This window comes from Perca flavescens, chromosome 20 (assembly GCF_004354835.1).
Source record: "Perca flavescens isolate YP-PL-M2 chromosome 20, PFLA_1.0, whole genome shotgun sequence".
Classification (NCBI taxonomy): domain Eukaryota; kingdom Metazoa; phylum Chordata; class Actinopteri; order Perciformes; family Percidae; genus Perca; species Perca flavescens.
This window is the reverse complement of record NC_041350.1, coordinates 5,861,654-5,912,132: the sequence shown is the minus strand read 5'-3', so window position 1 is coordinate 5,912,132 and position 50,479 is coordinate 5,861,654. Positions and strand designations below refer to the sequence as shown.

The 50,479-nt window shown below is 41.2% G+C and overlaps 1 protein-coding gene across 1 annotated transcript; it reads left to right on the top strand.

The window, feature by feature from the left end:
* The first annotated feature begins 3,266 nt into the window (after positions 1–3,266).
* ism2a (isthmin 2a) lies at positions 3,267–26,886 on the top strand. The gene is made up of 6 exons (XM_028566508.1): positions 3,267–3,776; positions 9,087–9,335; positions 14,929–15,229; positions 22,287–22,421; positions 24,859–24,927; positions 26,161–26,886. The coding sequence occupies exons 1-6, from the start codon at positions 3,645–3,647 to the stop codon at positions 26,676–26,678; spliced, it is 1,404 nt and encodes a 467-aa protein (XP_028422309.1). The 5' UTR covers positions 3,267–3,644; the 3' UTR covers positions 26,679–26,886.
* Positions 26,887–50,479: the final 23,593 nt, after the last annotated feature.

Sequence of the window (50,479 nt, the reverse complement as noted above, 5' to 3'; positions counted from 1 at the left end):
TTTCAAATGCAAAACATCCAAGATAGAGCTTGACTGGGTAACAGGAAACTAACATCAACAGCAGCAACTACACAGGATATCATAAACACTATGCACAGAAAACAGCAACCTCTCAGCAATGAAATACAAAACTCTACAGGTTATCTTAGAAGGTGTGAAGGTTGTTTAGGAGTCTTTCTGCCCCCTAGTCATCAAACATCACTTAAAGCTCCAGTGCGTAACTTTTTGATATTAATGAAAGTGAATGTCTGTTACATTCAAGCCATTGCCAAATGAGTTGCTACAAAGCTAATTAAGACTATCAGCTCCACACAACTCTCTCTGGACTTCTCAGCGTGGCTATGTTCAGAAGATTGTGGCGTCCGGTGACTTTCCCACGCAGAAACTCGAGTGAAGATAATTACTGAATTATACTTCTGAAGAGTCCATCATGTTTTTTTAATCCTTCGTGTGCTCCTCGGTCCTCCTTGGCTACTAGCAGTCCTGGAAGACTTGAATCATTTGGACGCGCCGACAGTTTTGTTGTCATTACTTAGAATTAATCACGGGGGCAGCAGAAACTACGCACTATAGCTTTAATGCAGCTTTAACTTAGTCTGGATCAACAGAAGTTGATTTCTGGGATAATTGCCTGAGATCCGGCGCGTGTTGCCGTTCTCAAACTCTGTTCGGTTTGGGAAACAACAACAAACTTCGAGCTACAGTGGCAAGCTACACAATGGCAAGCAAGTTTTGAAGAAAATGTGGATTGTAGATAGATAGATAGATAGAGACTTCATTGATCCCCAAGGGGATCGTGCAACCAGGCAGGCCTGCTTGGGTCTTTTGATGAATTATTGTAAAGATTTACAAAGAATATGTTTAACGTTACAGCATTTACTCTGTAACTGGGACGTTTTGGGACCGATTGGAGGGGATTTGCTAAGGACAAAGTACACAGGGCAATATGGCGTTTAACCATGTATCCAACTCATTTAAATAGCTCATGTTACTGTATTGTGTAAACACTTGACTTCATTTAATATTTTATGTGGCGTTTTCTTTTGCCGGTTGCAAATCTTCCACCAAAACAAGTTCCTTCCTGGGACTATTTTGCAGAGCCACCATCGCTGCATCCAGAGCTTAGCACCGCCCAAGATGATTGTGATTGGTTTAAAGAAATGCAAACAAGCCAGAGCCTTTATTTTCCTCCTATCCCAGAATGTATCTGTGGTGTAGCCAGACCTTACTCCACAGCGTTGTGGAGATTGGTCGGGCAATGCGAGACTGGTTTTATCTTAACAATGTATATTTAAAGCTATGGTCACTATATACACTCTTTAAGGCTGTGCTAACCATCCCGCCCTGCACTGGCAGCTGCTGCTGTGGTCCTGCTTGATGCCCTTCACTGCTACAGCTGCTATTATTTCTAGTTATAGTTCCATTTACTTTATTGCTACTATAATATATACCCTGCAGTGCCCTGCTACTCTCCACAGTGCCCTGCTACGCCCTGCAGGGTCCTGCTACGCCCTGAACTACTACAACTACTATTTCTAGTCATAGTTCCATTATCTTTATTGTGACTATTATTGCTACTGTTCATCACACCCCCAACCAACACCGTCAGACACCACCTACCAAGAGCCTGGGTCTGTCTGAGGTTTCTCCCTAAAAGGAAGTTCTACCTCGCCACTGTCGCACTAAATGCTTGCTCTTGGGGGAAATATTGGAATTGTTGGGTCTTTGTAAATTATAGAGTGTGGTCTAGACCTACCTAATCTGTAAAGTGTCTTGCGATAACTCTTGTTATGATTTGGTACAAAAAAATTGAATTGAACTAATCATGAAATTTATGTCAATAATGGATCAAATGTGTTTATTATTATTATTATTATTATTATTATTATTATTATTATTATTATGTGTAATGTAAAACTGTAATGTAACTTCAACGTTTCAATTATCAACACACAGTGAGATGTGCCCCTTTTTTGTCCTCTGAATTTCTCTCTCCTTTTCTGTCTGGTTTTGTCAATTTGTCTGAATAAACTATATGCTGTTGGTCTAAAAGTGTGTGTGTGTGTGTGTCCCACAAACACACACACACACACACACACACACACACACACACACACACACACACACTGTACTGTACAAAAAATACATAGTAAGTAGAAAACAGGAACAAAAGAGAAGAAAAGACCATAAAAACTAAAAATTACGTTTACATTTTATAATCAATCAATAAAACAAACTTTATTTATAGAGCACTTTAAAACAACCAAAGTGGACCAAAGTGCTTTACAGAAGTATAAATAAAAGACATGAAATAAATAACTGACACGAAGCATAAAACACAAATAACATGAATTTAGAGACATAAAACATAAGAGCCATATAATAAAAACAATAAAATCTGTTTTATGAAGAGATTTAAAAACAGACAGTAAAGAGGCCTGTTTAATGGGCAGAGGCAGATCATAGCACAGTTCATGAGCTGCCACATCAGTTCATGTTATCATCAGTGGTGGAAGAAGTACTCAGATCCTTTACTTAAAGCTGCTCTAAGTGATGTCACACGTTTTTTATGCTACAAATGTTTTTGTCACATACAGCAAACATCTCCTCACTATCTGCTAGCTGCCTGTTCCCTGAACACACTGTAAAAAAAATGCGGTCTCTGTAGACAGCCCAGGGTCCACAAACGCCAACAAAAACTAACTGCGCCAACCTGCACCACCAAACATAACAAACAGTGTTCCAGCCAATAAATGACAAGAAGGATTTGGGGGTGGGGGTTGGGGGTTGGGGACTTCAACCCATTCAGCCTCTCTTTGCTTTATTTTGTAGCCTACACATTTATTTGTTGTCTGTATTTATTGTTAATTTCATATTGTTTATGTTTGTTAATGTTTGCACCATTTACCAAGGCAAATTCCACAAGAGTCTACTTATTGTGACAATAAAACCTTTTCTGATTGTGATTCTGAACAGTTATTTTGTATGTAGCCTATGTATTTGATTTCTTTACTGTTTATTTCATATTCATGTTTAATATGTGAGTTTGTTCATGTTTTCATCATTCAAGGCAAATTCCATGTAGGCCTAAGTGTATACCTATTGTGGCAATAAACCTTAATCTGATTTTGATTTCTCTAGTAGTGGGCTAGGCTGTACCCTCCCTCCATTACGTCACCCAGGGCAGAGGGGGGGCTCCTTTAAAGCCAATACTACAAGATGGACTGCAACCAGAGGAACCGATGACTGACTCGATGTCACCTCAGAGGAGCAGAGGAGGGACCTCCAAACCCCGTGGACGTGGTTTAGCCTGCTCTCCGCTCTGTGCACTGGAAGTTGCACTAGACTAATTGGACACTTTTAGCAATTAGGGAATTCTCATCATCGGTTTGATTTTTGTGCGTCCCGCATATGCGTGAAATGAACAGACCAATGTTAGAAAGCGGACATCGGGGATTATTACAATTAGGGGAGCAAGCGACTCAACGCGGAGGAGGTGCACGGACCACACGCACGTGCGCCGCTTTGGTTTTCCATTTGGCTCTCCGCGCACTGATATGGTTTGAACGCTCCTCTTCCATCTGAGGATACAGGCTGAGGGATTCTGTACATTGTAACATTTTGGGGGAAGGGTTGTGGTAAAGATGCAGCGGAGGGCAGTGTCGCATCTGTGGCTGCTGATCCTCACCGTGCTGTGGGTGTCTGTCCGCGGTTTTCCCACGCACTTCAATAAGACTTCAGCCAGAGGCAGAAACACCACAACGTCTGTTCCTGAGGTAAACTATTCTACTGTCCTGCATGCTGTCCGCGTTATAAACGTGCAGGCAATTGAAATGCAATAGCTTTTTTTTTAACAAGTCTAGAAAAGACCGGTGCTTTTAAAATGTGTAAACATTTGCAGATTTATTTATTTTATTTTTGCCTTATAGGCTACTTAAAAGTCCTGGGAAATTATTCTCGCATAGCCTGTTGAAATTTCATATTGACAAATTGTGTTTCTAATATTGATTTTAGTTTATTAATCTTTGATGTTAAATATATCAGAACTAGGCTACACGTAACATTGAGCTTTTTAATTTAATAGCCCACAGGTTTTTTTTTCTTGTTTTGTGCCTTTTTTTCTTGTTTTGTGCCTTTTTTTTTTTTGTTTTGTGCCTTCTCCACACCCAATTATATCTAGGGTAGGGTTATTCTTAGATTTTACTTTATTTATAAAAAAAATAGGCCTATACAGAGGAGTGCAGACAAGAACAGGTCCTGTGAACAGATCCTTGTTTGAAGTGAGCAAGATGGAATTCAAGTCCTCCCAATTTCCGATTTCTTCATGAAACCCAATTGAAGTTGAGAATTATGCCTTAATGTGTTAAAAGTTTTAGAAAGTAGAAGAGGCCACAACAATGTAAACAGGATAATTACCTGTTCGGATTAATACAAATTCAAAGATGTCCAGAAAGATGCATAATCCCACAGGGCGTTTAAGCACCAACTGTTGCTGTCGTTTAAAAGTATAAGCATTGGCTATAACATTCTTACCTGATGTCTATGAAATAGACAAATATTTTTTTAGAAAATGATGGCATTCTGTCATTCCTATTTTCAGCTAACACATCAACGTTAAATTAGCATTAACTTTACTATTTTGGTTTGCTATAGCTATATCAACCATGCCTATCTAAGGCAGTTGTATGTCAAACATGTGATTTATAGCTTGTTGTGGACTTCTGCCCTGATTTTATAAAGTGTGGTGTAGACCTACTCTATCTGTAAAGTGTCTTGAGATAGCTCTTGTTATGATTTGATACTATAAATAAAATTGAATTTGCCCAAACCATCTACAATGCAAGTTTGTTATGGACTTATGGACATCATGACATTTATAAGGCGCACACCTGCATGCATGATTGTACAAGATGTTGATAAAAAGTTGACCTAAAAACATGCTAAATGACTAAACTTGGCTGAGAAGCTTTATAAAGCTACAACTTACTCAAGGCAGGAACATAGACTGTAAAAATAATAGATGTAGCAGCAGTGATGTCACCCATTGGGTTGTAGACTGCCCTTTTGAAGCTTCAAATTTGGCCGTCGTCATCTTGTTTTTTTTAAACCGGACGTGATGATTTTTGACGACATGACGGAGCTGGGGAGGATGACGCGGCTAAGCCAGTGTTGTTTATGGTTGCAATGGTGCTGCGCTTAGCTAAACGCTAAAGAGGGAAAGTTGCTCATTTTAAAGCCATCCAGCGGAGATTTACCGGCAGGTAAATGCCGACCACTGGGTACTGGTGCCATTCATCTGCATGTACGGTAGAACAGAAAATTGGCAAACTTTCCCTTAAGTTACCAGTTAATGCTAGCCGTAGCTAGCTGGCTTGGTTGGCAGAACGCTGAACAAGACATTTTAGGTGACCAAAATGTTCCAGTTAATTTTAATAAAGTGAAAGAAATTAGTGAGAGGGTCAACGTTTAAGATGAAAACATGGACAACACACCAAAACAAGTTAACAGCTATTTTAATGTACACATACCATGGTGGTTAGCATTGCTAAGCCTCTGTCATGATTAACAGGTCGGTTTGTAGCCATGCTCCTAAAGCATCCCCTGCTTTATCATCTATTTTAAAACAAATGGGACCATAATTTACAAAATGAACATCATGCTATATTGAAGAAGACTTGAAAGTAGCGCTAGAGACCATAAACTCATTATGAAAAAATAAATAATGGAATGCAGGTTTAAGGCACTTCCACACTGGCTTCACTTTTCAGACCCGGAAGCTACGTCTATTATATTTAGAATCTATGGGCAGGAGCATTACTCAGTAGGAGCTAAGGGACCATTTCACTGACTGACCACCAACTGACCTGAATTTGGTTCCTGATTTATCTTGCTATGGGAAAAGTAACAATTCCCACTTTACAGATTTTGTTTTGCCTTTTCCATGATTAAGTTTGCATGCTGCATTGTGTGAGCAGTTTCTTCCATGGCACACTGCACTGATGTAAACTGCTGCTACTTTGCAGCAACAGAAGACCTGTATAATATATGTACCTGCTGTAGTCCACTTTACTTAGTGATGTGAAGTGCCCACACTGCAGTTTCAGCCTGCATGCAGCCACCAGGTGAAGTAACCTTCACATTAACATGCTCAGACAGAGACTCTCAGTCAAGTTTTATGAATGGACAAATGGCTGGCTGGGTTTTAGACTCTTGGCAGAGAGCATGGCTTGACACAGTTGGTAAAGAGGTGAAAGCACGTTGATGAGTAGTCTATTTAATCTAAACATCAACTACACTCAAAGGTGGGGAGAAAAGCCAATGGTATTAGCTTTCTATTGGCTTCATTACATGTGTTAGTCTCAACGTAATGAATCGTACAACTGGGAATAACTGCGCAACCTTTTGAACCGTCTTTTATCAAAGGCATTCTTGGTTTTGCACTTGCTTGAAGTGATGGGAGTAGTTGTGCAGTTGTAGTAACAGGGTGAATGTCAGACTGTCAGTTTCAAAAAATAAAAAAAATGGTTGGGGTGAAAACTGCACTCTGGTGTGAACCAAACTAGTTTCCTAATGTCATTGTTGTCTACTGTGCATTGATAACTGACAAAGTATTGCCAAATAATGGCACCAAATTTCACTGAACAGTGTGTTTTCATGAATAATCTGCACAAATCAATAAATTATTGTTAAATTATGTTATTTGGTATAAAAGGTTTGTTTTGCACATGGAGAATGAAATGCTGTAAAATAAAAAAATAACCAGACTGACAATTATAAAGGGCAGAAAAAGACAAAGATCCCTCTGAGCAACAGTTGAATAAGAAGAGAAGAAATCAGCAGTCATTGGTAAAAGAAACTGGAAGCTTAGCATCAACTCGTGTGCAGATTTAAATAGGAACAGGCTCCTGTTACAGTGTCAAGTGCACAATAATGCATACAGTATAACAAGCTGGAATAAACAGGCAGCGTGCTGCTTTAGCAAAACTCTTCTTCAAACTTCACAACAGAAAAGGAGGGTCTCCCACCATAGATTTATGAAGCCTTTTACTGTGGTATTTTCCCTTTTTATTAACAAAAATAAACACTCTTTATCAATCAAGAAACTTCCTTAATCACTGCAGCTGGCTACCATTAAGGTGTACCAAACTGGAAAACAAATTCAACATTTAAGTTCCAACAGTATTCTCCTGTGGGGACATCAACTAAATGGAAGTTTTAATCATTTCATTCTAAAACTCTTTCAAATGTAAATAATTTGGTGTTGAATTACACTGTTTTATCTCTGACATTATTGAAGGAAAGAAGAACAACATCAATATAGGCCAACAGCTGATTCATAACTTTTGAACGGCAGAGTATACGTATGTGTATGTGCGTATGGTTCATAGGTCTTTTCCTGGCTCCGCTGTTCTCCTCTGGTCTCAGAGCTCCACTCTCTCTTCCCTCAATCTGGGCTCTGTGTTTTTATTAAAGCGAGCGGTTGGGTTCAGGTTGCTCACAGGGAGCCTTGACGCCTGACTCAGCCCAGGGTTGCAATATGAACTTGGCATTTTACGCACAGTCACTTAACGTATCCAAACTCTGGAAAAAGAAATGTGAACAGGGAGATATTGAGTATGGTTTGCAGGGAGCCCATTCATCGAACAATCACAGGGGACATGTAGGTGCTTTTGCTGCAATAATAATCCTGGATGGACAGTCATCCCTCTCTACTCCCTCCCAAGAGGCATGCTGAAGCAAATGCCACATTTTGCGGAGGGCGTCAAATTCTTCAGCCAGTTCAAGTTGTGTGCTTTATTGTGGAATAGGCTGTGTGGGATGGACTGCTCTCAAATGTCCTTCACCCAAGATGAGGTAAATGAAACTGGATAACATAATCCAAATATCAGAATGTATGCTATATGCGATCGTGTTTAAGCACTGGATTCTTTGCCTCTGCGGGTTTTTGATGAAGGAACATAAGCTAATGCTTTCACTGCGCAAATTTGTGTTCAGCTAAAGAGCCTGTATACACACAAGTCTGCATACATGCAATGTGCATATTCTACATTATACAGTAAATGCACACATATAAACCAAATCACAATGTTTGTTTACAATAACTTCCTGGTAGAAAACTCCTGCATCCCGTACATGCAATTTAACAGCGCTGAGCAAACGGGGACAGGGAACAACTGGAAATACTCTTATCTTATTCATCTAAAAAACAAGTTTGCTTGAATATCTCAACACTTGAACTAACATAAGGGTAAAGACCTAATTGACCTATTGGACCACATACTAAAGAAATTGACACCACCCATACTAGCAGTCAGTCTGACCGGCGGCGAAATGTTGCTGTTCGTAGCGGTAGATTTGGTTTATCAAAGACACTAGCAAAGCAACACAGTGCAGAAAATAAGCACAGCAGAAATGTCATAACATGACTATTTAACTATACAGTATATCTTTAAACATTACATTACGGCTGAAAATGACAAGAGGCACAAACAAGTTTTTCCTGATTGTACATATCTCCGCAATTCAAATTCAAAATTATTTTTGTGTAAGCGTCACGGTCTATAAAATCCCTGAAATATTAAAATGATATGCAGAAACAATTAACTGTGAGCTTTTTCATGAAATTGATGAGATCAACCAGATCTTTCCTTGAGAGAGGGGGCACCACTCTGTTGGCCGGCTGTGGCTCAGGTGGTAGAGCGGTCGCCTACCAATCAGATGCTTGGTGGTTCAATCCCTGGTCCTGCAGTCCCATGTCGAAGTGTCCATGGGCAGTACACTGAACCCCAAATTGCTCCCGATGCTGTGCCATCGGAATGTAGATGGGTGTGAATGTTTATCTGATGAGCAGGTGGCACCTTGTATGGCAGCCTTGGCCACCAGTGTATGAATAAATGGTTCCTGAACTATGTAAAAGTGCTAAGAGTAATTGTTCAGACTTGAAAGTGCTATATAAATACAGTCCATCTGATGTTTTTTTTTAAACTAAAAAAACATGAATTCCACTCATGATACTTGTTCATCTGTCTTTCCCCCAGCATGTTGTATGGTAGCCATCATGATCAACGTCTTTTTCCCCTTCTCAGGTGATAGCAGAGCCTAGTCAAGGCGACGGCCATCAGACTCTCCAGGAGCTCCAGCAGGAGAACCTACTGCAGACTATTCCCTCTGGTCCGTCTCTCCCCAGGCCCAGACATCGCTGGTCCCAGGACTCTCACCCAGGTGTCCTCCCACCACCCGAACCTGAGGAGCACAATGATCTTTTTGTCCTGGACCTGAGGAACTTCCCAGAGCTGGCCAATGCAGATATGGGCTCACAGAACCCCAACATCCAGGTATGCAATATGCATGTTGGAAGAAGTCAAAATGTTTTCGTAAGAGCCGTTTTCTGTTTTTGTTTGTTTGGTTTCAACCTCCCGCCACTTGGGGCAGTAGTTCGCTGTCAATTATACAAGGTTATACAAGGTGTTTCGGGTGTTTCAAATTCCCCTCATTAAAAATGATCTAAACCAAACTGAAACCCTAATTTTGTGTTAAATGGCACGCATCATGTAACATCTAATATATCAGCAATCCACGCAACTAACTTTGTGCACTCATAACAAAATGTTTGAGGCATGCATTGACTGTACGACTGAAAAAGGTGGTACATGATCTTGGTAAGCAATTTATTAGTATTTATAAATATTTTCGATGCATTATAAAGCGTGCTCTTTAGGACACCAGCAGTCAAGCTAATCCAGCACATATTATTGCACCAAAATGAATGGAAGTCAATGGAATGCTAGCGGAAGGGAAGGTGATGGCTTGTTAGCCTCAGAATCTCCCCATAGGAGGTACGCTTTCCGGATGCTCGCTGACCCCCTTGGCTCCACCGAGAATGAGGCACCGTGCTGAGAGCTCCCGTTTACAACCTTGCAGGCATAACTAATCAAACGCGGATCCGTTTTCTTAAAGAGATTAAACTAAACTAACCTTCTTTAAAAAGACGTATTTTTAACAAATTTTTAATAGATCTTTTCTTTTTACAGTCACCTTTATGAATTTAACCTATTAACAAATTGACTATTTAATTATGATCTCCTTGGTCTTTCACTCAACAAATTTCAAAATTGTTAATATTTAAAATCAACCTATCACAAACCGTTTTTGGATCGTGCAGTAGATGCATGTTACGTTTTCGTTTATTTACGAGTGAAGAGTAGTACAATTGGAACAAAGTGGCTGTATTTTGTTTTATTGCAAACATTAAGAAATAAACTGTGTTGTTATTGGAAACACTGGACATTTTGGTCGTTTTTATCAGGTGCGTCTACAACAAATCAGGTATGGGTGTCTCAAAAGTTTTTTTGGACAAATGATATCAATAGGTTTAGGCCACTTCTCTCATAGCATGAAGGATTCATATGATCACTGAGTATGTTTACCTGCACACCAATATTCCACCATTATTCCCAAAAGTCATGTAAACAGCATATTCCGGCTGGACATTATGAATAAGGCCTTTTTCGGAATATAGCATTTTCTGATCAAGATAATTCCGGTATTATTCAGGTTTTAGAGGCATTCTTTGGACATGTATACAGCACAATCGGAATATGCGTCTCAATCAGGGTTTTTACTGCAGTTTATGGCCTCTGGCCTGTTTACAGCTTAGGGTCAGCTCTGTGCGTTGCTATGGCTGCCGTACACAAACCAACCAGCCAACAGTTTGCAAGGCTGCAGACCTGATAAGAAGGAGAAACACAGCTACTTTTAAACATTATCAAAGACTTGGAGACCAACAGATTTTTGGATATGCCGACCTTTTCAAGGGAGGCTGCGTTCGCACGGTCCAACAAGTCCGCCACCGGTGGAAAACTTTGAAAAAAATCGCATTTTGCACGGCTGCATGTAAAAGGGAATACTAGTGGTATATTCACTTTCATTAGCCATGTAAACAGCTTAGTCAGAATATCGTCTTTTTCGGAATAAGGGTAAAAAATGTAAATGTAGTCACTGAAGTGCAGGTGTTCTGGATTAAACAGTGATCACGGAAGGTGGGGATGCGACAGTCATCTTCCATCACATTCTCCTCAGTTTCTGTTCTCAACACCATGTATCTCCCTCTCGCTCCATACATACCATCTCTGTGCACAGCTGGTTTGAGTCAGGACAGCGTCTTAAGTTACCATTAGGCAGGACCTTTAACAGTGGGGCGCTCCAACTTGTCCATGAATCTCAGACATCTACACAGGGTTTTGGAGAAATAAAAGAAAAAAAGGGGAAAAAGTGAAAATATAAAACACATGAGAGGCAAATATAAAAGGTGAAAAGTTCCTTTTTAAGTGTGACCGTGAAGCCAAATTCTGGTGGAGCTGGCTTTACAGAAAAAAAAAAGTGTTATGACTTGTGGAGTTGATTTACAGAGATGATGATGTGACTGTGGAATTCACTGCCTGCCTGGTCAACAGAGTGAGATGCACATAACAACAATTTGGGTTTGAATCCGACCCACGGCCCTTTTCTGCATGTCATCCCCTCCCTCTTCAACCTTTCCTGTCTACCTGTACTATCAAATAAAAAATGCAAGCCAAAAAAAAAAGATAACCTTAATGTTACCGTGTGGGTGTATTCCACAGACTGGGTGCTTTCTGCTGAGATGCTTACATTTCATTACATTACATTTCATTTAGCTGACTTTTTTTTATCCAAAGGGACTTCCAATAAGTACGTTTAACCATAAGGGTACAAACTCAGAACAGCAAGAATGTGATTAATGTGCTACTTAGGTAAGAATAGTTTTCGTTTTGTTTCAAATTTCAAACTTTGGACACTTTCTGTCGTTTTCACTTCTCTTCGCTGCTCACTATTTTCGCCCTCTTCCTCCATTATGCAAAATGTGTTTTTCACGTCACATGTACACAGCCCGCAAGTGCGTTGTGTGACAGTAATAATCATCCGTGCGAACCACAGCAGCTGCATATAGTTATATGGATTAAACATCAATGATTATCTGTAATTGAATTACTCGAGTTATTCAAGAAATCGTTTCAGCCTATAGTCCTGACCATCCTCGCTTGTATGCATAGGCGCCGATTTATGTTTTCCTCCGTGGGTGCTCATGGGCGCACGTCCTTTAAAAAAAAAGTAGTCAAAAAATGTTTGCATTTCAGAACCTTAGGAAATGGACAGCGGCCGACACGAACACACACGCCTATTAACTCTATAATAATATATCTTTCAACTCAGGACAGCGCCACTTCTCACAAATACAGATAGGATTGGAGATGAAAAGTTTAACTGACACGTAACCGCGATGCACTGGTGGAACTCTCTGCACTGGTGGTGGATGTCGATGCACTTGCATCATTAGGATTAGCTTTTTTAATAACAAATCTGCCCAATTTTAGTCTCACCCTGATTACCTAATGCACATGCACGCACTGTGTAGTGGGGGGATGGAGGGGGGTCACTAAAGAGGCGTTTTCATCCGAGAGACGCTGTGATTGGTGGATAGGATATGGAGCAGGGGACTGACAGCGACATAACCAATCACACTATGACAGACGCTCCACTTAGCACCAACTGCAATGTTTAATTTTAAATGAATGTAGCCTACTGGCAGTCACGTGAGTGCTCAGTATTTTCCGTGGGTGCTCGAGCTCCGGAGCGGCCTCGGGCAGGGCCCTTTTGGCTTAAATCTAAAGGTGACCGTGCGTTTACCATCAGGGCCCCGTGATTTTGGAACAACCTGCCTAAGGAGAATCAGTGACTTCTTTTAAATCACTTCTGAAAACCCATTTTTATAGACTTGCTTTTATGCGATGTCTCTTTTTACTCTATTTTTAATCTCTTTTTAGTCTCCCATTTTACTGTTTCTTTTGATCTGTTTACCTTGTATTGCTATTGTTTTTAATTCTATATTTATATGCTTATTTAGTCTTATTATTTTGTTCTGCGTGTTTTGCCTCTTCTTTTTATTTAGCCCAGTTTTGTCTTGCAAATGTTTGGCCCGACGGGTTACCTGTCTGCTATTTTATTCACCTCTTTTGCCTTGGTTGTCTGTCAAAGCACTTTGTAAACTCTGTTTTTTAAGGTTTTATTATTTATTATTGTTTATTATTTAGATCCCCATTAGCTACTCCATTAAGCAGCAGCAATTCTTCCTGGGGTCTTAACAATTTTTACCAAAATACTAACATCAAAGCTGTACAACAATGAAGACAAATACAGAAGTGCACCCAACATCTTCTACATCAACTAACTAACAAACATACACACAACACAACATAACACATATACACTAAACATAACAACATAACCATTTAACAATATAAGCTCTTCAATGTACAAAATATTACCACTCACAGGGTATAATATAAAATAAAAATCACATTTCAATTGCTGTAATTATACAGTCAAGTTATTATTATTATTATTATTATTATTATTATTATTATTATTATTATCATCCTCTGTGTTCTCTGATAGTCGGCATCATGTTGAAATCTCTGTCCTCAGCTGCTGCGTTGTCTTTATAAACAGTTGCCGTTGGGAACATAAGCAACCTGGGTTTTGTCGAGACCTGTGCGTGTATGTGTGTGTATGCACGCATGCACGTGTATGACTGTGTGACAGAGAAACAGAGATAATCAGAACCCGTTATCAGTCCATCAGTCCATCCCACTGTATTTTTCATTTCTCTCAGTCCCTTCCCCCACTGCACAATAAGCCGCTTTCATAAAAGGAGAGGGCACTTTTAATCTGATCTTCAAATAAACACACTTCCCCTGGAGCAGTGACATCACTTCCCTCATCATGTCTGAGAGCTTGCACCAACATGTAAAGTTGGTATAACATAAATCTTTGTAGAAAAGGAGACATGTTTGGCCTTTATTTGACAGGACAGCTAAATACAGGAAAGTGGAGAGAGAGAGAGAGGTAATGACATGCAGCAAAGGGCCGCAGGTTGGACTCCAACCTGCGGCCACTGCGGTAAGGACTGAGCCTTAGTACATTGGGCGCACGCTAAACCAGAGCGCCCCAGAAAGGAGTTTTTTTAAAGTTTTTTTCTTTTAAATGCACCTATATTTAAAATATTTATTGATGAATTTAAAATGTAGACATTTCATAAAGCTGTTGGGGGCACGGGGGACTGCAAATTACTGTTAATTTTTTGAACTTTAAAAAAAAACATTAACATGCTAACAATTATTTTAATATCCTATGCACTAAAAATGTATGTAAAAAGGCTTTAGGCCGCACTGCACGTTATTGTAATATGCAACTTCATTTTATGCAATATAGTTTTTTTTTTAAGTTTTATTTTATTTCTGTGTCATGCCAAACATTTGGCCCATCCCACATGGGATTACAAGAGTATTCCAGTCGCATATACAGATCATTCGGAGAAATACATGAATACAAGTATATACAGTATATATACATATATATATACATATGTATACACACATATACATACACACACAGTACACACAGCTTGTACGTATTAGGGGGTCCCTGCTTCGTCTCTCTTTCAGTCAATCAATCACTCGCTCTTTATTTATATAGCAATTTTGTGCATAAATGTACCACAAAGTGCTTCATACAATGTCTCTCCTCCCCCACACACACACATATACACACATAACACAATATCCTTCCCCTCAGCCCCATTCATCCACCCACCCCTAAATCGAAAAAAATTGATTCATAAAAAACAGGAACCGAGCTGAACAGAGCTGAGGAAACGCCATCGTAAGTGAGGAAACACCAGATGCATGAAACCAAAATATACTTAAATATATAAATAGATCCATGAATAAAAGCTCTAGACAGTGGCTAATAAGTACATAACCTGTAGATTGTTCAAAACAATCCATAAAATACATGTACATACAGTTCAGGAGGGGTCCTGCTATAGTAAGTACTTTGTGTCTCTGTCAGGTGACCATCGAGGTGGTAGACGACAAACAGACGGAGACGGAAGTGGAGATGGACCTGGCCAAGGAGGGCCAGCGGAACGACTGGTCGGTGTCATCCTCAGAATGGGCCAATAGCCACAAGAAGCTGTTCTGGCCACTGTTCTGGGAGTACCCAGAGCAGGCAGAGAACGGGCTGGAGAGAGCCAGTTCGGAGGAACAATCGGAGGACTACACCTACGACCCAGAGGAGCCCGTTCTGAGTGGAGTCGGGGCAGACTGGGGTGGTCACTGGAACAAAGACTGGGATGCAAAGGATAACTATGGTAAGAATGCTCTCTTTAAACCAAAATGGCACAACTTTGATTCATAACATTTGAGACAGGATTAAACCAATGTAAATCTTAACTCTATTACCTTGATGAATGTGAAATAAATGTTTTCATCATAGCAAGATAAGAGATGCCCCGAGTCCAATCGTAAGGATCGGTATTGGGACAGATCCGGGCATATTTTGGTGGATCAGTATCTACTAAAGTAAAGCCGATCAAAATCTGATCCTTTTTCTAACTGTACTCTACTGTTTTGTCAACCTCAGTGTGCTGTGCTTCATTCCACTTCATATCCACGTTAAAATGAGTGTGATAATGTCCAATATTTGGTCGTCAATGCGACTGAATCCTGAGGTTGGCAAACTGCCGCCAACTTAAAAAACCTCCCAAGTTTATAAGCATGTTGCGTTAGTTGCGACAACTGGCAACCATGAGTTGTCACGTCACTACCTTTTGTAAGTATAATAGTGAGTATAATAATTTGTATGTTTAAAATGTCAAACTCTTTTGACGAGAGCTTTTAGACTGAAAATACTTCATTTTTGATATATGTGTACCTCTGGTTCAATTAGAAATGTGAAAAGTCACACAGTTGGAGTTGTTACACATTCCTTCCAATTGAAATAAACCCTCATAAGTCAATTGAAACCACCGTTCATAGTGACACATTAAGCTCCACAGTAAAGTTCTCTTTCACAACATGAAGACTGGGCACACAACAGAGAGATAAGGCTCCTCAGGGACGGGTCTGCCAACTGCAAAGCTTTCTGCTTGTATACAAAGGTCTGAATGTTTGGATGCTGTTGTATTATCACTGCTGTGTGTGTGTGTGTGTGTGTGTGTGTGTTTGTGCGTGCGTGCGTGCGTGTGTGTATGTGTGTAGGATGGGGGTCGAATAGGGGCATGTTGGCAGCAAGCTGTCTGAAGATGTTTTTCTTCCTGTTACCTTTCTAAGTGAGAGGGCTAACACTCACACACACACACACACACACACACACACACACACACACACACACACACACATGCGCGCACTCAGTGCAGACGGTCTGTCCGGCATGACATGATATATGAGGGTCTGCTCCTTCAAGGCCCGCGACATAAACATGTCAAACACACACACACACACACACACACACACACACACACACACACACACACACACACACACAGGATTCCTTACTCAGAGCCAGTGGTTTGAGAAGTGTATCAGTCTGAGTGGTACATGATGTAAATATAAATAAAAATGCACAGTCTTACAAATATGGTACACCATTTAATAGCAGCTGCCATTTTTAAGATTGATTCATTAGCAACTTTAAATCTATCACAAAGTCGCCACAGGGACAATTGCCAGTTCCTTCCCTTTACACATTCACACAACACAGCGCATGTTTCCAAGTGTTGGGGAGTAGTGCTGCATGTGTAAAAAAAAAAAAAGACAAAGAAAAGAGGAGGATGAAGCAGATTAGTTAGAGTTAGAAAGAAGTGATCTCTGTAGACTTCTGTAGCCCACTCCACACATTCTCACTCCCATTGCGTAAAATACGGATGCTGGGCAGGTACCTTTGGCGTTTGTTATGGACGTCATATCTAAACGCGTTTGGTCGGGACTCTTGGCGTCACTTTTTTGATGCTCCGGGTACGTACGTTTAACTGAAGAATGGGACAGTTAGGTTTAGGAAAAGATGGTGGGTGGGCTTATAAAATGTATATTTCAGTGACACGCGGTTGAAAGTCCTGTGTTGTTTGACCCATCACCAACCCAACCAACCTCCTTACACGGCATTTCAGGCTTTCATACTACTCGCTACCGTTGTCGCTCTTAATACTACGCCATCTTGAAGTGCTCATATTATGCTTTTTGGCTTTTCCCTTTTTGTGAACGTTATAGGTTTACAAAGTGAAAAAGCCCAAAGTCCACCCCAAAGGGACTTACCATCTCCAACAGAAAACACTGTTTAAAAACTGCTCCAAACTGCTCTATTGTAGTCCAGCCTTTACGTGCATCACTTTGTAACACACATTATAATCTTGCCTAGCTGCTAGTGTGGCATGCCCTCATACTCTGCTCCTGACTGGCTAGTAGTCCTTACCTAGGGAATGCGCATGTGCGACTCTCAACAAAGATGGAACAGAATTTCCAGCGGTTTCTAAAATTGCAGAAAAATGGACATCTGAACAGATTACAATGTATTTAAACCAATGTTCTTTCCCATTACATCCTATGCAATTTGGATTTAGATAACATCATTCTACGGAAACGGCTGATGTCTTTCTGTTAGAAAATATAAAGGCTAAACTGGATAAAGGTGGAGTGATTGGAGCTGTTTTTCTTGATTTAAAAAAAGCTTTTGATTTGGTAAATCCTGAGGTCTTAATTAATAAGTTATCGAAGTTTAATTTTTCATGTTACATGTTACAGATAGAAAACAATGTGTTCGTGTGGATAATAACATCTCCCCAATAATTGATATTAATTTGGGTGTACCCCAAGGTTCAATTTTGGGTCCTCTGTTATTCAGTCTATATATCAATGACTAACCTGATGTATGTCCACTTCCTGTCACCTGTCAAATGTATGCTGATGACATATATATGTACATGCTAAAAACAAAAGTGAAGCCGCACAAGAGCTATCAGCTACAATGATTAATATCTCAAATTGGCTAGCAAACTCGTGTCTACATCTTAACACCGATAAAACAGTATGTATGTTTTTTTTCAAAATCCGCAAATAGAGATCCAGACCCAGATGTCATAGTAGCAGGGATAAGACTTCCAGTGGTCCAAGAGTTCAAATATCTGGGAATAATAATTGATTCACGTCTTTTATTTAAAACAAAGGTGAAAAATGTTATAAACAAAATGAAATTTAACTTAGCAAATTTCAGACACATCAGGAATAATTTAACTATTAAGGCTTCGAAGTTATACATTAATGCTATGATCTTATCTCATATGAATTACTGTCTTACCAGCTGGACACAGACAGGTCGGACTACTTTACGAACAGTTGAAACATTGTATAAACGGGCCCTGAAAACGTTGGATAAAAAGTTAAACTCTTATCACCATTGTAAAATTTTACTTAAATATGATATGTTAAACTGGGAAAATATGATTAGGTTTGCTGATGTTTTACCGGTATATAAAATTTTTCATGGTATGGCTCCCCCCTCCACCATAACTTTATCCAACAAAATCTAAATACATCGACCAGAGCATCTACAAGAGGGGATTGTAAAATACCCTATAGAAAAAGTAGTTTCGGACAGTCAGCTTTTTCCTTCCGTGCTGCCCATACATGGAACGCCATACCCACAGAATTAAGGAACATAACATCTATCAAATCCTTCTCTAAATCCATAAAACATAGGCTATTGGCTAATCAAATATGTTCCCATAATTCAGAATAATGTGTTTGTATTCATTGCTACAGTACTGTCTCAGTATGTGTTGATGTATTTATGTAGTATCAGATATGTTTTTACCTATGTAAGCATATGTTGTTCTTATTTTATGTGTACTTGTTGGTATTGTTGTATTGTATTTATTGTTTTTTAAGTCATCAACCTGCTAGGGACTGCAGATGAAAATTAGCCGGTACGGCTAAATCTGGCACATTTACATGTTGGACATTGTACTCATGTTGATTAATGTGCACTGTCCCTTTTAAATAAAGAAATCTAAAAAAAAGTGTGACGTAGCAAAAGACTTCAGTCAGCTCTGTTCATGATGTCCAATTATAGAAATATGAGATAAAGAAGACGTGGTTTATGAGATATCTGTAAAAATAGCAAATAGTGGTCAGCTAGCTGTTAGTCTATATCCTTGATGTTCCACTTCCGGGATTCCTCCAGTGGTAGGAAATTCTACCGGATGCATGTATTTTGTCCGTTTCCTTCTGCTTACTTTGTGTTGGAATTTTAAACTCCAGGTGTATTTCTGAGGACTATGGTTAACTGCTCCTCAGATCTCTGCAGAGTAAATCCAGACAGCTAGCTAGACTATCTGTCCAATCTGAGTTTTCTGTCGCACAACTTTTTTACAGCGGCTCCGTGCGGAGCTTAGCGCCGCCCAAGGCGATTGTGATTGGTTTAAAGAAATGCCAATGAACCAGAGCACTGTTTATCTCCCATCCCGGAATGCTGTGTGAACTAAGACCCTCCTCCGCTCTGCAGCGTGTGGATATGGTCTGGCAGAACGAGACTAGCTGGCTGTAAACTTGCAAGTGGATTAGTTCGCCAGCCGCAGTGCAAGCTTGGCCACCTCTGTCAGTAACATGACCTCTTAAATAATACACTAATATGTGGACGATTACAGCCTGGGGATGTTGGGGAAGGAGTGAAGTCACTGTTGTTCAGCCAGACAACCTTCAGACTCTGTGTGTAGATGTGTGTGTGTTGCAGTGGTGGAAGAAGTATTCAGATCCTTTACATCAGTCAGAGATGCTCACAAGTCTCTGAGCTAGAGTCCAAGTCAAGTCTCAAGTCTTTGAGCTAGAGTCCAAGTCAAGTCTCAAGTCTCTGAGCTAGAGTCTAAGTCAAGTCTCAAGTCTCTTGTGGTTATAATAAGTGTTGCATCACGTACAGTGACCCATCCAGGCTGCTTAGAACACTGCATAGCTATATATAAGGAATTCAAAGCATGCAATATGTTATTATGACTCCTTTATCTATTAGCATACAGTATCACCTTTGATTTTGGTATATAATCAGTGTAAACAGACCATACGACCAAATATAGAAAATATTATAACTCACAACACTAAAATTGACATACTCCTTTTTAGTTCAAAACTGCAAAACATCACAGTGTAGCTAAATGCAAAACACTATTGCAACCAAATGAAATTTTTAACACACTACAGTGCACTTCCTTATGATAGAGAATCCTCAATTATTTGTTATTTACTTAGTGGCAGATCCACGTAATGTGCACTGCCTATGCAACTAATCCTACCTTAAAAACTACTGTAAGTCAACACATCCCAGACTCTCAAACCAGTGTAACGTTATAACTAAATGAAACTGTAAGGTTATATGATCAACAATAATCCTGTAACCTGTTTGCAGACAACGTTAATAATTAACGTGATGGCAGACAGCGGCACGTAAATGTTTGGCAATTAAACAAACTCATTTATATTTGATAAGGAAGACAGTCGGAGTTAACCTCCCGTAACATTAGGTCGTAGCTAAAGCAAGAAGCAAGCTAACGGTAGATGGTGAATGCTGAGCTAAACATGTTTACTCACCTATCAGGGTGCGTTTTCAGATGCCTGATAAAATTAGATGTGGTTGAGCCAGAATCTTTTATCGTGATACCGCATATTTTGCATTGAGCACTTCTTTTGTTTGGGCCTTCTTGTTTTGTCGTAAGTTTTTGAACGCAAAACTTACGATGAATGGCACAGCAGCGGCCGGTGAATTTGACATGTTTGTTTGTTGTCCTCCAGCCAGCAATACGTACGTGTTACGTAGGCAGGTTATAGGTAACGCAGGGACGGGTATAGCGAGCTCGTCAGACGTTTCCTAAAAATAAACATTGTTCATGAGTCCCGCAGCTCGAGTCCGAGTCGAGTCTGAAGTCTTTCCAGGACGAGTCTGAAGTCACTGTGTGTGCGACTTAAGTCACACTTGAGTCCGAGTCTCAAACTCGAGTCCCCATCTCTGACTTCAGTAACAAGTAAAAGTCCTGCATTGAAAATGTTACTTAAGTAAAAGTATGTAAGTAACATCAGGATAATGTACTAAAAGTATTAAAAGTAAAGGCACTCAATGCAGAAAAATCCTCACATTTTAGAAACTGGAAACAATTTCTGTGTTTAATCGGGTATTCAGCTGGACTTTTACCTCGTTATATTGTTGGGTAGAATAATTTATAATAAAACATTGTATTTTATAAACTACATGTGTTTTGTTTGCAAAAATTGGAATTTGTAAAGTAACTAAAGTGGTCAGATGAATGTAGTGGAGTAAAAAGTACAATATTTCTCTCTGAAATGTAGCAGAGCAGAAGTAGAAAGTGGAAAGAACAGAAAAGACTTAAGTAAAGTACAAGTACCTTCAATTTTACAGTACAGTACATGAGTAAATGTACTTAGTTACATTCCACCGCTGGTGTGTTGGTGCACACCACGGCTCTCTAAGTGACTGAGCTTACAACTGAGCCGACTTGCATATTGTAGTCTGATCGCACACGCACACCTATTCACGTGCTCACCCTCCGACTGACTTCTCATTCTCATCCACAAACGCCAGCTGGCCGTATTTCCTGCCTCATCATTAGTGTGCTCATGACTTTCCCCCAAAGTATGCAATATTTATTTGGTCACAGTGCATCATTACTTTCTGTGTAGAAACAGGTCAAATGGGAATATTTCCAGATCTTTGAGGCAGGGCAAAACTTACCGGCATGTTTTTTTTTTGCATCCCAAAGATCAGGTTTGGTATCAAGGTAGGAAAGCTTAGTGTCACTGACCATTTTTAAACAGCTTCATTTTACTCTTTTTCTCCTTTTTATAGGGCACTGATGCATTACATTTTCCTATTAGCATATCATTTAAAAATGTTATTTTAAGGCTGTTATTGCAGAAAGGAAAAAAAGGAAGTATGCATTTAGGCTCTGCATTAAGCTCCAGTTGTTGATAAAATCTTGGCACTTAACTCAGGTTGTACTATTCTCAAAGTGAGAGTGAGGAGTTTTGCTAGCATACAGCCGTCATCACTCTCACTGCAAGAAGACATTCAGTCCTGCTGGCTCCCTCTTCCCTCCCCCCCCTTCAGTCTTTTGAAGTTCTCCCCTTCTCGCTCCCCTTTTGAAAGTGCTGTTAAAATACAGAGGAGCATGTCTCTGAGGTCCCACGCTGTCGTTACCCGGCTCTTTTCAGCCGCTCCTTAATTGCATAACACACATACACCAGCTGGGTGAGGAATTCACAACCTAACTTCAAAGCCTGCTCTTAATATATTACTCCATAGTTTTGCCTTTCCTCCCCTCTGCACTGTCTTTTCTTCATCAATCTTTTCTCTCTCTGTGCTTTTTTCAGAGTACGAGGAGGAGTGGAGCGACTGGGCTCCCTGCAGCGTCACCTGTGGACACGGCACCCAGAAACGCACCCGTTCATGCGGCTACGCGTGCACGGCGACTGAGTCACGCACGTGTGACCTGGAAAACTGTGCCGGTAAGATTAGAAACTCTGCAATGTGGCGAGATTTTAAAACTATGACTTGTTTAGAAGCTATTAACCACTTTTTAATGATGGAATTTGAATAGCAAAAGTAACATGAATATGTTTTAAACTTAGTAATCGATTAATCACCTAAAAATCAGCTCTCTAACGTTTGCAGATATGACAAGAAGGGGGGGATACATTACATTTTAGATAAGCTACCAAGCTACTGGAATATGTGCAATTAAGCTTGCTATAAGAGCAAGATTTATATTAATTTAAAAGCCGAAGATAAATAATGCCAGTACAGTGCTGGTGCTCATAGACAATTTGAGAATGCCACTTGCGGACCAACATAATACCACACCAGCAACCCTTAATAAATATTTACTCCATTTAGAAAGACAGCCGAGAGACTACCAAAAGAATACTAAAGACAAAACGGATACCAGTTACAAATATACAACCACCTTCCTCAGTAGAGCGTTAAGAGCTTAACCAATAAAACCTCATTTAAAGAAACAAAAGTGAGTGACACTAAATAGAATAGACTTTAAACACATGTTTAAATAAGAAATATAAATGGAACAGCCTGACACTTATTGTACAGTCAACAGCAATAAAGTCCATTTTGTACTCTCTGCATCCATGTGGCAGTGATGGTCCACGTGATGTAAATGTTATCTTCCCATGGCCATAAAGGTTTGTACATGCAGACAGTGTGCAAAAAAACTGGTGTGAACAGGACCTTGAATGTAGAAACCCAATGTAATATAATCACAACCGTGTCCGCCTCTGCATCTGTTTTGGACTGTGCATCCCTTATAGCATCGTCAAACTTTGAGTTTTCTAGAGTTACGGTTACTTGATCAAACTAGTGTCTATGTCGAGCAAGGCCAATGACCAGCATCTCAGTTTTATCTGAGTTAGGAGCAAAAATTTACTTTTATATATTAATTTATCGGTATCATCAGCGTAAATACTAAATAAATGATTTAGCCAAGAGGTGAAATACAAAGAGGGAAAAGCAGAGGGCTAACAACAGAGGTACTCCATATTACCCATCAGAAAAATGTACTGTCTTTTCAGTTAAGTAGTATTACTGTCAGGATACAGTGATAGTTTTAGTAAATATGACAAAAAGTATTATTTTTATAAAAGTTATCAACTGTAGCGTTAAAGCAACACAATGTGGGGTGGGTTATGTTTCTTCAGGTACTGGTGAGACGTGAAATTCAATCCAAGAGGTCCAGTTTGAGTAATAGAGTTTGTCAGACGCCAAAACACTGCTAAGAGTTTTATGATACTCACAGACTGGTGGCAATTGTTTTGTATCTTCGTCACGACAATAGTGAGGTAAACGGTACAAATACAACGTTTACGTACCAAGAATTTGCCCTTGCATGTAGTTGACTGGCCAATGCAGTGCCTTGACGGATGACATCGCACAGCAAACATTTGAGCCAGGTCGGCACCTTCACCCAATCTGAATGGATGAAGGGGGTCTCCAGTTTTTCAAACAGACCTAGTCGGTCTGAAAGCCACCTTAGAAACTGGTCAGGTTCTGTCCACACCAGCATCTTTAGATTTTTTAGAACTGTGACAACCATGATGAAACACAAAAATTACCGAAATAAGGTTAGACTTGAGATTTGATATCCACCTTCCGTTAAAGCACAGCCACAGAAGAATTCCAGTTTAGAGCAGGACAATAAAACCAAAACTAAAAAGATACACCCAGTGACTATTCATACTACACTGTAAAATAATCAGTTCCAAGTAAAAGTGCTGCATTAAAAATATTTATTTAAGTAAAAGTATGTAAGTATGTAAGTATTATCAGGAAAATGTACTAAAAGTATCAAAAGGAGGGAGGAGGGAGCCACCTCTTCAGATTAGCTTTCCACATACAATAGTCTTACATTTCTCACCTGATAGTTACTGGTTTTTATTGTTTTTAATTGCTTTTAATATGCTGGTTTTACTGTAAAGTGTCTTTGAGTAGCATGTAAAGCGCTATATAAATAAAATGTTTTATTATTATTATTATTAAAATAAAAGTACAGCAGTTTTATTTTTGGGTAGTTTAATTTGTAATAAAACATTGTATTTTATCAACTACATGTGTTTTGTGTATAAAATCTTACTTTTTAAAGTAACTAGTAACTAAAGCTGTCAGATGAATGTAGTGGAGTAAATAGTACAATATTTCTCTCTGAAATGTAGCGGAGTAGAAGTACAAAGTGGCATGAAAAGGAAAGACTCAAGGAAAGTAAAAGTACCTTAAATTTGTACTTAAGTACATTACTTGAGTAAATGTACTTAGTTACATTCCATGTGTCTAATAATATTTTAGTACTCCTATTTCGTTCATTTATGTGTATGTCAAATGCCAGTACATGTTACCACCTTAAGACAAGTGGGCCCTTTCTTTCACTCTGTCATGTAGACGCTGCCATTTCAGTGACTGAACTGACACCCATCCAGACGACCAACAGCACAGACTCCCTGGACACAAGTACGTATGGAGTGTGTGGAAGTATTGTGTATATTATTATGTATGTATTTATGGTTGTTCCTTGTTGTGTTGAATAATTTAAACGGGTGCTTTTGTCCCCACAGCCCTATGTTGCCACATTTCTAAGATTTCTTTTAAAAATTAGGCCCTATGTTCCCACAGTTCCCACTTTTCTACGATTTTTTTCCAAAATTAGGCCCTATGTTCCCACATTTCCTTTTTCATAAATTTGTCTCAGATTTTATTCCCCTTTCTCCCAATTTGGTAGCCCCAATTACACCCAACCTATTATTTATTAACAATGGACTACAGATGAAATATAACCCTAATCCTAACATAGGGCCTAATTTTAAGAACAATCTTAGAAATGTGGGAACATAGGGCTGTGGGACTAATGGGCTGACCCCATTTAAACAGCAGATATTGTGTGTTTGTCCAAGACAAATTTACTTTGGGATAATACAAATCTTATCTTATCTTATCTTATTGTTCCATGCATCCACACAATTGTCAACAAGTTACATTCCCATGTTTTCAATGGGGCCTGTATATGAAACAGTATGTTCCATTCAGTGGTGGGTAACAAACTCAATCACACTGGGAGTGCCCGGTTATGATATGTAGAAATCTGCCATCTCAGCATGTTGAGAGCTGCTCCGCTGAGTCTGTCAAAGACGTGATGAAACACCGAGCCTGCCTCCCAGAAAATGTTTGAATTGCTTTTTGGTTTCCATTTTATTACTCTCTTGCTGCTAAGCACTGGCCAGAGAACACGATAGTGCTTTTCATTCTGCAAACATAACAAAGGATACAGCAGGAGAGGAGAACACAATCCAGTATCTGACATTTTCCCTTAATTTGACCATGGCCAACGTTTTATACTTGTTTTTCTTCTAAGTCCCTCTCCCAATCACCCTTTTATGTTTTACAACTGGACTGTGGATTTAAAAAAAAAGTTTTTTCAAATGGACACTCTTCTGTAAATGTATAACTTTTGACATTAGCCTAGTAGCAGAGTAATAGTGAGAAGTGTATAGTGGCCACACTGTTGCATGAATATGAATAGCATGCTAACATTTCTAAATGCTAAACCCGTTACTTGACAGCAGGTCAGTCCACGTCCATGTGTCGTCTCTACTTCTGTAAGACCAACCAAAGCTTATTTCATAAGAATGTTAAGACGTTCTGTAATTAATTCTAACTTTTTCCAATCTTTCAACCCCCCCAACCTAGATGTAGACAGCTGTGAGGGGTGGCTAAGCTGCAAGAATGACTTCCTCCAGAAGTACCTGCACCAAGTGCTCACAGAGCTCCCCAGCTGCCCATGTTCCTACCCCTCCGAGGCTGTTTACAGTGCTGTCAACATCCAGGATGGAAAACTGCGCAAGACCTATCGCTGGAGGGACGCGAGCGGATCCAAAGAACGCCTGGACATCTACAAACCTTCAGCCCGATTCTGCATCCGCTCAATGCTGTCGTATGAAAGCACAACGTTAGCGGCGCAGCACTGCTGCTACGACGATCAGATGAGACTGATTACGCGTGGGAAAGGAGCAGGAGCGCCAAATTTAATCAGTACAGAGTTCTCACCAGAGCTGCATTACAAGGTGGATGTATTGCCCTGGATTCTGTGCAAGGGGGACTGGAGTAGGTTTCACTCAGTAAGGCCGCCCAATAATGGGCTGGACTGTTCAGATAACCCCCCTGAACAAGTGTTTCAGATGGATCTTAAGGAGGCCAGGGAGTACTGACAGCGTCACAACAAGAAGGGAGGACAAAATGATGGTAGCTGTTTGTTCAAATCCTCATTTCTCTTGTCTATTTTCTCCATTCTGCACAAGCACAGAAAAACTGAACTGCTACATGTATAGGCTACAGCATTTCTGTGGTGCCAACTGAAGTACTTTGGTGCAGTTGCAAGCTTTGTTGTTGCAATCTCATGGCCTCCAGCATCAATTGACACTTTGGTCCCTTTGGCTTTAACATTTCAAAATATATGAAAACATGAATGGAAGGCATGGACAACCAGTAATGGTGAAGCTTTTTTATAGTCTTAATCTGACTGTTTGTTCACAGCAACAAAAATGAAAGAACACTGATGTTGGAACCATTGGACGGACAATAAAAATCAGTGCTAAAGTGTTTTAAAGCATGTTCTATTAGGAACCTTCTCAGACAATCCCTGTTCCTGTATGTTGCTGCTACTCTGTTGGGATGAGCTGAGGTGAATGTCTCTGATGGCAGTGGCATGTGTGTGTGTGTGTGTGTGTACAGAGGATGAGCTTATTTATTGGCACCTGAACTATTTTACTCAGATCTAGTTTCCCAGGAAAGGGATTCCTGATTCACTGGTAAGCATGAAATAAAGTCAAATGGACCTTTGTACTATACATGCTTTATTTCCTAATCTTTACAAACAATATGACATAATTATTGCCAGAGCATTTGTGGGGGTTTCTTCCTGTCCATATCTTCAATGTAATGCTCCCACAGCAGGAAAATATACATATGTTCCATGAAATGCAGAGGAAAAATTGCAGGGGTGAGTAGCCTCATTCTGACTCAACGATACAATTATCTACAAATTCTGAGAAAAAAGTGTTTCTGTTCTGCTCTGTTTTTCTGAAATAAAGAGATACCTCAAAGTCCAGTGGAATATCTCAGCTACATAGAGTTCGGTTGCTGCAGGATTTGGAGTATCTCATTCCGAAAACAGAGCAGAATTTGTTTTTACGTGACAATAATAAAGATAATATTTTTTTTCTTTGGTGAAAGATTTAACATTCCTACAGCATACACACTAAGCTGAGGACATCTGAACGTTGACTTACAAATGTCAAAAGGGGATTTTGTTCACATACCGTTTTGAAATAATTTTCAAGTTTGTCATCCACACTGACATGCCAAAACAAATAAAATATGTTTACATCTCTTTACTGCATTGAACACAGTGTTTATGGGTGGAAATCCAATAGTGCCGGAATTTCCACTGGATGTCACTCTTTTCGACCGGATGACCGTCACCTTACACTTATTTTGTGTTGTAAATTTTAATCTCCTGTCGATTTATGAGGACTATGGTTAACTGGAAACACCAGAAGTGTTACACCATCCAATCGCAGACATATTGTTGTGTGCCTGTTGTCAGATGACTGTATGAGTGAGAAAGCCATAGTTCAACTTGTTGACTAATACCTGGAACAATCATTCCCATCCCATAAGGTTCTTATGCGATACAAGCGTTCACTGCTCAAGTAAATAGGACGGACCTTAGATGCGACTTTCCAACCGTAGCAACGGGAGATATTTCTAGTCCGCTTAGCTCACAGAACCCCTTCAGCTCAGACAGCTATGAGCCATAAAGCTAATATATGCTAGCGAGATTCAAAGTCAATAACATTGTGTATGGTTGACAATCGGTAAATGTAATTTAACAGTATGTTTAAAAGACAAGCTAGCTATCCAGCCATGTCATAGTCCCCAAATCAATCTTTCAGGACCACTGTACTGTCGGCCGCAGCTTGAAGTAGCGATCTGAACAGCGAACGCAATGAGAGATGATTGCTGTGAAACAAAGTAACTTCAGAGGGGCAGTGTAACTTACTTTTCTTGCAGCTTGTGTGCTAGCGCAGACTACACAGTGTTGGAAATAATATTAACAATTTCCTTTTCTTTTAATGTAGCGCATTCAATTTAGAAGAGTAAACAGTCACTTTCACCAGAACTGGTTTGTAGGGGTCCTATATCACTTTTTAATGGACACCCTGCAGCCAGTCAGAATTGAGAATTCACCCAGACCATGTATTAAGTATATATAACGACTAAACCATCTGCAAGACAGGGGAAACTGGATACACTGACAGGGGAAATGATCAGCAGGAATGTTAAAATAATCTGACAAACACCTAATTGGTCCGTAAGTGGTTGAGATCATGATGACATCAACCAGCAGGAGGAAGTCTCATTGGACCGCTGTGAGTCTGGACAAGTCAGGGGTCCCTGAAGAGGTGTGGACAGAACACCTTCTGCTCTCAAGGGGATCAGGGATTCTTGATCGGCTCCTCCTCTTCTCGATCAGTGTTATTGATCAGCTCTTCTGGTAAATTGATTTATTCTGCAGTATGCTAGGCCAGGCTAAGGCTTTGAACAAGCTCTTAAAGGTATAGTAAGTGATGTTAATCCAATACACTTAAATTTGGTAACTTGTTAATACACAGACCTGGCTGTGTACGAGGAGTGCAGGAGTGCACAAGCCCCAAAACAATATCCCATCCAATCAGAAACAGGCGACGACAGTTGATGGTAGGGGGGGAGGTGGGAGGCGGGAGGCAGCATGTGAATGTGCCGGTCGGTAGTTATCTGTCCGTGAATCTGGAGGGGCGGAGCATCTGAAGGGGGGGTTGTATTTGTTTGGCAGTTGAGTTAAAATATCAGGAATCTTTGCGCAGCATCTCTTCTTTGCGTCTTTAAAGCACTGGACAAAAACAAAAAAAGAACTCACACCTCTATTGGCTCTGAAAAACACAACTTATTGAGTTTGGATTGTTTTTGTTTATGACCAGTGCTTGCTGACTTTATAAGATACGGCATGCTTTAGCTCCCCTACCCCTTAAACAATTCATTATAACAGCTCATGGTGCAATAAGACAAACGAGATCATCAAAGAGGGGAGACAATTATATATAGCCTGCTGAAATAAATAAAGCATTACTCTACGCAACATTTACTCAAACTGCTTTTTCAGTTAGGCTACATGAACAAAACAATTTTAGTCAGTTTAAAGGTCCCATGACATGGTGCTCTTTGGATGCTTTTATATAGACCTTAGTGGTCCCCTAATACTGTATCTGAAGTCTCTTTTATATAGACCTTAGTGGTCCCCTAATACTGTATCTGAAGTCTCTTTTATATAGACCTTAGTGGTCCCCTAATACTGTATCTGAAGTCTCTTTTATATAGACCTTAGTGGTCCCCTAATACTGTATCTGAAGTCTCTTTTATATAGACCTTAGTGGTCCCCTAATACTGTATCTGAAGTATCTTTTATATAGGCCTTAGTGGTCCCCTAATACTGTATCTGAAGTGTCTTTCCCGAAATTCAGCCTTGGTGCAGAATTACAGCCACTAGAGCCAGTCCCACACTGGGGGGACCATAGGCAGGCTGGGGGAACGCATATTAATGTTAAAAATCCTCATAAAGAGAAATGTTTATGCCATGGGACCTTTAAAACTAATGTTAAAAAGAGTCATGTAGTCATTCAGGTCTGATAATACTTCTCTGAATGTATTGTTGGGGATTACCTCCTCTGTGTCCCCCCTTTTGGGACAATGTGTCTGACTCCAATAAAAGACCTAGATATTAGCGGTGCACGATTCAGAAAATGTCAATATAACAATATAAATTTTTAGGCTCAGGATTTGATTCAAAATCGATTTTCAATTCACAAACGATTCTTGATTAAAAAAACGATTCGCAAGTATGTAAATGTAGTTACTTTTCCCATGTAATTACAGTAGACATAAATAAATTAAGTAAATGTAGTTTGATATTACATTTATATATCTTCATACAAAAATTCTAACTTTTGCGAAGCTTTGGCCAGCTTTCAAATACATTTAATTCAATTATGAAATAAAACTGTAAAATAAAAAGAGCTTTTCGTTCAGAGTTGGGTGGGAGTTTAGAGCATTGAAAGAGAGTGCGTTGGTTGACTGGCCTGTTAGGTACTTTAGGTTGTTGTTTGTCCATGTCTTTAATGTTAATCTCTGGGTGATGGCGTACTATGTGAGTTCTCAAGTTTGTGTTGTTTCCAAAATACTTAACTTTCGCCTTGCAAAGCCTGCATATAGCATGATTCCTATCAAGTTCCGTCTTCCCCTCAAGGTTATAAAAGCTGAAATGTGCCCAAACTCTCGCCTTCAATGAGGATGGAGCAGGTTGAATAATTCTTTCTGTGAGGTTTGCCATTGTTTGCGCCGACTAAACTACTTATGCTGCACTCATTCTTCTTTTGATTATAACAAGAGCGCCCAGGCGTCAGTGTGAATTCTATGCAGTGCCATCTATGGGAACGGCGAGCTAAACTCATTTCAAGACAGTAGTATATACGCCATTACAAAACGAAAAAGAAAAAAATCGGTAGGGCTTGAACTGCGATACGAATGTGAATCGATTTTTTTGCACACCCCTACTATATATCCCTGTGCATTCGTTGAATTGGTATTACATTTATCCTAAGCAATAGCCAAATAAGACGATAAGATAAAGTCAAATACATGTGTTTAATCAGTCAAGCATCAGAGTTACAATACACAGATCTGTGGGATCACAAAGCATGCAGAGACTAAGTTTCCCTAGCAACAGACAAAAAGCCGGAGCCGGTCCATGTATCGCTAGACTGTGAGACCTTGTGAGCCCCGATCTATTCTTCCCCACATCTCTTACACTTTCTTTCTTGGGCCCCCTCTTCTTCTCCAGCACAAGGACTTGTATCTTCACACAACACTGTTATGTCTCGTCCTCATTTGCTCTCACACGAAGCGGTACACTCTGTTCCTGTTTCACTTGTTATTATTACTCAATGTACTTTGCTCGAGACTCATGACCTTTAACTACTCTATAGTTATGGCTTTAATCTAAACCTTCTCTGCGTCAGAGTTTTACATTCTTTACATTCTTATTATATTTAGCTGCAAATAGTAAGAACATTATTCTACAGCATACACACTGGACTGTCCTACAGTTGTACATTAGTGTTAGCCTATGTGGAATTATCTTTTTTAAATACATGTGCACTGTGCCCAGAGACAACAGATGGACATTAGCATTCTAACATATTTGGTGCAATACATGTGTTGTAGGCTACACTGTCCCCGTTTTAAATAAACCAATAAATGAATGAAAATTATAAGCTTTGGTGCTTCACCTGACATTGCATTTTGGTGTGATGAAAAAAAGGTAGGATAAATAAAGAAGACATCTTTGCTTGTAGTTCTGGAAACCGATTGTATTTCCTTTTTATATTAAGCATTTGCATTTGCATTTATGTCACGTCCTATTGTAAACACTGCACTTTCCAAATAGGACTATGCAAATGTTCATTTATTTTTCTGCCTTTTCTTTCTGAATTAGTCGCTGTTAATTTCATACAAATCATACAGTGAATGCTACCATCCCCTTTGAAACTATTATCTGCACTCTGTCAACTCCAGCGTGTGATCCAGCGAGCCCCTCGGCTCAAGGTAACCTAATAAGGTTACCGTGTTGATTTAAACTCATCCTCATCCCCTCTGGTATTAGTGCTTGTTTGGACTCCGTTGTTGCGTTGAAGTGCCGACCTGTGTTGAAATATTTTCCTTTCCCCTTGGTCATTCCATCCCATCAAACACAAACCTTGAGTGTTCTTTGACGCTTGGAGGGACGCTCTGAAAGGCCGGGGTGTGAATGGAAAGGTGAGAAGTGAGACAGTGTTGATGGAGGAAAATTAGACTGATTAGTGTGTGTGTGTGTGTGTGTGTGTGTGTGTGTGTGTGCGCGTGTGTGTGCGAGAAGGACTTAGACTGAAATAACAGGAGTGTTAAGTTGACAAAAACAAATGCAATCCTCCTTTAATTTTCACTGTTTTATGTGGTACTTAGCAGTAAATGGAAACCTAAATGAAATAGAAGAAGGGAAGAAGAATGTGTCAGAAGGAGCGACAGGAAGTTGATAGATAGACCCCCAACAACCACGCCTCCCCACCCCTTCTCTTGTCCCTGTGTATGTGTGTGTGTGTGTGTGTGTGTGTGTGTGTGTGTGTGTGAGTGGGTAGTCGACACTGGAGGGGAAACAGGGACTTTCTGTAAACATGCCACCCTTTTCAAGTTTCCTCCTCCTCCTTCTTTCCCTCCTGCTGTTCTGAGGCCTGTTGCTCAACTATGTTGGGCACTGACAGCATGTTGTTTTAAGAACAGGACACAGAAATTCCCTCTTGGCTGTCAATAGGTTGTCTTTGATTATCACACATTACGCTAAATGCTAAAAAAAAAAAACTCACACAAAAACATAATGAAATGTGACTCATACATACATTGTTTCCGTTTCTCACAGTGCATTGAGGCAGACACACATATATATAGGCAAATTGGCTTACAGTGTGACTTCAGAGATTCCAGTTCATCAGGGTGCCAACCACAATAAGGTTCAGCAATACTGAAAAACAACTGTGCCTACTCCTGACCCTTTTTAAACAGAACTAGGTCAAACTATTCTGGGGAATTAAAAAAAAAATGTTATGTTGAATGTATGAAGATTAAAACATGTATTTGTCAGGGACAATACATGTAGGCATTGTTACATCTAAAGTGCAACCAATGCAATGTATGTGGGACTTCTAGCTGTAGGCTAATTTTCAGTCCTTGTATCATAGTTTGAGTTGTTTTTAGACTTTTGAGCTCAGATTTCACTACGATAACATCCAGGGGCCGATTGCTTGGCCTCCTATATTATTATAGAATTACTGCTTGAAGTTTTCTCCAGAAGAATTGTATACCGAAATAACTTACAGAAGGCCGCCAGAGTACTTAATATGCAACCCAACTGTTTACTTCTGACCTGTTGTGTATTCCTCAGAGGAAAAGAAAGTACTACTTAATTTTCCCGACAGAGAAATGTTACTGGGCTGACGGTCAAAGCTACTACGGTGAGCGAGAGGTTTTATGGTGGTGTAGTGGAGAGTATACGCAGGTATACGGGGAAGGTTTGAGTTATAATCTGAGCTTTGTCGGGGGGTCACTAACATTAGGGGCGGAGATACAAATTAATTAAAAGGTTTCGAAATACGTTTGTGGCTCTGGCACTTGAAATGAACAAGAAAGTTCTAGCTGCAGCTTTGGGCTCAGGCCCTCTTCCTCCATCGCATCCCAGAGGTCCCCAGCGTGGAGAAGGCAATGACGCCTAAAATGGTGTAGGCCCAGTCATGCCAGAGACGATATGGATCAGGATACGATAGCATGCCTCATGGTTCATTATACGTTAAAGTTAGGCAACGCAAAGTTCAGAGACTCCAGTCTGCAGTGTTATTCATACATGTCACTGAGAACTATACAGTTACATTGGGCTTCACGATCAAGCATCAACAGAAAAGTAACTAAATTAATGGTGTTAAAACAAATTAGCGTTAATGCGATGACAATGCATTCAATTTGACAGCCCTAATTCTCACACCACATGAAAAACACACTTCATTATGATTATAATAGATGATTAACCTCTCAAAGACACACTGCCATACAAACAGCTTCATCACATCCATGTCAAATGCCAATGCCAGGAGCCAAATATGTTGTTTGGAGTATTCACACACAACAAATATGGACATTACCATGCAGCACGGTAAAACAAAGAGAACGTATTGGTATTCTGCAACACAACAAAAGATTTGCAGATTCTTGATTCTTCACCATTTCTGTCACTTTAAACATACCACTGTCACTGTATCTTGCAATTGTTGTTTCCATATGTTCTTGTGCAGATTTTCTATTTAAGTTAAATATTTTTATATTTTCTTTTACTTTCTCTATTTCTCTGTACAGCTTCTGCTTTCTACAATTACTACTGCTTTCTGCTATTTCTACAACCAAATTACTCCCTGGGTATGAATAAAGGTTTATCCTATCTTATAACAAACTACGTTTATTGGATCTTACAGATAAGAAACAAGGATAAAACTAATTTGAAACACAGTTTCGGGTTCAGTGCCTTGCAGTTTGGCAGTGTGTAATACCCACCATCCTCCAGAGGCCAACTAGCAGCTGGAATCCATCCTCTTGTCAGTGCCAGGAATCAAAACACACAGCTTTTAATTAATACTTAGACTTTTAACCTCAGTGAGAAGCTGGCACCCTGTTGCAATGGCCAGCTGACTGCTAACAGTCTGTGTCTTATTAGGTTAGATTGGCGAGGGGGGGTGAAGGCCGGAGTAATGGATCCCTGTGTTAGTGCAGGTCATCTTCCAGCTGGTCCAGCTGAATAAACCCTGGGATTTCTACGCATTAGCAAGTCCAGGACCCAGTGGAAAGTCCAATCAGCCTCGGGTTTCATGCAGCATCCCTGCTCTAAACTGACACACTGGGTAGGACAAGGAATGTAATAAATAGATCAAAGGCCCTATCTTGCACACGGCACAGCGCAGCGCAAAGCCCGACACAGGCGTCTTCGCTAGTTTCAGACCGACGCAGTTGACAGTTTCCCGTCCAGCGCCCACGTCGTTTAAATAGTACCTGCGCCCATCTTTACAGGGAGGTGTGTTCAGGTGCATTCTGGGCGTATTGCTATCTTGAGGCAGCGGGAAGTGATCGTGCCATTAACCAACAAAAACCTGGTCTAAAGTCAATAGCGTAGCATTTCGTTGTTATTTTAACAGCAAATTAGTGAAATGCACCTAGGTTCGTGCACAGCACGTGCACAATATGTTTGTTACACACACACACACACACACACACACACACACACACACACACAGGAACGCACAGCAGCACAAAAACATGCAAAAGATTACAAATACAATATTACGGTGCAAATCCGCCATCATGATAGCAATGCGCCAAGGTCCAAACGCGCCTGGCTTTTAAAGAGAATGGGAGATGACACTGATTGGTTTATTGCATGTTACACCCAAAACACACCTATCAATTAATGAAGACACTAAGTGCAACCCTTTTGAACCATGCGCCTGGCACACGGACCCTTTTTTCCGCCGTCAAACTAGCAAAAGTGGATTTGGACATGTCCTAAACGCACCTGCTCCAGGCACTTCACGCCTTGCGCTTAGATCGCTAAAATAGGTCCCCATATCTTTATTCATAAGTGATCTAATTAGCTTTTGTACACATTTATTCCATTTACTACAAATCACATATATGTTAACATAGTCTGGATCATTTCCAGGAACATGTCCCTCGCCTTACGGTCTCTGTGTGTTGCCGTTATCAAACTCTGTTCGCTTCGGGGAAAAAAACCTTCGAGGTAGCACGCTACATGCTGAAAATGGCAAGTTTTGAAGAAATTTTGGATTGTGCAACAAGGCAGGCCTGCTTGGTTCTTTTGTGGAATAATTGTAAAGATTTACAAAGAATATGTTAACATTGCGTACAGCGCATTGAGACAATGAATGGGACATCACAACTCATTTGTTTCCCAATATTCACTCACATGCAATTATAATCACAGTAACGTATGTAGGCCCACAGTATTTATTCTTTCATGTGTGTAAAATATCAGAAGTGAAAGCAAAACTAATCACACTTTCTGGCTGACTTTAAAAGCTGTGTCCCGAAACTTGTGTCCTGTGTGTGCACTATACGACAAATAAACACACAGCCGCCTGTCCGCCTGCACGCACACATGCACAGCAACGTATGAACAACCCGTTCGTCTTCAAATTTCCCCACTTTCTACACACCGATGTCTTGTGCGTCAGTATGAGACGCTGAGGGGACAAAGTGGTGGTTAGGAATGAGATCGGGCTTCACACCCTGTGCTGTAATTGGCTGGTGGTTACACACCAAAGCCCTGACGCCCATAAACGTCCCGCACACAGAAAAATAAGAAGAAAAGAGAATATCCAGGCAGAGGGCAGATGGAGACACCGCCACACACTTCTAGTGGGTCATAAGGGATGATTGAGAGGGATTACTTTTGTATTAAAAAAATTGTAAAATCCTGCATATTATACCTTTATGTTGCTAATGTACTGAAAATACATAAAAAAGGTAGTTTTACCAAGTCAAGATGCAGCAGAATTAGAGGCAGAAGTTAACACTGTGCATATAGACATGCGAGCAGTGTAGGTGAGTACGTCCAAGGCTCTTTGGACCTGTAGGGAGCTGCTGCATGCCAGTGCCCAGGGGCTACAGCTAGGAATGTGTCTTTTCACTTGCCCAGTAGTGAGTGTGAGTAATCCAATCCGTGCACAAAGAGGGACATAAAACCATAGCAAAGCATATAAAAATAATAGCAAAAACATATAAATGAGACAAACAAAAGTTATTGTTTCTCTGATGGTCTATAAAAAAAAAAAACATCTGTTTTGGAGTTCACATGTTTGCACAGGAATGCATTCTCCATTACACTGCTGGCACCATATTTCATTGCCAGATTAAACTCGGCATTCACTTCAGTACCGTTTCTCAGTTACAAGCTTTTACCTTTCATAACTTTAAAGCCCAGGAACATAGGATTTAGTTTTCTAAGAAATACATGTTTTTTGGAGAATTTTACAGAGAAACACACATTCTTTGAAATGTACTGTCTATAAAATTTCAAATGTGATATGTAAAGAAACATGTTGCAACCATTGTCAGTAAATATTTGTTTTTGTTAATAGTGAGCAACAGGAATTAATGATGCATCCTGCTTTATTTGGATGCATTATATATATATATATATATATATATATATATATATATATATATATATATATATATATATATATATATCAGGAGTCATGCATTACTTATGCAAATGTTTTGTAACCTTCTTGTAAAGTGTTGCCAAATAGGTATTTTAAATACAATTTTAAAGGATAGTAAAGTATGCTGTCCTGTATATAACAATCTATGCCTTCATTTGATTTTGCCATTGTTTGTAAAGTACATTTTAAATATGATCGAGGGTCTATTAAGACAAACATTATTAACTGACACATCTTCTTGAATTCTCTTTTTAAGGGTATTTGCATATAACCTGATCCCCATGTGTTTCATATTAAAATGTTCTGAATAAATTCAGCTTTCTGTATGGTGACGCCCAAAATTGTCCCAGAGCAATGTATAAAGAGGTAATTTGGCCCTGAAGCGGAAATATTTCTCAAATATCTTGCGAAAACAAACCTACACTCAATTCTGTATGTGCTTGAAATGAGTTTACAAAAGTCTTGGGTTAACAAAAGTAGCGTAATATAGGAACTAAATAGTAAATAAATGTTTAAAATGAAATTTTGTAATATCGCCTTTTGAGTAGGAGTGTTGTCAAACATCGCTCGGAGTCGCTGGTGCGTCTTTTGTCGCAAGAGGGTTAAAACTAACACCTGAGAGGTTGACAGATATTTAGCTCTTTGACAGTAAAGGGTAATGGGTCGCGAGGTATGTCTCTCTCACACACCGTTTCATTTTAAGTGACTCTAGAACCGAAAACGTTGCCTACTATTAAACTTTATATACTTTTTGCAAGTTAGATAGTGTGCTGGAGTTTCTAGGCTACTTTTGACCTGCTTGTCCCCCTCCTGACGCACCTGTCTCACGTTGCAGATGTGCAAAGTATTTTTCTGCTGTATTTTATGTGACTCAAAACATTTATGTATTTATGAATTAGTTTATTTATTTATTGAGGAACAAAAACTAACATTTTCAGTTGCAGAAGCAGTGTCGGATATACTCTACAAGTGTATATAGCGGTTTGTTTGTATACCGGTGAGGGTGAAGAATTATTTCACCGGTTTAATGTAGTAAAATGTTATTTACGTGCACCTCACTCCTACATACATCCTACATAACTGTAGCGTTCACTACGTCACGGGTGTTCAACAGCGATGTAACACAGGTTAAAAGGTGGGAGGGACTTACCTGATTGAAGTATGGGCCAGTCAAGAGTTGAAACGTGGACCAGTAAGAACCCAAAAGAGGAAAAAGACGATGTGTTAGAATACAGAAATGAATGGGCATAGGCAATAAACGGGACCGAGTACTAATTCTGACACGTCGTCTCGTCAGGAGAGATGCGCCACCGGTAAGCTGCTGTTTCGCTACGTTGAGCTGCGGTTTAAGTTTGTTTGTCTGTTGCGCTACTGCTGTGTTGCCGATGTGTATGTGCGCGATGTGTATGCTTGATAACTGTTACGTTGGTCACACTGATAAAACCTTATGTGCAGTCTGATGTTTAACGCTGTCGACTCTATAGTATCCGTGACTATATTCCAGTAAATGTTTGAAATTGGTGCATCTCACTGTCACACAAGCTACTTCCTGGTTGCAGTGCTGGATGGGAAATGTAGTCAATTGATTTACATTGGTAATGGATTGCTGTGCACAGCGTCGCTATTTAAAACTACACTCACTGTTTTCACTTTAGACCAACGTACACCCCTGTGGGTTTGGGTTACTGGATTAATGTGTAACATTGATATTGATGTGCATTATTGTGTTTAGATATATGTACTTTTGTTTAGTCATTGAGTTTAAACACTATGTACAATGATAATATTTATAATATTAAGAACTGCCTAGATTAAACTTTATATTCTATATATGTACATTTGTATATTATTGAGAATATGGTATATTAGGTATGTGGCTAATATTGTTGTTTACACCATAGCCTTTCTATTTCTACAGGTTTATAACCTGCTATTTGTGGACTAAACAACTGTATATGGAGAAACAATCAGTGTAAATAAAAACCACAACGAGTCATAACAACGTGTCCTCTCCTGATGCCCCGTTCGGTGGGGAGATTCTTAAAGAACCGAACAGTTATAAACCGCGGCCCACTGCACTGGATTGAGTGCAGCAAAACAGCCACGGACTGCTTCATCAAGGAAGCCCAATAAACCCAGGATTAGTTGGCCTCTCATTTCTGTGTCTGACCCCAAGTTTATCATTAATCAAACTGCCCGTTGCTCTCCAGTAAACACAAAGGGAGTTAAAATGGAAGACTTGGAAAAGCTGAAGAGTGTGCGATCGAGAGCACAGGCTTCATTCACAAAAAGGGCTCATACTCTCACCAAACCGGGACTTTTGGAACCGACTGAAGTTCTCAAAGAATGGAAGATTTTCAGAACGGACTTTTCTAAGGTCACAGATGCGGGATATGAGTATGCTGAAGCCCTGAGGGAGTCAACAGATGAAGAGGTTATTGAATATGCAACCCAAATTGACGTAAAGACAGCGGAGGTGAGAAAAGGTTCCTCGAGGTAAAGAGAATCACCCAGGAAACCTTTTGGAGCAGCTACGCAAAGGAGGCTTTCTTCAGGCAGGCTGAAACCGTTGAGTCGGCCATCACTCAGGCAGAGGAAGAGGAAGTTGACCCTCGGAAGTCAATCAAGGACCGCAGGCTAAGGAATAAAGGTCTTGAAAGAGAGGTTATTGAACTCGGAGACATGCTGGTAGAGTGGAAGGAGTTGGTTCCTGGTCCGAAGGCATTAGATCTCAGGACACACCATAAGACCTTAAAGAAGAGGGTCCTGGCGTTGTCTGATAAACTGGAGGACGACGAAGCAGACAGAGTAAAGGGTAGAGAAAGAAGTCTGGGAGATGATGGCAGTGCAGTTGGTGATCCAAGACAAGATGATTTTTCCCTTTCTCTCCCTGACATGTCTGCCGACCTCAAGTTGAAGCCCGAGACGTACACCGGGGCACCGAACACGGACACCCGACCCCTCTTACAGCAAAGCAGCCCGGAAGGGACCAAAGGAAACCCTAATCTCAAGCCTCAAATTAGTCTTGAAAGGGCACGGCTACCTACTTTCTTTGGTGACATGAGGGATTATTATCGCTGGAAGACTGAGTGGGAGGACCTAGAAGGATTGGGTAACCCACAAGGGGTGGAATGTATAAAAAGGTTCCACTTATTAAATAGTCTCCACGAAAAGGTCAAGAAGGATCTCGTTCTATCTAGCTGTGGATCTGCCGATGATATGTTCAGGCTGCTGGACAACAAATACGGGAACAAAGCGAAAATAGTCCTAATGATCACCAACGAGGTCCAATCTCTTCCACCTGTCAAAGGAAACAATCCAAGAAGAACCATTGAATTGATTCAGGCTGTGGAAAGAGCACTGTGCAACCTCCAGATTCTCGGTGAAGAGGATGCTGTAAAAAACCGTGTTGTTGCTCAATCTCTTGAAAGCAAGCTTCCCAGTTCACTCAAGAAGGAGTGGATTATGCACAAAACTGACCCAGCAAACAGGTTCTCTCCACGGTATCATTTTGAATGCCTCCTAGGATTCTTGAAGAAGCAGGAGGAGATTCTGGAAGAGTTGGATCAGCTGGAACCAAGCCCTGTAGATAAAAGCCCCGTGGAAAAGGGTGCTGCAGACTACCCAGATAAGAGAGGGAGGATGGTTTTTACTAAATCTACAGCAGGTCAGAAGGAAGACAAACCCAGCTGTACTGCCTGTGGAGATGACTCCCATGCCGGCAAGCTATTTGCCTGCAAGGTCTTCAGAGAGCAAGATCTCATGAGAAAAAGGGCCCACGTAAAGAAGCTAGGATTGTGCTCCAAGTGTCTGCGGCCCCACCCCAAGGATGGGAAAGGATGCACACCCAGATACCTCTGTCCAAAAGTTGAATGCCGGAAAGGAGGGATGTCGGACCACAATTACCTTTTGTGTCCTAAACCACCACCAACGAAGAAGGACAACAGCAGTGAGGAGCAGAGTACCATAGAGTTTGGAGGAAAGAAACTTGGCTTAACCAACAAACAAGAGGAGTTTCTGGCAGAGCTTACTCCAGAACAAAGGGAGAAATACAAGAATGCGTTCTCAAATAAGATATCATCAACTGTATGCACCAAGGCTGGAGATGGACCACAAGAGCATCCAGTGGTGATGATGCTGATGAAAGTAACAACAAACTCAGGTTGCCTTATTGGCTCCCTAATCGACCTCGCATCTGACACCAATTATATCACCAATGAAGCAGCTGATCGCCTTGGACTGTGCGGTGAGAATATCAGGCTTATAGTGCATGGAGTCGGGGGGATGAAAAAGACGGTCTTGACCAAAAGATATTCCCTGCGGCTGAAGGTGAAGACACCCAAGGGGAAAGTGGCAGAGCATAGAATACTCTGCTATGGCCTGGAAAACATCGCGGAGGTGACTCAATCAGTCACTGCTGAGCGACTGCAGCAGTTCTTCCCGAATGTACCCAGAGGCGAACTGGTCCGTCCCACAAAGATTGACCTCCTTATCAGTCATCGGGAAGGTCGTCTTGTTCCCCAGCCTATCAAGATCGTGGAAGACCTCGTTCTCTGGGACGGCCCGCTGGGAAAGACTGTTGGGGGAACCCATCCCAATCTCATTGAGACCGTCGACCTGGCCGTGTACCGCTCTGAAACTCACCTAGCAAGGACCATGAGATCGGCCTCAATAGCGTATAAAGAAACCATCATACCTCAAGAAGAGGAAGGACATGCGCTTGTCCGGAGCACTGCGACCGCCGCCAACAAGGAGGTCTTTGAGTGGTTCAGGTGGGACAGCATCGGAGCTGCGTGCAGTCCTCAATGTGGTGGCTGCAAGTGTGGTAGGTGCCCCCCTGGTGGAAAAGAAATGACCCTCAAGGAAGAGCGGGACCTGGAAAAAAAAAGAGTGCCTAACATACGTGCTGGCGGACAAACACAGCAATTCTCCCCACTGGGACGCATCTTATCCCTGGAAGACAGACCTCACAACACTGCCAGACAATCGACAGGCAGTGGAGGCAACATTCAGAAACACCGAGAAACGTCTGGAGAATGAACCTGTTTGGAAGGCTGCATACAAAGAACAGATACATGAAATGGTATCAAGAGGGGCCGCTGCAAAACTCACAATGGAGGACATTAACAACTGGGAAGGACCTAGATGGTACATTAGCCATCTGGTTGCACCGAACCCTCATTCTTCCTCAACCCCTGTGAGAATCGTGTGGAATAGTAGCCAAGAGTTCCGAGGCATAAGTTTAAATGATCTCCTTTGCAAGGGTCCCGACGTACTCAATCCCATTAGAGGTGTCCTTCTGAGGTTCAGGAGTGGTCTCCATGCTGCACTGGGTGACGTGAAGAAGATGTATAACTCAGTGTGGCTGAAAGATAATGAAGTTCACCTCCACCGCTTTCTCTGGAGAGACAAGCTTGTGGACAACATTGAAGAGTTTGCAGTCGTCAGAGTCAATATCGGTGATAAACCCGCAGGATGTATCGCCCAAGTTGCAATGAGGGAGACGGCCAATCTTAGTCAGTTCGCTGATATGAATGAAGAACGGCGAGCTCTAACTGAGGACAGCTATGTGGATGATATCCTGACCTCACACAATGACCTCAAGACGCTGGAAAGGATCACCACAGGGGTGGAGAAGATTTTGAAAGCGGGAGGCTTCTTCCTCAAACCGTGGGTTCTGTCACGCCAAAGTGGGAGGAGTGGAGCCCCTGCTGCAACAACTGTACCCAGGACCCTGGTACTGCCCAATCAAATGCATGATGGGGAGAACAAAGCGCTTGGGGTCGGCTACGAACCTGAGACAGACAAGCTTCGGTTGCTGACTTCTATCAACTTCTCTAAGAAAAGAGGGAAAATGAGGACCGGAGATAATCTGAGCATGGAAGATGTCAGGGAAGGTACACCAAATCCCCTTACCCGCGCATACTTCTTAGCCAGATCGCCGCATTATACGACCCGGTTGGTCTTGCATCACCAGTCAAGCAGAAGGGAGTGATGTTGGTACGAGAATCATTCCAGGAAGCTGGCAAGGATAACCCATCTAAAGACACATGGGATACCCGCTCTCACTAAAACTACGAGAAGCCGCAATAACGCTTTTTGAAGAATTCGTGAGACTTGGCCAGGTAAGGTTTGAGAGAAGCCTCACACCGCCAGGAGCTATAGGCCCTCCAACAGGGATTACGTTCTCAGACGGAAGTGAATCCTCCTATGGAGCCGTACTCTACCTGCGGTGGGAAACTAGAGACAAAGCGGTTGTAATGAAATTGGTGGAATCCAAGGCTAAACTCACCCCACTCGACCAAAAAGGAGATGTGACCAAGGCGGAACTCTGTGGCGCGGTCTTCGCTACCCGCCTAAAAAAGTATTTTGAAAAGCACTGCCACATTAAAGTCAAGAAATGGATCCACTTTGTGGACAGCCAAACAATCCTCGCAGCCATCCAAAAGGACAGCTATGGTTTCCAGACTTTTTTCGCTAATCGAATCGGTGAGATTCAGAAAGCCGAAATGTGGAAGATTGGAGGTGGATTGAAGGCAGACGAAACATTGCTGACATACTTACCAGAGGTGCAACTCCCGAGGAACTTAAGGAAGGGTCGAGGTGGCAGCAAGGTCCTGAGTTTTTGAAATTGCCCAAGACCGACTGGCCTATGAAAATGGCCAGTGAGATTATATCCTCTGCTGCTGAAGATGTGGGAAAACTTCAGCGGAAAGCCTTCTCAGCAGTGGTCACTAGGGCCCAGTCAAAAGGAAGAACTGGCCTCAGCGGGCCTGACATCAAGGCGGACCGCAAGCACGAAGGAGTCAACGGGAGACCGACCGCATCCGCTGTCCCGGGTGCAAGATCCGCAAGAGACAGACAGGGAAGGCCCTGGGCGATTGGACTGGTGCGCCTTGTGGGACCTCAACGCTTCAGTTCCCTGTCTAAGCTGTGTGGGTCCATAGCCTGGACTCGACGGGCTGCAGAAACCTGGCTGAGAAAACGCGAGGCACCAGACTTATCAAAGTGGGAGGGTAACCGCTCTATCCTGTCAGCTGAGGAGAGAGCACAAGCCATCACAGACCTGCTCCTCGAAGCCCAATATGGCAGTCAGTTCTTGGATTCAACACTGAACCGTTTGGTGGTCCACAAGGACGAGAGCACAGGAATCCTTCTCTGTGGAGGTCGAATCCAGTCCTGGAAGGAAGATGGAGCAGCTGTTCCTTTGATTCCACTTCGTTCATGGCTCGCAACGTTACTGTCAAGAGAAGCTCATAACGAGAACCATGAAGGTGTTGCTGCCACGCTTCTGCGCACCAGGAGGACAGCATGGATTGTGCAAGGCCGGAGGATAGTAAAGAAAGTTGTGAACGACTGTATCACGTGTCGCAAACTGAAAGGGAAGATGTGCCAGCAGATGATGAGTGATCTGCCGCCAGAACGCTCACAGCGTGCTAATCCGTTTGAGTATACCACACTTGACCTCTTCGGCCCCTTCGAAATCAAGGATGCGGTCAAGAAAAGAACAGGAAAAAAGGTTTGGGGCATAGTATTCTGTTGCATGGCGTCAAGGGCAGTTCATGTGGACCTCGTTGACGACCAATCGTCTGAGAGCTTTCTCCAAACCTACTCTCGCTTTGTGGCGTTGAGAGGTCATCCCAGAAAACTGTGGTCAGATAGGGGAACCAATTTCGTTGGAGCTAAACCTGCCCTACAAGACTTACATAGGTACTTAGCTACCTTACGGGACGCATCCATAGAGGACAAAGCCGCCAGGACTGGGACAGTGTGGGCATGGAACTTTCATCCAGCTGACGCACCTCATCGCAACGGGGCTGCAGAAGCTGCAGTCAAGCTCATAAAAAGGGCTCTTACTAGCCTTGGAGGGACAACAAGTTCTCTCACCTGGGGTGAACTCCAAACCCTCTTCTACCAGGCAGCTAACCTCACCAATGAAAGGCCGATTGACGCCAGGGCACAAGAGAACAAGAAGACTCTATAGAGTATTTGACTCCCAATACTCTACTTCTCGGGGGAACCAGGCGAGGAGGAGATACTGGAAGAATGGACTTGTGCACCCATCCCTGGCGCCGTCTCAGAGCCATCCAGATTGGTGTGGATATGTTCTGGAAGAAGTGGAGTGAACTTGCTGGACCTAACCTATTTGTTCGACCAAAGTGGCACCGGATCCAACGGAATGTAGCAGTCGGTGACATTGTTTGGATTGCTGATCAAAACGCACTGCGAGGGCAATTCCGGCTTGGACGGATCCAGGCCGTGTACCCTGACAAGAGAGGACTTGTGAGAGACGCTGACGTTAAGACGTGTGCAGGCCTCCCTGCCTCCCTAATAGTTGGGCAACGTAGGAGGAACCCTCAGCAGCTGACGTCAGTCATCCTGCGGAGAGACGTGAGAAGACTGGTAGTCTTCATCCCTGTGGAAGACCAGTGACTCCAAGACATTCTCTCTCTCTCTCTTTCTCTTTCAAACAAGAAAAAAAAAAAAAAAAAAAAAAAAAAAAAAAAAAAAAAAAAGAAAACAAATGTAATAAATGTAGTGTGGTATAATGTAATGATTCGTCTGTGACCACCTTAAATCACATGATCAGGCGGTCAAGTGGGAGGTGTAGCGTTCACTACGTCACGGGTGTTCAACAGCGATGTAACACAGGTTAAAAGGTGGGAGGGACTTACCTGATTGAAGTATGGGCCAGTCAAGAGTTGAAACGTGGACCAGTAAGAACCCAAAAGAGGAAAAAGACGATGTGTTAGAATACAGAAATGAATGGGCATAGGCAATAAACGGGACCGAGTACTAATTCTGACACGTCGTCTCGTCAGGAGAGATGCGCCACCGGTAAGCTGCTGTTTCGCCACGTTGAGCTGCGGTTTAAGTTTGTTTGTCTGTTGCGCTACTGCTGTGTTGCCGATGTGTATGTGCGCGATGTGTATGCTTGATAACTGTTACGTTGGTCACACTGATAAAACCTTATGTGCAGTCTGATGTTTAACGCTGTCGACTCTATAGTATCCGTGACTATATTCCAGTAAATGTTTGAAATTGGTGCATCTCACTGTCACACAAGCTACTTCCTGGTTGCAGTGCTGGATGGGAAATGTAGTCAATTGATTTACATTGGTAATGGATTGCTGTGCACAGCGTCGCTATTTAAAACTACACTCACTGTTTTCACTTTAGACCAACGTACACCCCTGTGGGTTTGGGTTACTGGATTAATGTGTAACATTGATATTGATGTGCATTATTGTGTTTAGATATATGTACTTTTGTTTAGTCATTGAGTTTAAACACTATGTACAATGATAATATTTATAATATTAAGAACTGCCTAGATTAAACTTTATATTCTATATATGTACATTTGTATATTATTGAGAATATGGTATATTAGGTATGTGGCTAATATTGTTGTTTACACCATAGCCTTTCTATTTCTACAGGTTTATAACCTGCTATTTGTGGACTAAACAACTGTATATGGAGAAACAATCAGTGTAAATAAAAACCACAACGAGTCATAACAACGTGTCCTCTCCTGATGCCCCGTTCGGTGGGGAGATTCTTAAAGAACCGAACAATAACACATATTTCTTTCAAATTCCTCAAAATGTACCTTCATTTTCAATTGCCTTTTTTTTAAAACTGTATTTCAATTAAATTCTATTTAAAATTCTTGGAATCAGCCTGCTCCCACGCAGATCAGACTGCGCATGTTTCGCAGTTGGTGCAGGTTGGGACCCAAAAGCAGGCAGGACAACAACGCGCAGGATACAGGAACTAAAAATCTAACTATTTATTCTTCAAGGAATACAACCTGGGCAAACTGGAGCAAATCACAACTGACATACTGAAAAAGACTCCTATATAATTGCAATGTAAATGATGTTCTGCTGTACGGTTCGGAGAGCTAGAGAGTTGTCAAAACAGACATGAGGAGAATGGAAGTGTTCCATAATGGATGCCTCCGACGAATATGCCAGATCTTTTGGCCTAATAAGATCTCCAACAATGAACTGTACAAAAAAACGGGAAGCCGGAGCATCACCAAGGAGATTACGCCTGAGATGGCTAGGACATGGGTTGAGGATGGAGCAGGACCGCATCACAAAAGTCACTAAAAGATGGACACCACCTGGCGCAGAACTGTGACACAAGAGCTTGAACAGATGAACCTGTCATGGGGAGAGGCCCAACATGCTGCCAGGGACCCAATGCAATGGCGAGTGCTCATTGAAGCCTTATGTACCATAGGGGATGAAGAGGAGTAAGTAAGTAAGTAAGTATACCGACAAAGAACAGACAGGTAAAAATACACATGGAGCTAATAAACATGGAGCAGATCACAAGACAAGGAACAGCTAGAGTGGGCAGGGAACAGAAATAACGAGGGAAACACTGAGTAACAAGACAACGAGGCCTGACAACACAAGGCAGGCAGATGAGGCTAGACACAAAGGGTGTACAAGGGAAAGACACGCAGGGCTACAGAAACACATGAGGACCACAATGGAAAGCACAGACAACTCAATTTCACAATGAAAAAAAACAAAACAAGGAACATGAAAAGAAAACCCCAAATCCCTCGAAAAATATAACACTAAATTAAAGGTCACAATAAACCAATGGCCACAGAGCAGGATCGTGAGAGCATGTGCAAAGCGGAGAAACGGCACAAAACAAAATAACAGAAGAATCAAATTTAGACTTGTTCTCTGGATTTGGTTTCCTTGTTTATTAGATTTCCCCATTTTAAGACCAAAAAAACAAGAAACTACACAGTCGTTATCCTTTTTTCAAGCCTACAAAACCTGAAAGAAATTGATTTATTTAATGCATTTTCTGGTAATTAAATAAAAATTTAAATAAAGCGCTAAATGATGCAAACGCAAAAGAATATGCAGACCAGTGGCATCAGCATGGTTTTTATTTTCATATACCAAGTACATGGATTGGGGTGGTGACTACCTAGTCTATATCATTTGCGTTCCACTTCCGGGATTGCTCCGGTGCTGCAGGAAATTCCGCCGGATGCATGTCTTTTGCGTTTCCTTCCGCTTATTTTGTGTTGGGATTTTAAATTAGGTTTATGAGGAGTAGTTAACTGCTCCTCAGATCTCTGCAGGGTAAATGGAGACAGCTAGTTGGACTATCTGTTCAATCTGTGCGGAGTTTAGCACCGCCTATGATGATTCTGATTGGTTTAAAAAGCGAGACTAGTAATAACCTAATTAATCTTTACCTTGATTTATAGTTTTACATCATTGCATAATTCTCACAAACTGTTCCGTGCCTGGGGTTAGGAAAGCATCCTTTGGCGGTTTTATGTGAAGCACAATACTGTTGATCCCTGTTGCAACATGGCCACCCTCCACATCAACACACTATACTATACTATCTTACAGCCCCTCTCACATATCAACACAAAGAGGGTAACCACAGTGTCAATGTTTAACTCTTCTGATGTTTACTTCAAAGGCTGCAGCGGGGAGGACGTGGGTTTAGGTTAAAGATAATGATACCTACACAGGCATCTGTTTGGACTGAAAACAAGGCATTGTGGGAACACAAGCAGGGCTTGGCCAGAGGCATTTGCTTTACTTCCTGCTGGGAGATAAGATGAAAACAAAGCGTTGAGAGTCGGTCAACAAGGTTAAGTAACGAGATCTGCTCATAAACCAGAAAAACAAAAGGCATTAGAAACCAACTTCGTGGTCTGTTTGTGTGTTCTAGTGTACTGTAGATGAATTACTGCAGCGTTGGTGTTGAGGGTCACTGGTGTGGGATCAGAACACATGAGCAAAATGATCTGTGACTATAGTACAGGCGTTATGCACCATGACCCCACACAAATTGCAACAGAAACTCTTTCAACAATTCTAGTCTCATTAAAGTCTCCTCTTTCACTATAAAAAAAAAGTCCTAAGAAATCCAAGTGGTGGAAACGGTCTTAAAATTTTTTAAGTTAAGTTTATTTTCATTTCTAAATATTGAAACGTGATGTGAAAGACAGAAATTTGCACCAATCCACAAACGACCGGGCTGAATGAGCATGAAAATGTCACTTTATGAGGTTTTTTAACATTAATATGCGTTCCCCCAGCCTGCCTATGGTCCCCCAGTGGCTAGAAATGGTGATAGGTGTAAACCGAGCCCTGGGTATCCTGCTCTGCCTTTGAGAAAATGAAAGCTCAGATGAGCCGATCTGGAATCTTCTCCTTATGAGGTCATAAGGAACAAGGTTACCTCCCCTTTCTCTGCTTTGCCCGCCCAGAGAATTTGGCCCAACCTTGAGAGAGAGAGAGAGAGAGATCATGACTTTCAAACAAGGAAAGTGGCAGTTGGTCAAGGCCACAGCTCCGCAATAGCTACAGACACAGAAATGGCACATACTAAGGAAAGATCATTGTGGGACTGGCTCTAGTGGCTGTAATTCTGCACCAAGGATGAATTTCGGGAAATACACTTCAGATACAGTATTAGGGGACCACTAAGGTCTATATAAAAGAGACTTCAGATACAGTATTAGAGGACCACTAAGGTCTATATAAAAGAGACTTCAGATACAGTATTAGGGGACCACTAAGGCCTATATAAAAGCATCCAAAGAGCACCATGTCATGGGACCTTTAAATGCCTGAACGGCACTCTGGTGCTCCGAAATGCACGTTACAGTCAACAGAAGCATCACTGTATGTGACGCTAGTTAACATTACACTTGGCAGCAGATAATGTTAGCCTACCATTAGCTAGTAGCTGACTTAAACCCGGTTAAAATGCTGACAGCTAAATGGTTTAAACTGGGACTAAATTTCACTCGAGAGGATTCCAACACCGGGATGTACAACAGTATGCAGCTAAAGACACAGTGTGGCCTGAAATGTTATAGTATTTCTTTTAAATGTTTTCCGTACTTGTGTTTTTTACACACACGGTGTGTTTAATTCTGTGGAGACATATGGAGCTGTTTTGGAATTACCACGCACAGCACATGATCCTTAATCGTCAAATGGGATTTCACAAACTGATCAAAGAGCAACTAATATAAACAGATCCTGGCATATCTATAGACAGCACAGGTGTGTCTGTGATATTCAGCC

Coding starts and splice junctions, on each gene's coding strand:
- ism2a (XM_028566508.1), top strand. CDS start 3,645: ATGCAGCGGAGGGCAGTGTCGCATCTGTGGCTGCTGATCCTCACCGTG. Junction 9,336..14,928: donor CACAGAACCCCAACATCCAG/GTATGCAATATG, acceptor TGTCTCTGTCAG/GTGACCATCGAGGTGGTAGA. Junction 15,230..22,286: donor GGATGCAAAGGATAACTATG/GTAAGAATGCTC, acceptor TGCTTTTTTCAG/AGTACGAGGAGGAGTGGAGC.